Source organism: Haliotis rufescens, unplaced genomic scaffold (assembly GCF_023055435.1).
Source record: "Haliotis rufescens isolate VD_foot unplaced genomic scaffold, xgHalRufe1.0.p SCAF_64, whole genome shotgun sequence".
Classification (NCBI taxonomy): domain Eukaryota; kingdom Metazoa; phylum Mollusca; class Gastropoda; order Lepetellida; family Haliotidae; genus Haliotis; species Haliotis rufescens.
In genome coordinates, this window is record NW_025964355.1 from 988,627 (window position 1) to 1,056,083 (window position 67,457).

A 67,457-nucleotide genomic window follows, 5' to 3' on the forward strand; every position below is an offset into this window, starting at 1 on the left:
AAGTGTTTCAACCATCTATTTTCATCACGTAAAAGAGTGTTTTAACTGAATTGATATTTCATTTAAAGGGTGGATGCATAAGCTTTTTGAGATGGTGAATTCAAAAGCGCTTGTTACGACCCACCGATTTCCAATACATGTGCAATGTGTGTAAAACTTTTTCTGATGTTCCCCTTGACCAGAGTATTCTAAAAACCTCTCTCATTCGATCAAATATTTTAAAACTGTTATATAAATGCAATACAAATATTATATTGCATGTCACATGCTTCAGGAACAGATGTGCCTTCAATACTGTTCACTGGTTAACTTTATGGTTGTGTTCATTTTTCATTAGCGATTAACAGTAGCATGAAAAGTTTGAAAAAAATTACTGAGATCTGATATTCTGTGTTGCCCGAATAAGAGCAAATACAAATTGGATCAGGCACTATCTTAAAAAAGTGTCACTCTGGTGCGTAATCAATCTTTCAAGCCATATAAACAATGCAAATGATTTTTTTCGACAGTGAAATCATCATTTAAGTCACTCTTTGAAAGGGTCTATTTGAGAAATTATAATAAGCCCACCACGGTGAGTCCATATTAACAGACCGCCTCCTTGGCCTAGTGGTAGAGCGTCCGCCCGGGGAGCGGAAGGTCCGGGTTTCTATCCCCGGCCGCGTCATACCAAAAGACGTTAAAAGATGGTACTTGTTGTTACCCTGTCTGGCGCTCGGCATTAAGGGGCTAAAACAATGACTGGTCGGTTGGAGTCAGTATACTGTGTCTGAGTGGGGTATCCATGTTAAACTGCGGCATGGTATTTCAGTGGGCTAGCACTATAAATCGGCATCAGTCCGGACTAGTACAAGCAGCCACACAAACACACACACGTCGTTATATAAGAGCAATAGTCTTGGACGCGACGGTAAACCCCATTTCACTTCACCTCACCTCCATATTAACATATTTTTTAAAACCATATTTGTTTGACATTTCTAATAAGAATGTGTTCCTTTTCTATCAAGCTATTGATTACAAAAAAGAATGATACATCTTGCTGGATGTGTACTTACGAAACGGTGATATAACATCTCGTTTGACCAACGCCACTGCTGTACATGCACAATAAAGCGGCAAAACCCTTTCCATAATCACATGTTAAACGAGAATGCATTAGGACTTTATCATAAACATGTGTTTGGAAATCAATATCAAATAGTGATGATACTAGCTGTTCACGAAAAGGCGAGCGTATCCTGCCCCATCGTAGGCACCCGTCACAAACACATCATCGACACCTACACAACCACTTCAAGAATGTCAGCAGGTCTGGTACAACGATGAAGACAAAGGGAAGTACTAACATTACAATCCCTGACATCCCAATGACATTTGAGGACTTTCTGTCGTCCTGTTTACTGACCTTCTTAGCAATTTCTGTCGTCAAGAGTTCTGTTTCAACTGCTAGATCATTTTGCAGTTCTTCTCCTCTTTGAACAGCCTCTTCTTGCACCGTTGGAACTGCCGCGGGTCTACACCGACACGTGCACTTCTGTCGTATTGCTCTTCCATAGCTATCCCAAGCAAGAACCTGTCCATCTGGATGAGGTGTTGTGACAGCATCGGTTGTAACGGCAGCAAGAGATGTCGATGAACCGGTCGACGTTGATGACAGTATCGTCGAAGGTGACGTGACCGACGTGGAGGTAAACGGTGCAGGTGTGGTTGTGGCTGTGGTAGGCGTTGAAGTTGTGGTTGTAATTGTGGTTGCGGTATGCGTTGAAAATGTGTTTGTGGGTGTGGATGTGCTAGGCGCTGTGTTTGTGATTGCGGTCGCGGTTGTGGTGGGCGCTTTGGTTGTGGATGTCGTGGATGTCGTTGTGGCTGTTGATGGCGTTGTGATTGTGGTGGGCGCTGTGCCTGTGGATGTCATGGCGGGCGTTGTAGTTGTTGTAGGCGTTATGGTGGACGTGGTTGTGGGCGTTGTTGCGGGCGTTGTGGTCGGCGTTGTTGTGGACGTTGTGGTGGGCGTTGTTGGGGACGTTGTCGGCGTTGTTGAGGGCGTTGTGATAGGCGTTATGGTGGGCGTGGTTGTAGTTGTGAGCGTTGTCGAGGGCGTTGTGATAGGCGTTGTGGTGGGCGTGGTTGTCGTTGTAGTTGTGGGCGTGGTTGTGGGCGTTGTGGTGGGCGTTGTTGGGAGCGTTGTTGATGGCGTTGTTGAGGGCGTTGTGGTGGGCGTTGTGATAGGCGTTGTGGTTGGCGTGGTTGTCGTTGTAGTTGTGGGCGTTGTGGTGGGCGTTGTGGTGGGCGTTGTTGGGGGCCTTGTTGATGGCGTTGTTGAGGGCGTTGTGGTAGGCGTTGTGATAGGCGTTGTGGTGGTTGTGGTTGTCGTTGTAGTTGTGGGCGTGGTTGTGAGCGTTGTGGTGGGCGTGTTTGTGGAAGTTGTGGTTGTCGTTGTAGTTGCGGACGTTGTGGTTGTGGAAGTTTTGGTTGTGACACTCACTGGAACTGATGTGAAAAAAAACATGAAATGTTAAACATGGACACGATGCAGCACAATAACGTAGCAATACGAAGTTAAACCATGATCAGTTGAGTGCATAATCATCGCATCATGATGAGCGATTCGTCCTATCATGATAACACATATACGCACATATTGTTTGTGTGAGTGGCAGTGCCACCGGTTGGGCAAGACATGTTTACCATTTTACGAACACCTGGTGTCAGTGATTTTCAGTGACCCATTCACATAACTTTCAACCGCTGTTGTCCCTGTTACAATGGAGTACTTAGCATTCACATATATTATAAATAAATAACTTTGGGGCTAACTGACAATGACGAAATAAATGAAAAACAGGCTTGTTATAAGGAATAATAGTAATAGCAGTGTTTATATTTTTTTAATATCACAAAGCCTTGTATAACCGCATATATAAGAATGGTGGTCACTTTTGTGTTCTTTTTGATGATATGACCATGATTGATGACAGTTACAAGTTCTGGATTCTGTTTAGTAAACATGACATTAGAAGTTAGACTGGTAAACTTGTATTCAATATGTATAATTGGAATTATTTCAAACCCGATTAATTGTAACGAAAAACATAGTCCTTATCCTGAGATTGTACAGGTATTCATGTTACTGTTTGCTGATAACGAGTTATCAGGTTCAAGTCTGGTGTGGCAGACATTGAATATTCTTATTAAGGCGCCGCGATTCGCTGTGCAGAGTTGCGTCCCTTGGGCAGACAGAAACCTAAGTATGATTGTGGGTTCGAATCCCGGTTCACCCCGATTATGTTTCTAGGTTTGTCAGCACCATACCCGTGCTCGTGGGTTTCACCGAAGTGGTAAACGTCGGAGACCTGCATCACTTCGGGCTTTCCTCCCACATTAAGCTGACACGCCGTGATATAACTGGAATACTGTTAAAAGCGGCGTTAAACCCAACTCACCTACTCACTATCAAGTTTAACTGAAGTTTGAATTTGAAAACAATATGATCTTTCAGTAATGAGGGTTAATATTGCAAAATCAGATAAATATGTTTTAAAGAAAAAAATCGAAGACATTGTCAATTCACATTAGGACCTGACAGAAATAAAAATAGTTGGCACTTACTAATAATACTACAAAATTTTAACTGGAATTTTCAGAAATTAAAAGGACCTTGGGAATAAAAACTTTATGAAAACAATTGAAGATATTGTAAACTAAGATCAACTCACTTCTGTCATACGGAACAGAAGTATATTAATCATATATTAGATGCTCTTGACAAGTTCATCTGTATACTAGCAAACATTGGTAGGAGTCAAGGTCAACACACCAAGTACAATGGTCTTCGTGGATGTGGTACAACTCCTTTGTATTAATAAACATGGCTGTGCTAAAACCATTAGGTATTGCATAAGAATCATTTTCATGCTTTCATAAGATTCCCTACCCAACTGGTGTCACTATGCGATGCAAATGGACATGATTACGATGGTAGGAAATGTGTCGTTTAAAAGTGGAAGTGAAATTGTATGGATTGTGCAACAGGTGGAGAAATTTATTATTAAGTCTATTAAACAAATGCTAAAAGATATATTTACAAGGATGGTACATATTTTATCCCAATCTAATAAACTGATTGTTATTTTGTAAAAGGAACATATTTCTCAAACGTTTTACTTTACTTATGAGCAGCAGAATATCTGTACTTGCACAGAACAGACGAATTTCAAAATTAATATGTAGGTTTTAGTTTCAACAAGATACATGTAAATGTGCTGTCGCCTGATTGGATTTCTGAGTCATCATGTGGTCGCATGGTTTGTTCATATGCCGCTGTCATATGGCAGGATTACTGCTGTGCTGTGTCAGGCAGCAAAAAACATACTCTTTTACGCTTTTTGATTGTTTTGTTTTTTGTTTGATCGTTGTTAAACGCCGCACCAAACAATATTGCAGCTTTATGGCGGCGGTCTGTAAATAATTGAGTCCGGACCAGATAATCCAGCGATTGACATCATGAGCATCGATCCACGCAATTGTGATACGATGACATGCATCAACCAAGTCAGCGAACCTGACCACTCTATTCCGTTAGTCGCCTCTTACGACAAGCATAATCGCTTTTTACGGCAAGCATGGACTGCTGAAGACCTATTCTACCCTGGATCTTCACGGGTCACTTTTTTATGCAAATTGTTCAAGAGGTGGGTGCTAAATATAGGGCAGGACGTGCTTAGCCTGGTGTCACCTGGTGTCATCACCGATTTCAGTGATCCATTCGCATAACTTTCACTGCTATTTTGCCTCCTAACTCTCAGTTGAATTTGCTATGTGGGAAAATCGAGACTTGCTGTTCTCTAGCGCTGACGTTTTATATTTAGTAGGAAATCACCGATAATAATGAATAACATTTACTAAATGGAAGTATTTCAGTCTGTATTAGCACATTTCAGATGTACATGACATAAAATTTGGTGGGTGTAGAAATGTTCCACGAGAAACAAGAATTTGCGAACATTGTAATATAAATGTATTTAGGAGAGATATGACAACAAGGACATACAAATGTTTTAGTGTCAGATTCCGGCAGGTTAGCATACAGATCGTGTTGATGTGATAAATAACATACATTAAAATACGACCCTCTCCCTTGACCAACCAAACATCTCCGTCTATCCGAGTACTGTTTTTGTCCCAGTTGGCTCTTAAGGATGTTGACAAAGTAACTTAATACTGTGCATATGTCAGTATAACACCAGCTGAGGTGAGGTGAAATTGGATATACATTAGGATCTGGGCATAAATGTTCAAAGTGACAAAATGCTATCCACAAAACAGTATGACTAAGAGGGATGAATATCAACTATATCCCTTCGCACAATATTCGAGTCATCTCCAGCCTTTGGTGTCTACATTTCATATTTATTTAAGGCACACTCGTGTATGATTTCAAAGAGCCTTACACGACTTTTGCTCCGAAGTTGTTTGATCGAGGCTACAACATTCAAGGTCCCAGTAAAGCTTTCACGGAGGACATGTGGATGGCATTTCAAAATTACACACATCGGTGACAAAAATTATGTCCGATGAAATTAGTTATCTTGACTTTTATTCCATTTTTTCCAGGTGAACAATTGTCTTGCCTTTGAATGTGTTGGTAATAGGTGCCACCGGTGGGGCAGGATACGCTAACCTTTTCGCGAACTCTTGGTATCATCACTATTTGATAGTGATTCATAAACACATGCTCATGATATATTCTATTGATTTCTATTGAATATGGAACTGGTTTTGCCACTTTTATTTTCAAAGAGCGTCATACGACTTTTGCTTAGAAGTTGTTTGATCAAGGTACAATATTCAAGGGTGCCACCGGTCGGGCAGGATACGCTCACCTTTGCGCGAACACCTTTTATTTAACGTCGAGTTTAAAATTGTTGCACACCTTTCTCTCTCCTAACAGACGTAATATCCACTGGACCACTGATGTGGTCATACCAAAAGACCTTAAAAGATGGTACTACTTGTTACCCTGTCGGCATTAAGGGGCGAAAACAAGGACTGGTCGGCTCGGAGTCAGTATACTGTTTCTGAGTGGGGTATCTATGTTAAACTGCGGCATGGTATCTCAGTGAGCTAGCACTATAAATCGGCTTAATCCGGACTGGTACAAGCAGCCACACACACACAAACACACACGTACACACGTGCATGCACGTCGCTATATAAGAGCAATAATCTTGGACGCAACGTTAAACTCAATTTCACCTCTCCTCACTGATGTGGTCTACTTGAAATGAAAATTAAAACATTTAATATTTAATGGCTCTTGCAAGTTAGAATGCCCATGTACACTCACCTCCCAGGACGATGATTTCGCAGATACTTATGGTTTGGACACTTGGAAATTTTAGTTGGATGAACATTGCATCGTTACTGAAGCCAGCATCGCATGTGGGTATCCATTGTGTTCCTTTCTTAGTGGCGACTTGCGTGCAGCGAGACCAGCACTCGTCTCTGTCAGAACAGGTGCTACTGATATGCACTTCAGTGTTCGCCGCGGGATATTCTAGCAATAAGAATATGTTATATGGTTTGTGATTTTGGTTTAACGCCGATGTGTAGTGTATCAACAATATCTTAATTTTGGAGATAAATCAAAAGTAGACGTTCACAACTTTACAATAGCAAAACATTCAGGTTCATAATAAGGGTGAATCAGGGATTCGAACCCACGATCGGGACACCGAGTCGCTATTTCTTAGGCCAGTGAGCTAACGGTGCTCAATTTGCCTTGTAATGAATAATATGCAACATACTGCGGTTTGCAGAGGTATGATTCTGGATATGACACTTGAACTGTTACACAAACACTCAAACATTTGTGGGCATTTGTGATCATGAGTGAGTGAGTGAGTGGGGTTTATATAACTCCGCTTTTAATAGTATTCCAGTTATATCACGGCGTGTCAGTTTAATGTTGTGGGGAACCCGAAGTGATGCAGGTCTCCGACGTTTACCACTTCGATGAAACCCACGAGCACGGATATTGTGACAAACCTAGAAACATAATAGGGGCGAACAGGGATTTAAACCCACACTGATGTTTGGTGTCCCTCAAGAGACGCAACCCCTTTCTTCATGACGAAGAATAGATATATATATATATATATATATATATATATATATATATATATATATATATATATATATATATATATATATATATTGTCTGCAAATACCGAAGTTAAATTCAAATGTTTACATAAGCCAACCACAAGCCCATAGTAAGCCATTGTAACTTGCGCCTCAGACATTATGGTGGGCTTTTCGGAAACTTTTTGTTTTGTTTTTGAGAAAACATTTTAATCGTGTTTAACATAGATAATATCCTATACATGAGCATGTAAAACACTGCAATGTGATCATAAAATATGGAAATTACGACACTTGCTTACAAAGTATTTTAATATCGAAAACTGAAAGTTTTGAATTTCAGTTTCTTTTACTAATTTTCCACTGCATGTAAAGAATAGGTTTGAACACAGAGATGTCCAGGTTGCATGGCTACAAATACAGACTAGATGTAATCATGTGTGAATTAATTTACAAAACAACATTATTGTCCCCACACGAATACCCCGATGATGGTACTGATAAATGACCGTCCTTGCATGTTGCTGATAAATCAGAACTTACTTGCGAATATGCCGATTTGTTGAATGCTGTAAATGTTTGGCAGGTTGATCACTAGCCAAAAGTTGTTGAGATAAGAGTTAGTAGTGCAGGAGGAGGGGTCAAGCTTTTGGATTCCATCCAACGCCAGGTTACCGTCCAGGCCGATTATCATATTGATCTCTGCGCCGAGAGCAATGTTGACCTCATCTACAAAAATAGAATAGAACATTAAGAAATTATGGTATACATACGCCTTTATAATTACACAATATTTTCGTCTTATAAAACTATATATGCTGATCCCGGAGGTACCTAACAACTAAGCCTTTGTTTCACGGAGACATCGCAGGAACATGAACTAAATATTTATGTTCATCATGAGCTAAATTTGCCTGATCAAAAATGACATCTTAACATCCCTTCTTGTAACAATCCGTGGTCTAGTGGTAGAGCGTCCGCCCGGAGAGCGGAAGGTCCGGGGTTCGATGCCCGGCCGCGTCATACCAAAAGACGTTAAAAGATGGTACTTGTTGTTACCCTGTCTGGCGCTCGGCATTAAGGGGGTAAAACAAGGACTGGTCGGTTGGAGTCAGTATACTGTGTCTGAGTGGGGTATTCATGTTAAACTGCGGCATGGTATCTCAGTGAGCTAGCACTATCAATCGGCATCAGTCCGGCCTAGTACAAGCAGCCACACACACTCACACACGTGCATGCACGTCGCTATATAAGTGCAATAATCTAGGACGCGACGTTAAACCCAATTTCACCTCACCTCACCTTCTTTTAACATACACAACGCATAACATTGATAACATTTTTATAAATGTGTGAATCATGAGAGTGATCCTCTCTTCTGTTGCTACCCCGAGAAGATCTGCGTTAGAAATGGTCTTCAGAAACCCATGCTTGTCATGAGGCGACTAACGTCATGGCGTCCAAATTGCGTAGGTCGACGCTCATTGAATTGTCTGGTTGTTTACACATCGCCATCAGATGGCTAGAATATTGTTGAGTCCGACGTTAAAGAACAACAAACAAACCTTTGCTACATTCACGTTAAATAAACTAAACAGTACCAAACCCATGACAACAGTGTACCAAGAAGCTGTTCTCCGATTATGTTGGATTTTATTCGGGGATAAACCAAGTATAACTCAGCTATGTTAGATATTTAAGATACAGGAGTATATTCCAGGAGTCTAAATGCGTATTTAGTATCATGTCAAAAAAAGTTAGAGAGTATAACTAAAAGTTAAAAAAAAGATCTATGATCTATGATCTACTGACCACCAGCATCCGTGGATTTATATCTAAAGTAAACGTCCTCGGAAACCACGATTTGAATTAGAAAATTATCTCACGTCCCTTCCCCTAAATAAAGCTATCCCTCTACTTTTATTTCGCACTTCATGCCACCACTTACCAATTGAAAAAGGAAGATGGAATGGGATACCTATTTGTGAAAGAAAATGTAAACTGTGTTTTATTGATGATATTGGAGATGAATTTCACTATATTTTTAAATGTCCATATTTTACTAAAGAAAGAATTTTGTATATCCCACCTACATATTCTAAAAGACCTAAAATGATTAAATTTCAAAGACTTTTCACTTGTAAAGAGATATCTGTATTAAAAAACATTAGTAAATTCTGTAAATATGTAATGCAAATTGTAAAATCTTCCGGCTAACCACATATCCGCTATCATAATGTGACTGACTGATATAGAAGATTTAACGTGCGCTTTCCGGCTGCAGCGTATTTCGCACACGGGCCTGGCCAGACCATTTAGTGTATTCCGAGAAGGGTGAAAGTGGTGTGTGCAACACAAGAGGGGGCTTTTAGGGGTTGCTTATATCGATTTTTTGAAATTTTAAAATTTGGAATAAATGCCGAGGTGGGTGGAGGAGGGAACTAAGGGAGCCGGGTGAGGTGGGTGTATGTATGTTTATTGGATTTTGGATTGGTAGATTAATTAGTTTTTAGATGCGCTTGATTAGGCCTGTTTTGATTAGGAATACGCCTAGGGCCTTGAAGTTTTCTAGTCTATTTTGAGGGTTTAGTATTTCATCTAGAGTAGGAACCTTATTTAGATTGAGGTTGGTTTGTAGTGTGGTTCTGTGTGTTTGGTAGTGGGTGCAGTGGATGAGTGCGTGTTCTGTGGTTTCGGGTTGTTTGCAGTGGGGGCAGTTGCCTGTGGTGTGTCTTTTAAGTTGTTTTAGGTGGTTATTTAGGTTCGTGTGTCCTGTTTGGAGTTTTGTAATTAATCTGTCAATTTTTTTTGAGGGGTGTAGGATTTTAGGTTTGGCTAGTGGTTTTCTGAGCACTTTTTGGATTTGGCTATTTGAGTTTTGATATTGATTATGCCATTTTTTGGTTATTTTTTGTTTGTTTACACTTTTAATTTCTGATTTTGAGATGGGTAGGTTTAGGCTTATTTCTGGTATTTTGAGAGATAATTTAGCTGCTTTATCGGCGCTTTCGTTGCCGTAAATTCCTACGTGGGCGGGGATCCACAAGAAGGTTATTTGTTTGCCTGCTTTTGTTAGGTCGTTGGAGCTTTTAAGTATTTGGTTTATTAATTTAGGTCGTTTTTTGGTATTTTTGTTTTGGAGGGCTTGTAGCCCACTAAGCGAGTCAGTGAGAATTAGGATTTTTTTGTTGTTTTTTGATTGTTGGTTATGCAGGGCTGAGGCCATGCCCATAAGTTCGGCCGTGAATATAGATTGGTTGTTAGGGAGTCGGTAAGATTGTGTGGATATAACTGGTTGTGTGGTATGGACTCCGAAACCTGTGTGGTTGGAGATCGGGTCTGAAGATCCGTCAGTGTATATGTGACACCAATTTGGCCAATTTTCGTGTATGTATGCTAGTGTGGTGGTTTTAGCTATGTTTGGGTCGGTTTGTTTATTTATTTGGTTAGTTAGCGTTGTGTCTATTTGGGGTATTTTGAGTTTAGGGGTGAAGATAATTGATTTTTTGCAGTTTTGTTTAAGATTTTGAGTTTGGTGTTCATTGAGGTAGTTAGTTATTCTTTGGGATATTGGGGTGAGTAAGGGGTGTTTGCGAGCTAGAGCTTGGTTTCTTGGGCTAATGTTTTGGTTAATTAGGTTTTGGATGAGAGGGTTTGTTTGGGACGCGATTTAGTGGCATTTCTCCTGTAAGGGCCTGAAGTGAGGTGTAGGAGGTGCCATGTTGGGTGCGTGTTTCATAATGTGCATTTTGCTGTCATTTTGTACCTCATATGCCGAGGATCTCGACCTGAACGTAATAAAGTTCTGTTCTGTTCTGTTCTGTCAGGTTTACAGGAGAATCCCCACCTTAATCCAACGTTACATTAATCCAATCACACATCAAATAGCACCGCTTATTAGCGCTGAGTAGGGTACTTCCGCTAAAACAATACGCTGGCTCGTGTTGGCCTTTGACGCAGTCGCAAAGAACAGAGACACCGGGTTGCGTGGGTGGCGTCTGTCTGGACTTGCAGATGTGATCGGTGATGAAATAAGTGAGTAGAACTCTTCTCTTCACCCAAGCAGTTACAATTCACAGGATGTAATTAGTATAAACTGCAGGTGATTCCTAGACAATTTCATTTCCGTTTATATTTCCAAAACACAAAAAGAATTGGGCCACGCCCCGTAACAAACTACTGTTTCTAATTGGCTGATAATAGAGGGGACGGGGATTTAGTTGGACTATTGCGCTGAACGAAAGTTGAACGATAACAGTTGAAGTGTTTTTGGTGAAATAAAAACTCTGTGAAGTTGTTCTTGTTGAAATATTTATTTATAAGAACTGCCTTTTTTGTTTCAAAGAGTTCAAAAGTAAAAAAGTGCACACTTTGTGTACATCTGCTACATTCGGTTTTGACCTCCATAAACGCTAATATAAACATATATGCATAAACACTTATATATAATATATCACAATAACATAATAATTTTATATTGATATATTGATATGGGTGGTGATGGTGGTAACTGGAATGAAGAAGCGCCAGTAAACGCAGTGAGTGAGTATGGTTTTACGCCGCTTTTAACAATATTCCAGCAATATCACGGCCATGGACACATATTGTACCCATGACGGGAATCGAACCCGGGTCTTCGGCGTGGCGAGCGAACGCTTTAACCACTAGGCTACCCGACCGCCCCTTGTAAACGAAGCGTTTGCTTACCTGTCTTTAATTCAGGTTCCCGTTCACAGGCAATTCCTCCGGCTAAGCTGGTACATGGGTAGCTCCTCCACTTTGAGAAGTCAGTGGCGCTGGTCATAACCGCGCATCTGGAAATCGTGTCGGGTTCTAAAGGGATAAATGTTCCAACATCAAAATCATTCCCGAGCATTGTGAGTGAGCTCTGATAATAAATAAAAGCGTGAAAACCCTCTCATAAGAAATCTCTGCCAGAAGCAGTCGATTGTACGATTCCGACTGCATCATGAGCACGTGTTTATGGATCACTATCAAATGACGTTGCAGCTAGGTGTTTGTGAAAAGGTAAGCGTATCCTGCCCAACCGGTGGCACCCATCACAAACACATGGAAAGGTAATTCAATTGTTCACCTGAAAAAAGACACGAGAACATATATCGACGAAGTCAAAATAGGGAATTGCTTCCGACATAATATTTGTCACTGATGCGCCAAATTTTGAAATGTACTCCACGTGTCCACCATGAAGCTTTACTGAATGTTGTAACCTCGGAGTCGAAGGAAGCTTGATCCAGATTTCAGTTTGTAACGGCGTATCAACCTCATCGTGAAGGAAAGTCATTTTACAATTTGATATATGTACTCACCGACAAAGGAAACATGAATACCATTGTACATTTTGGTTAATGTATAAATAGTTACGTATATTCAAGATATGTTAGATTGGTTCAATGATTAAATTGGTTCAATGAACATACAGTAAACTACGGTTATAACGAACTCAAAGGGACTACTATTTTTAGTTCGTTATAACCGTAGTTCGTTATAAGCATATATACAGCATAACTACAGCTAATTGTCGGGACTCAAAAGTAAGTTCGTTATATCCGTCAGTTCGTTATAAGCGTGTTCGTTATAACCGTAGTTTACTGTACACGCATCACATGTCACGTCATGATCCGTGACTACAGATGCACCATTTATCTTTTGCAGGTTTTGCGTGTAAAGTTTTGAAATCACATCCAGCACATCGTGATAAGAATAAAGTCACTGTGGTAACATTTGACTAATTGTTAGTTTTGTCATTAAGCAGTACGCATTGGAAACATCTCTTCTTAACGAACATACTCTTCATGTTTCTATGGTTCTCGTTTCTTTTGGCGGTGAGTATGTATATTTTCCACGGCTGTGCATGGTGCAGACAAACCGAGAAAAATAGTCATGATTAAAGATGAACGAACCATGGTAGTAGGTATCTGACAACATATCAATGGAATGCAGTTGTGGATAGAGAGTTGCGGTTGCGCGGCTGACGACTGGGGGCACCCGTGTCCTCTCCTATCCCCAAATTCCGCCCACCGTACAAGTATATAGGTTAGAAACGTTCAAGATCCGGGTTAGAATAGGTCTTCAGCAACCCATGCTTGCCGTAAGGATCGGGTGGTCAGGCTCGAGGACATGGTTGATGCATGACAATGAATCCCAATTGAGTAGATCGATGCTCATGGTGTCAAGACTCGATAATTTACAGACCGCCGTCATATAGCTGGGATATTGCTGAGTTCGGGGTTAAACAACAAACAAATAAACATGTAGGGTACGGAGACAAAGAAAGATCTTCAGTACGAATCCACAACCTGCGGATCCTGGCATGGTTAAGGGATGCAACTCTCTAAAACAACATTAAAGTATTATTCTACATTAGGTATGAGGTCATTTATACTCCTGAGGGTACGCACGTGTTGAGTCCCAATGCGTGTATCCGTTGCTAACTGGCACATCCAGATCTGTCCATTTCAGTGTAGACCCGTCGTAGTTCATCCCAAGCCACACAGAACTTTCAGAGTCTCTGTCAGAGAGAAAGATTAATTACATGGTTCATTTAACACAAATACATGACATTATTACACACTGTATCGCAATATTTTCGCGGGATCTTCAGAGTAAGACACCATTTGGATTGAGTGAAATATCTTACCCTGAAAACATAAAAGGACACCCGATTGTTTGATGTTGCGGGTGTCACGACTGAATGAGTTGTGAGTTATGCCGCATCAAACAGCATTTCCGTTTTATCACGGCGTTTCAGCTGAATGCGTGAGGAATGCCCAAAGTGATGAAGTTCTCAGACATTACAAATTAAGTAAGTTTGTTTTGATGCCGCTTTGTAAGCATTCCAATTTGTCATGGCGCATCAGCTTGATGTGGGAGGAACGCCCGAAGTGATGCAGGTGACAGACGTTTATCACGTAAGTGAAACACGAGAGAACGGGTATGGTGCTGACAAATACATGATCATAATCAGGGCGAACCTGACATTCGAACCCTTGCTGACAAGGTCAAGGCAACCCCAAAAGATGCAATCCTCAAAAAAGCCAATGTCTACGTAAATGTTGCTGTACGTTGCATAAATCCATTTACGCCATACAGGGAATTGTTGAACTTCAACCGGCTTTTGAGAAAAGGGCGGACGAGAGAAATAGTTGAAACGTTTGGGGTATATTACAAGCGTGATTTTACAGAAACTTGAACTTGTCATAGTTTTTGAAACCAGGAAGTATTGAGTATATATGTTCATGTTATGGTTCAGTGACACTCATGATAAAACTCATACCCTTGAAAAAAAGCTTGCCAATGAACTCATGAAGCATTTACTGTAGTTCGGGGCAACTTGGTAAATCTCAGAGTGACCTCTGAATATGTCAACACCATGAACATCGTCCGCAATGAAGGCGAACTAAATCATGGTACTTTGACCTTTTAGAAGGCTATTTTAATGCATTTTGAATGATGTTGATATTTCGAGTGCTCACTGATCCATTGACCGGGGTAATAATAGTGTAGCGCTATGAGCATCCACTTGGTGAATGGAATCTGGCGCATTATAAATGCACTTATTATTATTATTATTATTATTATTATTATTATTATTATTATTATTATCTGATATATTACAGGAGATGACAACCTTGTGGTCAAAGTAATAGATCGCTGTAACCTGCTTAAAATGCATTAAAGCTACCAGGTGTCTCATTCATGTGATTAATTTAGCACTGAGCAATCGTTAAGATATACATTTGACTTCTGTAGAAAAACAAATTTCCTCAAAAGATGACACTCTTGAAATAACATCCAACAGATGTTCAATGGGCTAACAAATCATGCGCTCTCAAACATCCAATTGAGTTGATCATAAAGAAATTGAGGCATCTGAATAATAGTATGTGATGTGCCACCATATCCATCGTTCTGTTCTATTAAACACTGTTGGAAGCTATCTATTTTGTCGAAACGGAAACCTAGTCAGTCACCGTCTTGTATAAGTTCACACCAGCCCGGCCTGTATGGATGTTATGACATTATAGCGTTTCTGTGACGTTACTTGCTTTTCACGTCACAGTCGACCCTATATACACGTAGAGTTATCACAGTAGAATGTCCTACGGTGGTTCAATCTAATTTTTCTTTAACCGAAATACTTCTTTGAAACCTGTAAACTCGAAGTGATAAATTCCTTCCATGTGTCAATATCGGGATGTAAAGGATTCGTATGATACCTCTTTGCCTTACAATATTACATGTTCGGCTTATAATTACTACGAAGACATTGTCACCGCATTTCAGTGCCAATGTGTGAACTGTGAATTATATTTGTGAAAGTGATAGCTCATCAAAGTAAAGTCAATCTTCGCCCTAACATTGGTTTCAAGAATTGCCTTGTGGTAAAACCTTATTGGAGATTCTACACGTAAACTATTGCTGAATCGATATTACTGTTGTTAAAGAGACAATATTCCACACAGCCGCATCTTCGGACCCAGTGGAGTAGGATTATCCACGAAGACAGTCACCTGTGACGAGTCCTATCGCAGAATACTCGAGAGATTGCCGGTCATCTACCTTGGAAAATAAGCCACTCATAATTAGTGTTAAGACTTCATGGTTCGTGAATGATTTAGGTCAGAACTGTGGCTTTGTCTGATCGACCTAGCTATACTCTAGGCGCCACTAGATACGCCTTGTTTTCAGTTGTTGATATCGTGGGAGTGGTGGTAGAGGACACATAACTTAACTTATAACATTGCACCTATGTGGGAAAAGCTAGCCGGATCTTCCAATGGACGAGTCAACTCTTTAATATCTGGGCTTGCCCATTCCCCAACGTCTTGGACCTAGATTAGTGTGTGTTTTAAGTGTGCAAACATACTTACTGGAATGAGTGAGTGAGTGGGTGAGTTAAATTTTACATCACATCGGCAATATTTCAGCCATGTAGTGATGGGAACTAGGTATTAAATCTAAAATATATGTCAACAAAGGACATTAAAATAGTAAGGTATATCACAGTTTTTAATAAAACAAAATAGGTCATTATTTCTTTTAAAAAACATATAGCTGTAATAGATTAAGTCCTATCTATTAAAACAAGGCTATAGACCACTAATATCCAAAGTTAGACCACCTTACTGGAGATCATGGGGACTTACAGTACCTATGCTTCCTATGCTCCCCAGCAGAATTTATGCCATCCCTTTGGCTACCAGTGGCTGTACCATATTTACTGGAATGACAGTCAGCAGGTAAATATCGACTGGCATGGTTACAGCTTTTGGGAAAAGCAGTGGTGTTACTTGACATAATTTGCAAAGCTAAATGAGCCTGGAACCGTATTATTTTTGTTGATATTGCCTTGATTTTTGTGTTGAACAGTTCACTTTAACTCTTTAACAAATATGAGAAATTTCAAAATTTTAATATAAAAGCAAACACACACACACACCTTTTTCAAAGTACTTTTATCCATAAACTTCTTGTGATAAGCTGCAGGTTAACACTAACCCAACAGTAGTGCCGCGAATAGCTGGAATATTGCTGATGCGGCTTAAAGCACCACTTACTCACTCATAACAAGTAGCACACGGATAGTTGGATGAAGATGTTCAGTGAGAATAATAAATAGCACATAGGTAATGAAGCCAGATGTACAGCAAGAATTAAATTACAAGCTGATTGAATGCCAATTGAAAATAGTAGATTGCTTGATTAGATCTTCATAGGTCTGAGGCGCCGCGATTCACTTTGTAGATTTGCGTCCCTTGGGCACGCCAGAAACCTATGATTGTGGATTCGAATCCCGGTTCGCCCCGATTATGTTTCTAGGTTTGTCAGCACCATACCCGTGCCGAAGTGGTAAACGTCTGAGACCTGCATCACTTCGGGCTTTCCTCCCACATTAAGCTGACACGCCGCGATATAACTGGAATAATGTTAAAAGCGGCGTTAAAAACCCAACTCACTCACTCTTCATAGGTAGAATAGATGTATTACCCTGTTAATCCTTATAGAGATTTATGGTATCGATGTTCCAGGACTTGGAGGCAGACGTGTATTTCTCAGGTGACCGTCTGGAGAAGTGTCTGATTTAGTTTTGCTTTCTGAGTTTTATCGCGGTATGACGGACATTTTCACATTCCCCAAACATGACTGCTTGTCCATATGGTTCCTCCTTTACTTATATAGCATACGGCGATATTTTCCTTCTTAAACTTGGTATTTGTGGATAGTATTCCATCCTAAGTGCGCCATTTCACCTGCTTTCTCAGCCATAACGTGAGACATTTAATTAATCAGGAAAACATAACCAGTCTTCTCTTTATAAAAGCAAGTTTGCAAACCCGTGCATTTGATACAGACAACAGAAACAACAAAACATCTTCTTTTCAAGCACGCAACCAGTTGTCTTCAGTTCCCCCAAAAAACTCAAGCCGGCGCTTAACTAGGCATCAACATTTGTCTTTCATTTACAAAGAACGATTCAGTCAAGCGCTGTACATCGATAATACTTCCATTTTCGATAAGATACACAAAAAGTCTTCTCTCTTCAATTCGACCATCATTCTTTTCGAGAGGTAGCGCACCACACAAATACTAACACCAACGCTCCGTGAAGATCCAGGGTAGAATAGGCCTCCAGCAACCCATGCTTGCCGTAAAAGGCGACTATGCTTGTCGTAAAAGGCGACTAACGGGATCGGGTGGTCAGGCTCGCTGACTTGTTTGATGCATGTCATTGATCCCAATTGCGTGGATCGATGCTCATGATATCAATCACTGGATTGTCTGGTCCAGACTCGATTATTTACAGACCGCCGTCATATAGCTGTAATATTGCTGAGTGCGGCGTTAAACAACAAACCAACCAACAAACTAACACCTACGGCTCACTCGAGCTCAAAGTCGAGCTCAAAGTCTTTCGGCGTTCCTGTCGGCGGCCTCCGTGGCTACGGTTTACGGAACCTGCGTTGTTTCGCTCCTTGCAATTCAGCCAGGTCTCCACGACCCGTTGTCATCCTTGGAGCAGATGCGTTGCTGGGACAAAAGGAACCAATGCTCTACCACGGGAAAAAAGGGCGACGTCGTGTCCCTTCCACCCAGTCTACGCGATGTCATTGTGCCTGAACTATTGCGACACGCATGTTCTCACAGACAACCACGCGGCGCAACAAACACCAACGTACAAGGACGCACCGTTTTGTAACATTTCTGTAAGAGGTCCAATCCCTTTCGGTACAGCACCTCAAACCTTTCGAAAGCGCACCAAACAAAACAAACACGTCCACAACAAATCGCACATGGAGCCACAACCGACATGCGACACGCAGTTATCACAAATTTGAGCTCAGGCACAAACGCCATCACAAGCCAAAAAATGATAACAAACAACTGACCCCAACAACCATGCAGCGAGCAACAACCAAACAATGGGCATTGCCTAAAAGTCGGGCCGGGCCGGGCCAAGACGGGCCAAAGTGTTACTGGCTAATTACTTCATTATCGGCGATCATACCTACATATAATTGATGCAACATACACACATGACATTAATGAACAATCATCAAACAAAAAAGTGCACCATAAATAAGTTATTCGGAGTAAATCGCTTGACAACCAGAAAGTGGAGCCGTGTGTAAGCGTCGCTGACCTTGGTAACATGTAAAAGAGCAATCGTTAAACGAAGTAAGATTTGAAACGTATCAAATACTTCGTCATACAAATTTCCATCTGTGAGCATATTGTTTATATTTATAGGAACATTCAATATATAAGTAAATACCACTTTATAATGTCACTGATCGTCGTATTTAAAGCAGACACGTTGGTTAAAGTAGACCTCTTCTCCCTATACTCTCAACAGTCATACAGGTGTTCGGTCCGACTCGGCCCGGGCTGTCATAATCAACTTTAAACTCACATATGTATCATCAAATGGATTCACATCTATAAACTAGTATAATATCTACCTAAATATCACTTTATAGTGTCTCAGATCACTGTACTTAAAGAAAACAAGGTACTCAAAGTGAAGAATTTTTACTTTTTTTTCTTAAGAAAATCCATGTCAGAAGTGTTCGGTCCGACTTGGCCCGGGCTGTCAAAATCAACTTAAACCTCACAGATGTATCATCAAATGGATTCACATCTTTAGATTAGTATTATATCTACCTAAATACCACTTTTCTCAGATCGCTGTACTTAAGGAAAACAAGGGGCTCAAAGTGAAGCCCTTTTCCCTCTACATTCTCAACATAGTCTCTATCAGAAGTGTTTTGCTTGTGTTGGGTCCGACTTGGTCCGGGCGGTCAAAATCAACTTAAAACACACATATGTATCTTCAAATATGTTTACATCTATAGATTAGTGTGATATCTACCTAAATACCACTTTATTATGTCACGGTACATCGTATTTAAAGAAAACAAGGGGCTCAAAGTGAAGCCCTTTTCCCTCTACATTCTCAACATAGTCTCTTTTTAGAAGTGTTTGTCTTGTGTTGGGTCCGACTTGGCCCGGGCTGTCAAAATCAACTTAAACCTCACAGATGTATCATCAAATGGATTCACATCTTTAGATTAGTATTATATCTACCTAAATACCACTTTTTAGTGTCTCAGATCGCTGTACTTAAAGAAAACAAGGGGCTCAAAGTGAAGCCCTTTTCCCTCTACATTCTCAACATAGTCTCTTTTTAGAAGTGTTTGTCTTGTGTTGGGTCCGACTTGGCCCGGACTGTCAAAATCAACTTCAGCCTCACAGATGTATCATCAATTGGATTCATATGTTAAGATTAGTATTATATCTACCTGAATACCACTTTATTATGTCACGGTACATCGTATTTAAAGAAAACAAGGTGCTCAAAGTGAAGCATTTTTACTGTATTTTCTTAAGAAATTCTATGTCAGAAGTGTTCGCGTATTTTTGTGCTTAAGTCACTTGGACATTGTTTAGCTTCATGAACATGACAGCTTTGACATCATTGATGACTTAATCTTATGAGATGTGTAAACCTTAGGGGAAATGAGCTCAAGTAAATACAGAAACAGAGGGTCTAAAATTGCCACAGTGTTAGGCCCGAAAGTCTATTTAGGATTTAAATTGTGATTAAGGAAGTAGAGGGTAGAGAGAGAACAAGATAACAAATCTTAACATACCTACCTGCCAAACAAGTGCTAGTTCGTTCGTATCCGTAATCCGTCACAAACTGTGATGAACGCATAGTGTGTTCGATGAAGGAAATACAGCCCTTCAGATCTTTGTTTGCTGAATACACCTTGACCTATGTTCAGTGATATAATTTATAAGATATTGAAGCTACATGGCCGCCCTTAGTTTCTTGGAAATGTCCTGGCTACACTTCAAGGTTTCGTGCTCAACAAATATATATGAATGTATATGATGTCTCATCTTGATGTACTTTAATAATGCAATTCGACAAAGAAGATGTACAGATGCCTCGACAACATTTTGCACACATGAATGACTTCAACCTTGGCTCTCTACTAGTACAGGTAAACATGGCTATTAATGCTCATGTGTCTCAGGTTGCCCCAACCTCGCCGTCGTATCTGTACACAAAACAAGTGCATAGTCTAAACTAGGCTACATATGCATTTCTTCACCCGTTTCAATAATGCAGTGCGCTGTCACAGCATGCTGCGTAGGTCTGTACAGCACAATGTATTTTATTAGTGATTGGTCGATCCTTCATAAATCATATTTTTGCCATTCATTTCACATATGCCTCGGTAGAATTGAGGTAGGGGAAGGACTTCTGGTCAGATAACAAGGTATTCAGATATCCAGAATCTCGTTTATCCGGACAACATTTTAGAAAAAGCAATTGTCCGGATAAGCGAGGTTCGACTGTATAGCGCGTGATACATGACAAAACAGATGTGTTAGGACCTGATTCGCACTTGCTGAAGGGATACCAATGGACCCTGATCATAATACATTGGTTGCTTATTATTATTATTATTAAACATATTGTATTGTCCAAAAAGACAAAGGGATTGGGCACAAGTGCAGCACTTATTACCACCTTCTCCATATATACAGTTATACATAATATTGCATAATGAAAATTAACAATTTACAGTTGAAGCATCACATTGTGGAAACATAGTGCGCAATATAAATTTATATACAGTGCTCATATGAAGGATATGTACAATGTGCTGGAAAGTGAAGACAGTGTGCATCTCATACATATGCTAATTGTATACATGTTAGTGTTGTATATAGATTTAACAATATTAATGATTAACAGTTTGGAAACAATAATATGCTAGCTACTGAATCTGTTAGTCGTTTCTATAAATTTGGCATGGTTACAGCTTTTGGGAAAAGCAGTGGTGTTACTTGACATAATTTGCAAAGCTAAATGAGCCTGGAACCGTATTATTTTTGTTGATATTGCCTTGATTTTTGTGTTGAACAGTTCACTTAACTCTTTAACAAATATGAGAAATTTCAAAATTTTAATATAAAAGCAAACACACACACACACCTTTTTCAAAGTACTTTTATCCATAAACTTCTTGTGATAAGCTGCAGGTTAACACTAACCCAACAGTAGTGCCGCGAATAGCTGGAATATTGCTGATGCGGCTTAAAGCACCACTTACTCACTCATAACAAGTAGCACACGGATAGTTGGATGAAGATGTTCAGTGAGAATAATAAATAGCACATAGGTAATGAAGCCAGATGTACAGCAAGAATTAAATAACAAGCTGATTGAATGCCAATTGAAAATAGTAGATTGCTTGATTAGATCTTCATAGGTCTGAGGCGCCGCGATTCACTTTGTAGATTTGCGTCCCTTGGGCACGCCAGAAACCTATGATTGTGGATTCGAATCCCGGTTCGCCCCGATTATGTTTCTAGGTTTGTCAGCACCATACCCGTGCTGGTTGGTTTCACCGAAGTGGTAAACGTCTGAGACCTGCATCACTTCGGGCTTTCCTTCCACATTAAGCTGACACGCCGCGATATAACTGGAATAATGTTAAAAGCGGCGTTAAAAACCCAACTCACTCACTCTTCATAGGTAGAATAGATGTATTACCCTGTTAATCCTTATAGAGATTTATGGTATCGATGTTCCAGGACTTGGAGGCAGACGTGTATTTCTCAGGTGACCGTCTGGAGAAGTGTCTGATTTAGTTTTGCTTTCTGAGTTTTATCGCGGTATGACGGACATTTTCACATTCCCCAAACATGACTGCTTGTCCATATGGTTCCTCCTTTACTTATATAGCATACGGCGATATTTTCCTTCTTAAACTTGGTATTTGTGGATAGTATTCCATCCTAAGTGCCCCATTTCACCTGCTTTCTCAGCCATAACGTGAGACATTTAATTAATCAGGAAAACATAACCAGTCTTCTCTTTATAAAATCAAGTTTGCAAACCCGTGCATTTGATACAGACAACAGAAACAACAAAACATCTTCTTTTCAAGCACGCAACCAGTTGTCTTCAGTTCCCCAAAAAAACTCAAGCCGGCGCTTAACTAGGCATCAACATTTGTCTTTCATTTACAAAGAACGATTCAGTCAAGCGCAGTACATCGATAATACTTCCATTTTCGATAAGATACACAAAAAGTCTTCTCTCTTCAATTCGACCATCATTCTTTTCGAGAGGTAGCGCACCACACAAATACTAACACCAACGCTCCGTGAAGATCCAGGGTAGAATAGGTCTTCAGCAATCCATGCTTGCCGTTAAAGGCGACTATGCTTGTCGTAAAAGGCGACTAACGGGATCGGGTGGTCAGGCTCGCTGACTTTGTTGATGCATGTCATTGATCCCAATTGCGTGGATCGATGCTCATGATATCAATCACTGGATTGTCTGGTCCAGACTCGATTATTTACAGACCGCCGTCATATAGCTGTAATATTGCTGAGTGCGGCGTTAAACAACAAACCAACCAACCAACTAACACCAACGGCTCACTCGAGCTCAAAGTCGAGCTCAAAGTCTTTCGGCGTTCCTGTCGGCGGCCTCCGTGGCTACGGTTTACGGAACCTGCGTTGTTTCGCTCCTTGCAATTCAGCCAGGTCTCCACGACCCGTTGTCATCCTTGGAGCAGATGCGTTGCTGGGACAAAAGGAACCAATGCTCTACCACGGGAAAAAAGGGCGACGTCGTGTCCCTTCCACCCCGTCTACGCGATGTCATTGTCCCTGAACTATTGCGACACGCATGTTCTCACAGACAACCACGCGGCGCAACAAACACCAACGTACAAGGACGCACCGTTTTGTAACATTTCTGTAAGAGGTCCAATCCCTTTCGGTACAGCACCTCAAACCTTTCGAAAGCGCACCAAACAAAACAAACACGTCCACAACAAATCGCACATGGAGCCACAACCGACATGCGACACGCAGTTATCACAAATTTGAGCTCAGGCACAAACGCCATCACAAGCCAAAAAATGATAACAAACAACTGACCCCAACAACCATGCAGCGAGCAACAACCAAACAATGGGCATTGCCTAAAAGTCGGGCCGGGCCGGGCCAGGACGGGCCAAAGTGTTACTGGCTAATTACTTCATTATCGGCGATCATACCTACATATAATTGATGCAACATACACACATGACATTAATGAACAATCATCAAACAAAAAAGTGCACCATAAATAAGTTATTCGGAGTAAATCGCTTGACAACCAGAAAGTGGAGCAGTGTGTAAGCGTCGCTGATCTTGGTAACATGTAAAAGAGCAATCGTTAAACGAAGTAAGATTTGAAACGTATCAAATACTTCGTCATACAAATTTCCATCTGTGAGCATATTGTTTATATTTATAGGAACATTCAATATATAAGTAAATACCACTTTATAATGTCACTGATCGTCGTATTTAAAGCAGACACGTTGGTTAAAGTAGACCTCTTCTCCCTATACTCTCAACAGTCACACAGGTGTTCGGTCCGACTCGGCCCGGGCTGTCATAATCAACTTTAAACTCACATATGTATCATCAAATGGATTCACATCTATAAACTAGTATAATATCTACCTAAATATCACTTTATAGTGTCTCAGATCACTGTACTTAAAGAAAACAAGGTACTCAAAGTGAAGAATTTTTACTTTTTTTTCTTAAGAAAATCCATGTCAGAAGTGTTCGGTCCGACTTGGCCCGGGCTGTCAAAATCAACTTAAACCTCACAGATGTATCATCAAATGGATTCACATCTTTAGATTAGTATTATATCTACCCAAATACCACTTTTCTCAGATCGCTGTACTTAAGGAAAACAAGGGGCTCAAAGTGAAGCCCTTTTCCCTCTACATTCTCAACATAGTCTCTATCAGAAGTGTTTTGCTTGTGTTGGGTCCGACTTGGTCCGGGCGGTCAAAATCAACTTAAAACACACATATGTATCTTCAAATATGTTTACATCTATAGATTAGTGTGATATCTACCTAAATACCACTTTATTATGTCACGGTACATCGTATTTAAAGAAAACAAGGGGCTCAAAGTGAAGCCCTTTTCCCTCTACATTCTCAACATAGTCTCTTTTTAGAAGTGTTTGTCTTGTGTTGGGTCCGACTTGGCCCGGGCTGTCAAAATCAACTTAAACCTCACAGATGTATCATCAAATGGATTCACATCTTTAGATTAGTATTATATCTACCTAAATACCACTTTATTATGTCACGGTACATCGTATTTAAAGAAAACAAGGGGCTCAAAGTGAAGCCCTTTTCCCTCTACATTCTCAACATAGTCTCTTTTTAGAAGTGTTTGTCTTGTGTTGGGTCCGACTTGGCCCGGGCTGTCAAAATCAACTTAAACCTCACAGATGTATCATCAAATGGATTCACATCTTTAGATTAGTATTATATCTACCTAAATACCACTTTTTAGTGTCTCAGATCGCTGTACTTAAAGAAAACAAGGGGCTCAAAGTGAAGCCCTTTTCCCTCTACATTCTCAACATAGTCTCTTTTTAGAAGTGTTTGTCTTGTGTTGGGTCCGACTTGGCCCGGACTGTCAAAATCAACTTCAGCCTCACAGATGTATCATCAAATGGATTCATATGTTAAGATTAGTATTATATCTACCTGAATACCACTTTATTATGTCACGGTACATCGTATTTAAAGAAAACAAGGTGCTCAAAGTGAAGCATTTTTACTGTATTTTCTTAAGAAATTCTATGTCAGAAGTGTTCGCGTATTTTTGTGCTTAAGTCACTTGGACATTGTTTAGCTTCATGAACATGACAGCTTTGACATCATTGATGACTTAATCTTATGAGATGTGTAAACCTTAGGGGAAATGAGCTCAAGTAAATACAGAAACAGAGGGTCTAAAATTGCCACAGTGTTAGGCCCGAAAGTCTATTTAGGATTTAAATTGTGATTAAGGAAGTAGAGGGTAGAGAGAGAACAAGATAACAAATCTTAACATACCTACCTGCCAAACAAGTGCTAGTTCGTTCGTATCCGTAATCCGTCACAAACTGTGATGAACGCATAGTGTGTTCGATGAAGGAAATACAGTCCTTCAGATCTTTGTTTACTGAATACACCTTGACCTATGTTCAGTGATATAATTTATAAGATATTGAAGCTACATGGCCGCCCTTAGTTTCTTGGAAATGTCCTGGCTACACTTCAAGGTTTCGTGCTCAACAAATATATATGAATGTATATGATGTCTCATCTTGATGTACTTTAATAATGCAATTCGACAAAGAAGATGTACAGATGCCTCGACAACATTTTGCACACATGAATGACTTCAACCTTGGCTCTCTACTAGTACAGGTAAACATGGCTATTAATGCTCATGTGTCTCAGGTTGCCTCAACCTATTAGTCGTTTCTATAAATTTGTGTACAGACAAGAATATTTTTGTATTAGGAAAACATCTAAGTTTGGATCACAAAAAAGAATACTATTTAGAGTTTTTTGTAGTGCATAGGTGGTGATGTAGGCTGCTCAGATACGACAGCTTTAAAATAAGATATTGACGGACTATCCCTGATTTCTGATGATAGATTATTCCATTGGCCTAATGTATCTATAATATAAGACCTTTTAAACGTAGATGTCCGTGCAAATGGAACTACAAAATCATGGCGGTTTCTGAGATTATAACTGACCTTCTGTGACACAGCTGGTGGTATAAGATCAGTTACATATGAAGGACATGGCTTATTTATTATTTTATACATAGTTACAAGTGTGTTGACGTTTCTTCTATACGCTTAGATATATGTATCCACGTCACACACACCTAGAACAAGTACACTTATTTGAATTACTAATATTAAATGAATGTTACTGAGCAGTCAGTTAGAGTTTATATCTTTGCGCTTAATCAGCAACATTAAGCCTTTCACGTATATTACAACTTTGTAAGTTAACTTTCCTTTCCAGAAATACCATAGCATGGTGACAGAGATGAACTTCTACCCCAAGACATGTGTCATTGACTAAAATCTGCTTTGTTAATTTGATTTCAAGTGATAGCCTTCACCTGGAAGGAATTTATATTTGTATTATTTCAATTTTTCTTTTCATATATATCCCTCTGAATTTTGGGTTTTGAAATAGCATGTCGCAGAAATAACTCCTGTTGGACCCTTAGACTTGCAAGAATACTCTAATCATTGGCCGAAACATGCTTCTTGCTTTGTCAGACCAAACCCATACTGTTGAATTTCTCAAAAGCTTTAAAAGGGTTAAAGCTTTTTTTGGAAGTATAAATGGGTTGATTGGTGACTACCACAGAAGTAGCAAATGGAGTTATGTCCGATGAAATTCTCTGTTTTGACTTGTGCTAATCGGGTTTAACAACTAACTTGCCTTTGCGTGTGTTTGTTCCACCGGTGGTGCAGGATACGCTCACCTCTATGCAAACACCTGTTATCCTCACTGTTTGATAGTAGTTTATACACGTAAGTATGTATAAGTTGTATGTCATCTTAATATATCACTTGTGTTATCCCTCTTTCTGGGGTGTACTACAAACATAAATCAAAGTTTCTTTTGAGCTATCATGAATATCATAAAATACTTAGCAAGTCTATGCTTATCATTCCCTCTACTCCTACCAAAGGCTCTAATTGTGGCTAATTGTTACATATTCTTCACGAATACTGTAAATCATGAAACGTGTAACCAAATTAATGCGAGTTTAGACCGCTGGCTAGACTAACATCTAGTTTCTGAAATGAACATATTTTACAAAAATAAAAACAATTGTTTGATTATATTGATAAAATATATAACTGCAGTAATCTAGTCTTGCCAAATATGATTGACTTGCATCGGCTGTATTGGATATATTTGTTTCAGGAACTGTATGACAGGCCTAAAATGCGTCACGAAAGTAATGCGATTAACTCTGCTTTTGACCTGTAAAAGCTAACCAGCAAACGAAAACACGGCGTTGTTTGCAATGAACGCATGTCTAAACAAACATCCTTTTTATATACTTAAGTAGAAGTATCACGATGGACAGTGCATACAACTGTTTGGCAAACAATATCAAGCAATATTTTAGATTCAGAATCAACGTATACCATGACATAACAGAAACATATATATTAAATTGTATATATTCATATTTGCCGCTATTCACAATAAATTTATTTTACCGTCACTGTTTAAAACTACTCTGAACTACTTGTATGTATAGATCATCTTATTTGTAAACAGTAGGCGGACGTATTATATATCTAACAGTTACAAATGTCTGCTGAAATCTTCTATTTCTTTATTATGTAAAATGCTGTCAACATGAATAAATGCCAATTATTTCATAACACTCCAAATATAGTTGTCATAATGAACATAGTTTTAAAGTATATTTGTCACATGCAATAATACTGTCCGGTATTATTAGTAATATTTTCATTATCAACCACATATTGTGAGAATCAAGTATGGCAGATTACAACTGTCTCAGATAATCCTGTTTTCCTAAACACACTCATAGATAATAGAAGCATTAAGCATAGCCCTTACCCACCCACCCCCGCTCTAGCCCCCTGTTTATTAGCTTAGGTTACCTACTCATATCCATTAACCCTTTCCTTTCCCAAAATCATTATGTATTTATTTATATTATTATTATTTATACATCAGCTTAACTGATATTCTTTCTCTCTCTACCTATCCTATTTATTTTATACTTCCCTAGACCCTGGCTAACGTAGGACTTTATCTATCTCTTACACGGCCTCTTACTGCCTCTACAACCCCAACCCTTCTCCTCACTACCTTATCCCCCTTCATTTACAGTTTTTTGGGCTAGACGTTTATCATTATTACCACTATTCATGATTCTATAAGACCCGTCTGCCCCGAGTGCGAAATAGCCAGAGGCTGAAGCGCTCGTTAAATCTCCCAACTATTGATTGAACTATTGATTGGGTTGAGGGAGAGGTTTATCCTGAAATTCAAAGTGTCTAACCTTACCTTCTCCAAGTGTTACCCTGTGAGTATGATCCTTGAAAAAACCCACGACGGATTAGGTGAAAGCAAGGGATTTTCCGACCAGACACATACCATGACAAAAGGGCTTCACTTTAAAGAGTATACTTCACTCCAACACATTTGGTGAAATTTTCTTGAGAAGATAGAGTGAAAGTGCTCGACTTTAACAGACCAGTTTTCTTTGAGTTATCGTGCAACATTATTAAGTGTTATATAGGTAGATATAATACTAGTCATGTTGAGAATGTAGAGGAAAAAGGGCTTCACTTTGAACTCATGGTTTTCTTTAAATGCGATAAACTGTGACATTATAAAGTGGTACATAGGTAGATATACCACTAATCTATGGATGTAAACACATTTGAAGATAGATCTGTTTGTTTAAACTTGGTTTTGACAGCCCGGGCCAAGTCGGACCGAACACTTCTGACATGGATTTTCTTAAGAAAATACAGTAAAAATGCTTCACTTTGAGCACCTTGTTTTCTTTAAGCCAAGTCGGACCCAACACAAGCCAAACACTTCTGATAGAGACTATGTTGAGAATGTAGAGGGAAAAGGGCTTCACTTTGAGCCCCTTGTTTTCTTTAAATGCGATAAACTGTGACATTATAAAGTTGTATATAGGTAGATATAACACTAATCCAAAGATGTAATCACATTTGAAGATACATCTGGTGTGTTTAAAGTTGATTTTGACCGCCCGGGCCAAGTCGGACCGAACATTTCTGACAAAGATTTTCTTAAGAAAATACAGTAGAAATGCTTCACTTTGAGCACCTTGTTTTCTTTAAATGCGATAAACTGTGACATTATAAAGTAGTATATAGATAGATATAACACTAATCTATAGATGTAAACACATTTGAAGATACATATGTGTGTTTAAAGTTGATTGTGGCCGCCCGGGCCAAGTCGGACCCAACACAAGCAAAACACTTCTGATAGAGACTATGTTGAGAATGTAGAGGGAAAAGGGCTTCACTTTGAGCCCCTTGTTTTCTTTAATTACAGCGATCTGAGACACTATAAAGTGGTATTTAGGTGGATATAATACTACTCTATAGATGTGAATCCATTTCATGATACATCTGTGAGGTTTAAGTTGATTTTGACAGCCCGGGCGATGTCGGACCGAACACTTCTGACATGGATTTTCTTAAGAAAAAACAGTAAAAATGCTTCACTTTGAGTATGTAGAGGGAAAAGGGCTTCACTTTTGAGCACTGTGTTTGCTACTGCAATATGAGACACTTAAGTGTTATACAGGTAGATATGATATTATAATTAGTCTATAGATGTAAAGTATGTGTTGTAATTTTAGAAGCGCTTTGACAGTTATTAACACGTGTCGTGTCAGTCCTATGACATTCGCGAATATCCACTTGCAGAAAACATCCTGTGTTGGTTTAACATGAATTAGTAAAGGTTAATTAGGTATGCCAAACACGTTAATTAATGAAAGAAGAGTAGTCAAAACACTGTCATTTCGAATTCCTGCCCAGGACATCACACCCCTGCACGCTAAGGTCGGTGAGAAACCTTCTCATCAAAGTAAAGACACAGTCAAGACACTGACTTTTCGGTATAAACTCTCGGTATGTAGCTATAATTATCAGTTTATTACATTGCTGAAGATACATTTTGATTCAAACTCAATTAAATAAGCAAAACTATCCGTTTCTGGACATTTGAGATCTGCCTAGATATGCACGTTTCGTTTTATTATTCTGCAATCCATTTTTAGTATTACCCGCTGGCCCGGCCCGGCCCAACTTTTCTTGGCCCGACTTTTAGGCAATCCCGCAAAAATGTGCCAAAACGGACGCGACATTCGAAGTCCACAAACCCAGCGCAGACAATAAACCCATCGCAACACAAACAAACCACTAAATACCTACCGCGAGTCTTAATGAATAACAGTAAACGCGATCACGTATCACTGGATTGTCTTGTCCACTATCATTTGATTGTCTGGTCATGACTCATGGCCGCCGTCATATGACTGGAGCTTTGAGTGTGACGTTAAGCAACAAACAACCATTTATATTTTTTGCAAATTGGGTGAGCTAGGGGTGTGCCACGGGTAGGAAAGCATATGATTCAATTCACGAACAACTGGTGCCATCCATTATTTTAGGTGCTCCATTCCCATGAGTGCCATCACTATTTTTCCTTCAACGAATCTTATTCAAGACCGATAATTTTTGGCGTTGGGAATATGAGCCTAAAAACATATTTTTGTATTCATAAAAGGCGAGTATGCTAGCGGTAAGAGGCGCCTAACGGGATCGGATGGTCAGGCTCGCTGCTTTGGTTGGTGTATGTCATCGTAACTCAATTGCGTTGATCGATACCCATGATGTCAATCACTGGATTGTCTGGTCCAGACTCGATCATTTACAGACCGGCGCCATATAGCTGGAATATTGCGGCGTTAAACAACAAACAAACACACTTATCTCACATCTTCATTCGTCCCGCTTGATCTAATATCTAACTGTAAATGCATGAGATAAATCGATTCAACCGATGAAGAATACAATGGTCCCAAGTGCTGTTACAAAAAAGTGAAAGTTCTTGTCAGGGTATGTAAGCAATATCGTCTGTTAATTATAAATATGTTTGCTATTACTGTACTGGGAATTTTCACACAACATGAGTAGGGTTGTGTCTTTTTTTTTTCGGTCCTTATATTCACAAGTTTGACATGAACAAAGACGCCGTCATACACGATTGGCGAATTTCATTCCAGTCTGATTCACTTGTGTAAGACAGCCTGAGACACTTACTCCTGATCACTTACGCTGAAGGACGATTCTTCTAAAAAAGCTCAACACAATACGTCCAACTAAGAAATGAAATTATCATATAGTGCTGCTTTACTGGAGAATGAACGCTTTGAACCGTTCAAATTATATCGCGTAAATACCGGAGCTTGCGACATTCTGATCGATTCTTGGGTTAACCGCAACGTTTCAAAATGATCATTGGTGAAAATACAGATACTCGTGATCACACTGATCACTAATATGCTATATTTGAAATGCAATTCTCCGAGTAAATATCCGATATTTGATTTCAAAACATACACTTAATAACGTCGTGATGATGATTTAGTTATGTCAAAATGACAAGCTTTACGAAGTTCAAACTTTTTAGAGGTTATTTTCAATAATTTGGCTCTGCCTAAAATGACAGTGGATGATTTTACAGAACAGGGGATTTCCCACAGAATTGAAAACTTGCGATGCATTTGTGGACGTGGTGTATTTTGAATTTTATTCGACTTCAACGTGAGAGATTAAGAGGAGGGACATATATGTCATGGAACATTGTGTGAAAAACTAATGTTAGTATATTGTCCAATATTGACCTTCCTCATGATCGGGGTAAGTAGGGAACGAGAGAGCAGAGAACTGGTCAACTCGGGGATTCCCCATGAAACTGGTTCCGGTCAAAAATCGTGTAAACGTCAAAAGGTAAAGATTATACTTTGTAAACGTCATTTTTAAAGTTAGTTGAAAAATGAACCGGTCATGTGAGCAGCAAATAAAACAATCACATCACCGGAAATTTCTTAAACTTCAAAAGTCGAATTTTTATAGAGATACATTGCAGCAAATATAACACCAAATCCTCTATGATTAACTATCACCCGAGTACAATCAAGGAAGGACCTCTGAAACGGTTGGGCAGGATACGGAAAGATTTTGCGAACACCAAGTATCATCAATGTTTGATAGTGATTCATGAACCGCAAAAGAAACGTCACCATGGATGGATATATGAGAAACCTTATTAGTCCAAACACTGTAAACATACTTTGAGACATTTTAAAAAGATGAAACTTGGCAAAACTGATCATCAAGGCTGAAATTAAAGTATCAAATGTTCTTGAAGTAAAACACAACACTAGTCTCTGTGAAAATGGCATCACAAGTCAGTATCTCGTGTGTCCGCCATGTGCATTGATCACTGCCGTGCAACGCCGATACATGGAATGGATGAGGGGGTTGATAAAGGCCATAGGCACTTGAACCCACACTCTGAGGAACGCCTGACGCAGTTCAGCTGCAGTTGTCGGCCTTGGTCGGACGTCATTCAGCCGTCTTTGAATCTCGTCCCACAGGTGCTCAATGGGATATAAATCGGGACTGAAGGCAGGCCACCACATGGTTCTGATGCCATTCTGCAGGAGGAAGTCTCTTGTTGCTCTAACAGTGTGGGCACGGGAGTTCCCATAATGCTGAAACTCGTGGTTGCGGCGACGTGCCAAATGTGGTATGGTGTGTGGTCTCAAGACTTTTTCAATGTACCGAGCTGCTGTGACACCATTGCCTCTCCCTAGACCGATGTTCTGGAAGACCACAGGGTCGACCCTCTGTGCAAGACCATCTCCACCCCACACCATGATGCTCGGACCACCACACGAGTCCCTCTCAACAATACAATGTTCCCCACGGTGTCGCCAGACTCCGCTGTTGAGATACAGTAAACGCTCTCGTCTGAGAAGAGGACTCTTCTCCACTACCGGTGGCGCCAATGCTGGTGCTGTGTTGCCTACTGAAGACGGTCCGGGCGTCAGAATGGGTCCTCGTTGTGACCTGTGACAGTGGAGGTGTCTGCTCGTCCATCGTCGACGCACGGTGTCCGCACTAATGTGTCGCTGGTCGGGTGATGACCCTTGGTCTTCCACTACGTGGTCGGTCATCTGTAGTGTTGGTGGTCTTGTACCGTTGCTGGAGCCTGTATATGGTCCTTACGTGGACTTGAAATGCACCGGATTCTAGCGTGGCGGTTTGTCCAGCTTGCAATCGTCAAAGGGCTTGGTATGATATGTGGTAGCAATTCAAAAACGAATGAATGTTATCCGATCTGGGTGGATTATTTTAGGGCAAGAAATGGGAAACGCAGGTGCATTTCAATTTGCACGGAACTCACGTGCATCGGGTTACCATGGCCGTTGCCGTGATGCGTTTGGACGATCGGTTTTATTGTCATCTGCTTTGGGGTTTTTTTTATCATCAAATTTCATTTTTCCGGACAAGGTAATGTTAAGTTTTAGAAACTTTGACAAACATTACCCAGATATTTAAATGACAACTTTTCATGCAATGTTACTTGGGGTGACGTTTCTTTTGCGGTTCAGTATAGTCGGAATCCTACAATGGACAACGTGGTGACAATAGAGATAGTTCATCTCTGTCTTTAAAGGTTCTGTTTGTTTGTTTGTTTGTTTGTTTGTTGTTTAACGCCGCACTCAGCAATATTCCAGCTATATGACGGCGGTCTATAAATAATCAAGTCTGGACCAGACAATCCAGTGATTAATATCATGAGCATGGATCCACGCAATTGGGATCGATGACATGCATCAACCAAGTCAGCGACCCTGACCACCCAATCCCGTTAGTCGCCAAGCAGAGTCACCTTTTACGGCAAGCATGGGTTGCTGAAGACCTGTTCTACCCCGGAATTAAAGGTTCTGGATAAGTTGTGAAATCAAAGTTCATCTGAGGATAACTTACAAAACAATATATGAAATGCTGGACTAGATTACATGGATTTGATATCTGAGGACAGGACAAGACGTAGGCACCAATAGGCACCAATTGCAATCCCCTACTTCTTTTAAGTATATGAATCGGAATTTCTGCAGTCAAAACAAGGGAAGTTGGCCAAGTTTAACTTCAGCTTCAGTTATGTCGATTATCTGATTTCGTTTAATAATGGTGAATGAACCAATCCCCTCCCACTGATTAACCAGCTTGCAGTAGAAATGTGACCAGGAACACCGCCTCGCCTATTATATATTTAGACATATGCAATAGGATTAAGTGAAGCTAAACTATCCACAAGACTGTATGACAAGAGTAATGACGTCAACTTGGCAATGGTCACCTTTCCCTTTCACATATTTTAGGTACAATCGTGCATGCAAAAATGTCTTTCTACAAAGATTTCAAAGTTCTACCACTAGACCAAAGAGTTAAACGTGTTGAAATACACATTTCGTGAAGTCGGTCACATATGAGCATATGGGCACATGATATACAAGCAGACATACGAAATAGTAGGTATTTGTGACATAGAGAATCTCACCCTCGTGTCTTTTGATATCAAATATATCAACACTCGTTGATAAAAGTTGAAAAATTCCGAGCCTTGCCGAGGATTTTGCCACTTTTATCAACGAGTGTTGATATATTTGATATAAAAAAACACGAGGGTGAGATTTTATTTATCATCCAACATCATTCTTTCTACTTTTTCAATTTGTAGATAGTAATTAGCAATGTCTTCAGTGTAAAAAGTACTGCTAACAGCCTCAGAGCCATTAGTGATGTCATTTGACTGTGACGTCATGGTAACCAGTGACGTTACAATGGTCTGCACAGCATTGTGATGTCATTTCATTGCAGCGATATCTACAGTGTAGATGTCGCTTGATCTCATATGGACATGACAGGAGATTGTGCTTTTTAACACTTGATAGACATTCAGGGAATGACAAGAAAATGTGGAAATACACATGTATAAGAATCCATTTTGGGGGTAACTGTACCACATCTCCTTATCAGTTCATTACTCTATCATATATATAGATAGATAGATAGATAGATAGATAGATAGATAGATGTATATATATATATATATATATATATATATATATATATATATATATATAAATTCTCTCTCTCTCCCTCTCTCTCTCTCTAAGCCTCTTCCTTAATCGCTTATTTCTACCTGTTTGTACGTATATTATATATAATATATCATTGAATATGAGATATGAAATTAGAATAAGGTTACAGAACGCAAACACCAGTGGTGGACGCCATCTTCTTTTTGAAAACCAGTTGTTGTTTTCTGGAATCCTCATTCAAATGATGTCATGATATACGTGAATATAGGACAAAGTAAATAACCTACCCGTCTATCCCCCTCCGCTGCTTGATTAAAGCCTCAACGTCAAACGCTGTCATCTGCACCAAAGTTGCGAAGATGGCTTCACACATGATTTGAGCTACCGTTTGTGTAACCTGGTCATCGATGTACTTGTAGCAACGGTTAGTAGTCGCAAGGTAGGAGAAACCGTCATAACACGTATATCCAATGTGACCTTGTTGACAGAAAAAGTATATGTAAAGCACTGGAGTGAGTGAGTGAGTTTGGTTTAACGCCGCTTTTAACAGTTTTCCAGTTATATCACGGCGTGTCAGCTTAATGTGGGAGGAAAGCCCGAAGTGATGCAGGTCTCCGACGTTTACCACTTCGGTGAAACCCACGAGCACGGGTATGGTGCTGACAAACCCAGAAACATAATCGGGGCGAACCGGGATTCGAACCCACAATCATAGGTTTCTGGCGTGCCCAAGGGACGCAACTCTGCACAGCGAATGGCGGCGCCTTAGACGACTGGGCCACCCGTGCCCCCGTAAAGCACTGGAGTGCCGAGGATGGTGTACATGTGAGACCTGACATACATGTTCTATTAGCGCGATTAATGTTAATCAGGTATATTGCAGAAGGTGGCAGAATTGGGGTCAATCGGTTTAAAGAAGCGTTAACGTCTATGACCGTCATCACTTTATCTTTCATTCAGGCTACATCCTAAAACTGGACAAGATATGAAGGACTATGAAACACCGTGGTAAATATTAAAGCACGGTATTTGAATACACGGCACGGAATATGATGCCCGTATGGCGCTTAAGCCATATGTATTTGCCATAATTTTAATGAAGCTACAATATGTTTTTCATACATGAGACACTGTTAATGTCAATGGCAAACGAATACATTGGAATACATAGATTTTTTAATACAGCATAGTGTACAAGGAGCAGTATCACCGCGATGTTATGTTGGTTGGTTGGTTTGTTGTTTAACGCCGCAATCAGCAGTATTCCAGCTATATGACGGCGGTCTGTAAATAATCGAGTCTGGACCAGACAATCCAGTGATTGATATCATGAGCATCGATCCACGCATTTGGGATCGATGACATGTATCAACCAAGTCAGCGAGGCTGACCACCCGATCCCGTTAGTCGCCTTTTACGACAAGCACAGTCGCCTTTTACGGCAAGTATGGGTTGCTGAAGACCTATTCAATCCCGGATCTTCACGAGTCCGATGTTACGGGACAGTTTGTAAGGTACGAGTTTGCCTTCTTCGAGACAGCGGATTAATTTGAACGCTTCAGCGAAATGAATGGTCTTAATTGACTGTAGAAAGAAGATGAATAGGATAGCGTAAAAGAAGTTTTCACAGTGGGGCTTGATGTAACATCAATATCGATAACCTTACCAGACATTCATGTTCGAAATAGCGTGTGCGTGAGGTAATAGTTTATGTACACATCGCATTGGTAACGGTGACGTGTTTGTCAAAAGTACAGGATTGACGTGCAGGTGTGAATTGTAGTAAGCGACATTCATCATATCTATCATTATCACAATGGAGGCCATGGGGTGGCCTAGTGGTTGGCGCGTTCTCTCTTCATGCTGAAGGTCCGTGTTCGATTTCCCACATGGGTACAATGTGTAAATAACATTTCTGTTGTCATCTCGCCATGATATTACTAAAAGCAGCTTAAAACCGTACTCCCTGACTCACTCTGTTGCAGTGAACGACAGTATATTACAATTGGCGGCGTTCTTGCAATTTGTATTTAGTTTTTATGACGATCAAGGCTATCAACAGATTATCTCTGTAGTGTCTGAATGTGTGCACCTTTATCAATATCCCAGCCATATCACGGAGGGGTAAGCCAGAAATGGGTTTTACACATTATACCCACGTTGGGAGTCGAACCGGATCCTTTGCGTAGCGTTCAAACACTTTAGCCACTAAGCTTCCCTGCCGCCTGTTGCTCTTGAACAAGTACAACATATAAGGCAACATCATATATGCATCACACGCCTAAAGGCAAAATTCAATTTGTTCATCCGAAGATTTTGACGTACATCCGTTCCGAATTTGAACGACACTTTTTCCCCAAATCACATTTCCTTTGACACACATTACGACTTTTTCTGTACTGTTATGCTGATGTTAAGATACCATTGCTTAAGAAAATGACTTATTACAATTGATATAATCTTAAATATGAAGGAACTTTTATGGCTATTATGATTATTGATATTTTGATTCAAAACCAAAACATATCTTACCCTTTGAATATGACAGAACCAAACATAGAAACCATGATATCTTCAGCGTGTCCATTTTTCGTCCAAGCCACTTGGCACCACACTCGGATAATGCTGCAGGCTGCTACACAGTCAAAGCAGTGTATGAATAATACATCACATCATGTCCCCTACGACTGAAAGTTCTTTGCCATCTGATCTCTTGCATAGTACTGGGTCTAGCCATCCAGAAATCAGGCATCACCCGAGAATACTGAATAATCAAACTACTGCCGCTAGACAACGTTTCTAAGGTGGCTGTCACTTAGGGAATCATGTGTGACCGGACGACTTGTTACACGTTGTTGCCATTGGTGTCATTAAGGCCTGTGCGTGTGTGCACACATCATTTAGCAAATTATAAAGCTATTATATGCAAATTGTTGTCAGGGCAACCCTCCTGATAAAGAAATCCAACATTACCTATGCATTCACGTGAAGCTCTTCTAATACTACTTAAATCAGTTTACAGATCGATCTCTTTGAGTGAGTGAGTTAAGAGGTAACGTAACATCGGCAATATTTCAGCCATATCGTGACGAGATAAACTGAATCCTTGAGATTCTGAAATATATTTTGACTATATAAAACCTGTCAGTACATCATCAGAGATTGATTTCAAAACTAGTTTGAGAACATGTAAGTGAATAAACTATGATTTAACAACACAATACAAAAACGGGCTGTTGATCGCAGGCACTTAAAGTACGTACTTACGATACTTCTGTTACCTGCACGGTTCCCCGACAGGATTTACACCATCCCTTCAGCCGCTGGAGATTGTAGTCAATTTAAGCCACCAATTAAAACTAACAAATATACTACGATAAAAAATGTGATAGTTCTAACTTTACTTTGAAAGATGTGGAACTTATGTACCCTCTCAGGGGGACAAATGTTTGCACTACTTTAACCAACCTTTGAGGATACTGCCACTAACAATGCTAATTTAATCTGCCAATTTTAAAACGATATTATTAAACATATTAATCATTTTTTTCCTTTAAGCAACACTAATTAAACGAGAATTAATACTATTGCGAGATCCCATGTTGGACAATGTTCTCTTCCAGAACCCCTACTGACTATTTCACCCTCAAGACTTAATACATTCTTATATGCATAGTGTCACTGATATTTATTCATGGTTAGTTGTAAACATAGTTTATATGGTCATAATACCACCAGAACATATAAAAGCGAAAATTATTTATTTATGTTCATTTATGTTTAGGCATTATTCAAGAGCGAAATTGTATAGAAATTCTTGAAGATAGTGAAAATTGGTAAAAAAAAAGGGCAAATTCCGCGATTTTTCTGCAATTACGTTTTATCCGTGTTAAAATTTCTGCAAATCTTTCCGCGATCTCGGAATCTCAGAATTCGTCAAGGACTGTTACATTATTTGTTATGTCTGCATATTCTTAAATCGGGGATAGGGTGCTTGCATACATGACACACGAAACACAGGGTTCAGTTAAAGTATGATTACGTCAACCGACCATCAGCACCAAATAAGTTGCAATGTTTGATGGGCACTTCTCAGAAGTTGACGGATGACAAAGTAGACACAATTTATGGATAACAACGTCTTTAATGTGCTATTATAGCGACGATTCGTGATTGATCCCCACAGTCTTGCTTGACGGTTTGTGTCTGCTTTGTCATATACATTGCCATGCGACATTGTGTCATGTACCCAGACAATAAGGATTCACTGAAGCAGTCATGAGGTGTGCGATCGCTGAACATATCGAGGCATCAATGTAGAGGCCCGTTATGCTGGTACAGTCCAAATCGAATTCACAGGATACCCCATCTAACCCCAAAAGTGGTAAAATTGACAATATGAAAATGACCACACAATATGAATTATAGAACACGCGTGACAAACCCGAGGGTAATGTGTCCTTGAGATTAATATATTTATGCTAGTCAATGGTAAATTCCATACACACATATTCACATGAAAACCCCGAGTTGGTAAACACATATACTTTGCATGCTGTTATAACTAGCTTCTCAATTGAGTGCGTTGGGTTTAATTATAACATGTTTTGTTTGTCAGTATTTGCTTTATGTCACGGTCACTGGTCTTGTTGTGTAAAGGAAAGACCATAGAGTTGTTTAAGTATCTATTATTGATGAAACCAACGAACGTGGGTCTGTTGTCGACGTCCCAGGGGGTGCACACACAATATGACACACACGTTAAATCAACATAGACCATATAACTGAACGAGCCTTTGAAGCCAACGGAAACAGCAGCAAAGGGAGAGGAAGAAGATTATATCGATTGATAAACAGTGAGAGATATTATCCAAACACACCTTTCTTCAAATTTCCATTTTTATTACTTTTCTGATACATGTTGAAAGTACATAACACAAGGAAAAGTTAAACTTCCCCCAGAAATATTGCAGAATTGATTTATTTTGCACGGTTTCTTTACATCGGTCATAGTACCAGATTTAAGCAGATGTGATTCATTGAAATTAAAACAGGGACGTAGTTAAGTGTACGGATAACCATATAATTGAATTAACTATGTCCATTATTACCAATATAAACTCCATTTTCTATTTTAATACTTATTAAAAGACAAAGCGTAAGATTGTATGGAAAAGATGCTAAACTCAGAATCTACTAAAGCAGATAACCATTGCATGACTACACTAGAATTATTTGACACTTTGACCTCCCTTACCCTCTTCCGTCTTTAGGTAATGTGCGACATGTGATCTTACTAGAAACTAACGCTGCTACAGGTGCAGTGATCAAGTGGAATATTGCCGATGCGATGTAAAAATTTAACTCACTCACTCACTCATTATATTAACAACAATAAAGCGAAGGAAGTCTTATTCCTACACAAACTCCCCGAGTCATAAGTACAGAGCTAGAAACCCTACGTTCATTTAATACTCTGTCCAACCCCTTTTAGACTGATTGCTAGACACTTAGTATTGAAACTTATTTTGTGAAAAATAATTTTGCCTTTGTTGAAAGGAATATCACTCAGAGCAATAGAATCAGCATTACTTTAAACACGCACTGCAGTGTGTTTCTCATCTCAGCTTTCAGTGTCAGACTTATCATTTGCGGGCAGATCGATTTTTCCCGGACGATACACAATGCTATACCTGTTTACCTGAACGCACACATATCTAATGACGGGAATACCTCTATTTTTATCATATACCTTGTGGGATTAATGAAGATGTTGTTTGCATTTTCAGTCAATAGGCTATGCATGTATAATAACATGTCGAAGACAAACACTAATGAACCTGTAGGGTCTCAGGTGATGAACAAATCATTGCAACAGAAATGTAATGGACATGAACTGTATTTATTCCTTCATGGCGTGATATGAGTCGTTCTTTGGAACAATTCCAACAGAGATTCGATACTCATACAATGTCATGTACATGTACATCGGGAAATCTGTGGTATCGAGCTTGATAGCAACTTTGCCCTTGATGGCTGCAGATATTTAAAGCGACAAAACCCTTTCCGCATTCATAGGAAATATCTGCCTAAAGCAGACTTGAATGTACAATTCCGTTTATATCATGAGCATGTATTTATGGGTCATTGTAAACCTATAGAAAGTGTGTTCTGTTTCGTGATTGGCTAATTTGGGTCACATGACCAAATGTTAAAGGGTGAAAATATGATTTGCATTGAATTTCCCTGAAGCAAGCGACCGAATCACTGTGTAGGAATACATACTTACTCAGCATTTTTTGCATACTAATTAACAATGGTCGCAAATTGAAATACAAAATTAACATTCATAACAAATATTTTGATTTTCTCTTTTCATGGGAATTATTGGGATTTTAAATTTTTAATTAAAAAAAATTGTAATGAAAAATTACCAAAATCACAATCACCATAGCGACTAACGCGCACCAGGCGAATCCTCAGATATCACAGTTCTGTATATCAAACGGCATAAAATTTCCAAGACCAAGCCAGTTCTTCAAGAAATGTGTGCATATAATTTAACGAAAAATAATATCCATTTTGGTTAAGTTTTATAGTCAGTTTTAGTTATAAAATAAAATGAAACGGCTATTCATGGACACTATTTATATGAACTTATAATATTGACTATAACACTCGCTAGAAATACATACATGTGACAGGTACATTTACATTTCATCTTGTAACACTTATTCAAATTAAAGAAATATCGTATACGACACTATAAACTTATCAACTTCATATGTGAACATTGTTCAAACAAACTGGAGATTATCAAACGTTCATATATGTTGTGGCCTATATCTACGTAGGATATCATATTGAACATTGATTAATATCCAAAGTGAAATTAATTGTGTGAAAAAATGTACAAAAGATACAAGATCTACATCATGAAACTAAAAAGCGGTAAACAATGATCGTGTGTACTTTCATTCAAGGACCTTCACCTCAGAGAAATTACCAAATATGTACAACAAATATGTTGAAGTTTGACATCACTACCGGTGACCGGATTTTACAAAAATGGCGAGTTGACTGTCAACAGTGCGCGTGATTTTACGAGGGGACTTTCGTTAATTCAGGGTTCGTATATACATAAATGTGACTTGTAAGTAATCAAAAACATTCTGACAATCTGTGTACTGTTTTTTGTTGTTGTATTTTTCATTGAAACCATCGAAAAAAGTCAGACATTCTGATAAATACCGTTGTCGTTGTGCGTGATTTTGTGTCAGTCATGGCGTCACATAGGACGGGAACTTCGACAAGTTCTGTTGAAAATATCAAATCATTGCAATGTATATATGTTTAATTCCCTAATTCTTCCTACGATTCTCTTCCCGTGTATATTCTGAAAATGCAGAGCCAATGTACTCAACGAATAGACGATGGCTTTGTTTACATTTCCAACAAGTGCAGTTTTTTCAGCGTTCGTTTTCACACCTCATTTATTTTGCTTCATTTCATCTAGACAATTTGTACTGGTGACAAAGACCATTTGGCATTTGATTCTAAAATGTATGAGGAATTCAAGGATGTAGGTATCGCAGCTGAAATATACGTGATGGTATTTGCGTCTCATTACCGGTGTACGTTAATTACCAAAATCACAATCACCATAGCAACAACAGAACGTTCGATGTTGACGCCTCACAACCGAGTAAGTGCGAGGTGTTAAAGAGTGCGCATGTTTTTTTCTAAATAAAACAGTAGGTTTACAATATCGATAAATACTATGTGTGTGTCTATTTCCGGGATTTTATCGAGTATTTGCATCTTGGAAATTTTCCTTCGAGCCCCTCAAGTTAACGCTTTCGGGTCTCGAGATGAATTTCCAAGATGCAAATACTCGATAAAATCCCGGAAATAGACACACACATGGTATTTATCTTCTAAGTATCATATAGTGGTGATACCATGTGTTCGCGACAAGGTCAGTGTAGTTTTCCTCACTGGTGGCACCCGTCATAAACACATGCAAAGCCAAGTTAACTGTAACTATATCGATGGTCATCCCGTTAAGTAGCAATGAATCAAGGAATGGAGTTTTCCTTCAAGTTTGTCAATAAGTGAAGGAAATCATTTGTGTTTTTGGGAATCCACATGGTATAAATTGTCTCAAATACTTTCTGTGAATATAAAGAAGTCCTTTAATTTCTTAATTGTATGATGGATTATGGTTAATCTTTGAGACGGGGATATAGTGGTACATTTGCTGGACCCAGCAATATATTTCACTTTGTACGGATTATCATGAAGCTTTAGAATCGAGTACAGACGAGGAATGGATAAGTCGTCAGATTTTACTGTGAAGTCAAAAGTTTGATGAATGGTTTTGGCGCATTTCTACCTCGGTTCACTGCATTTACCTCTGAAACTACAAGGCCTATGGCGAAGAAATTGTATTCTCTCGCTTTAATGTGCTCACAAATTTCTGATGGTGAGACTTAAAGTGAGAAATGCAACCGTTTGACATATCGTTAGACTCCTTGTGCTTTGTACAATACAAATCGAATTCACAGGATAACCCAGCGGACCCCCAAAGTGGTAGGATGATTCCCGAAGACCTCATTATATGAATACAAGCACCATGACATTTTCCCTCTTGAAATACTGAAAAATATTGAATAATTTTGTATGGTTTTTTGACTTCGGTTAAAGTACTACATTTGAGCAGAGGTTATTTCTGTGGAATTTTAGTGAAATAAAACAGGTCTGTAGTTAAATGAGCAGATAACAATAAAAGTTATAACAAAAAACACCAAAATACAGTCCATGTTCCCTGTGTATGTGCCCAGTGTGTAGGGCAAATAACGTGTTACATTTGTAAATGACACCTAAGAACACACATTTTATAAAGAGAATACCTCTAAGTTAACAAACTACCATAATAGAGACGTTGTTTGTCGTTCGGAGAAAACGCTATTGATATGATATCCATGTACAAAATATGAGTCTATGGTAACATATTGTGTAATGGTAGACACAGAGACTCGTGTTTAAAACGGGAACATGCATGTAGCATGTGTAAAACTCAACTTGAAGATTTTTTTTGTTGTTAGTGCTCAACAAATAATTGGATCAGAAATGCAAAAGTATTTATTCATACTTGGTGCTATATGAATCATTCCGTGGACCAATTCAAACAGAGATACGATACTTATACAATGTCAAGTAAGTCAGGAAACTATAGGCGCTTCAAAATGGATAGTAACTCTGCCGCTAATAGCTGTAACACAAGTATTCTCAGCTGAAATACAAACATAGACACACGTTAGCTATATGATGGCCATTTCCAAGAGTTACTTCAAGTCAGCTGTATCGTGGCAGTTTTATTGATCTACTAAACATTCCCACGCGTAGCCGAAATCAAAGGGGATAGTAAACAGAATCACGTTGGTGTCAAACCAACACCAACGATTCGTATATATATGTCCATCACTAATGTGGTCAATCTCATTCAAATCAGATCTTATTTTTCGCTCCTTTGTTATGCGACAGCGAGAACTTAGATCTGATTTTAATGAGATTGAAATGTGCTTCACCCATTGTATCCCCATGAGAAATCGACCCCAGGCAATCGACGTGACGAGCAAACGCTTTATCTTCTCTCAATGTTCTTGAAATTTTGAAATCGGTGCACAGTTTTATTCTACCTTCTTGCCGATTTAGAGATTTTGTCTGAGATGTTGGCTTTGCTATATGATACTGCGAAGTTGTTGTGCTGAATGTAAATAATAATGTAACTGTAGTTATTGAAGATAACCCAGTAATTAAACACTTTCAGAACAATACTTATCTTTAATGTCAATTATACAATGTATGCTATTTCTCATGTCAATTTCAATACATTGCTTTTTGTATATGTATCATGTTTGGGAGAGGCAAAATAAGCAAAATTTGTTTGTTTGCCAATCCCTCCACTTAATGGAAATAAATATGTTTATAACAATGTTCTGATATTAGTGAGTGTGTAAATGTTGTTTTCGCAACAGTCATCGGGGGAACAAGTGGTCGATAGCATGCACAACAGTCCACGCACATTAGGTTATGTGCGATGCAATGAACCATGTGAAGTCAATTGATCCTCATTTTGCTCCTCTCTGGCCAACATTGGGTACCGGGGTGCTATTCTGCCCCGAAATCCGTACGGTGTGGATTAGACGACAACTGAACAAAGATTATTGGCCATGTACAAGTGACAAATAATCATGTAAAGGTTAGAATATAGCGCATATGCAACTAACACATTCGTCCACAATACACTTCAAATTGAAAACAATATTAGATGAGTACAAATGAATTTTCGAGAAACGAATAGCATTTGTCCAATAATTATTCATGTAGAAAATAGGTCACCAAATGATTCAGTTGTCATATGTGCATTAATCCCGCCGTCATATAACTTGATTGCGGAGTGTGGTGTTGAACAACAAATAAATATGATTATATATTGGTATGATTAGTATGGTTAACACAATGGGAAGGGGTGCAGCGTGCTGGATCCAAGTAGGAATACTTCACACCAAGTACAGAACGTATCAGGAGCAAAGGTGGTACAGATATTAGGGTTTGGCGAAGCTGGTTGGTGTCAGTCAGTTATATCATTTCTGAACGATTTTCAGGATATTTTATAACCGCTTCCAAGGCCAATGGAACCTTCGTAACTGTCGACAAAGCACACTTTGGCCCCTTTATAAATGAAGATGACAGGTGTCTTCTATTTGTAGAACATGATGTATATAAATAGATGGAACAAATTGTATATGCGAAACATGTCTCATTTGGTTGTTTTCAATCTCATTGATGTGTTGCTTATTTTTGTTTATGGCGTTTATTTTTATGTATCCTGAGTATGTATTCGGTTATATATAAGATAGTTACATTCCTAAATTATGTACATGTAGGTGTACTGTTCTTTATACATACAGTTTTGATATTTTGCAATTTTAAGTAGCATGGGCTAGTTGTATATGGGCAACGGTATGATCATATGAATCAAGATGTGTAGTTATTGACTTTGAGGTAAACGTATTAAAATGTGATATATGTAAATACACAGCAACAGTGTAGATATATGGAAAGGAGGGTAATAGAAACAATAAATCAAGTTTGAAAATTTTGAATTATATCAGATTCTGTGGACCACAAGGCAAACAAAACAAAATAATGAATGATTGCATGGTTTATAATAATATCAACACATTGTCATACCACGATGACCTTCAGTGAACATTCACATATAGATATTATATAACAAAAACATATATCCAACAAGAAAACAGCATTGTCACTATCCGCCGCCATTTTAGAATTTGGCTTGTTCATACAGTAGTGAATAAAAACTATTAAACAAGTCCCATAAAGCCTTGAGAAGAGGTAGTCACTAGTCACAGGTAAATGAATTAAAGTGAAGTTAATACACATCAAAGGCCCCTTCTTTGGAAAAAATAACTCAGTCTTGATAAGTATCTCTTAGTTACTCTAACGTCTTTAGTTTCTGGGAAAAGGTGTCCCGAAGTAAAATAACCTGGATCAAGGGCAATAACTCTGTAAACAAAACTTTGAAAGGGACCGATTTTCAAACTCATTCTTAGCTTGACAAGTATCTCTTAGATATGTAAGCAAACTCTTATGCCTGCAACTTCAGTAGTTTCTGAGAAATCTTGTCCCCATTGCACACACAATGCACTGAGCAAAATAACATAGATCAAGGGCCGTACCTCATTAAAAAAATATTGACGGGACAAATTTTCGAACTCAGTCTTGACACGTTTATACAAGAGCGTTAACCGTAATTTTAATCAAAGAATTTAGACAAACCCATGACAAGAATATGGTGGCCGAGAGGGGACATCGCTTTCTCGCTCTATCGCTTTCTCGAGATATATAATAGCAATATTCCCTCTTGGCTACCATGGGGTCGAGGATGCTATGTGTTTCTATATGATAAAAAAGTATACAGTAAAACAACATTAATGAATTGTTAAACCTGGAGGCTGAGGTGGGTTTTAACCATGATTTATAATCATGATTTTGTAGTTTATTAGATGCGGCCTTGTAGGCCTGTTAGGGAAATGCCTAATGCCTTGAACTTTTGTAGGTCGTTTGGTGGGTTTAGAAGTGTTGCCAGAGACGTGAGTTTGTTACAGTTTATTGTGGATATTAGTGTTGTTCTGTGTTGTTGGTGGTGTGTGCAGTGTAATAGTGCGTGTTCGGGTGTTTCTATTTGGTTACAGTGAGGGCATATACCTGTTTGGTGCGTTCTGATTCTGTGTAGGTGAGAGTTTAGTTTGGTGTCCCCTGTCTGTAATTTAATTATTGCCCTGTCGATTTTATTTTGATTTATGAAGAACTTTGGGGTTTTTTAGTGGCTTTTGGAGCACCTGTTTTAGTTAACAGTTTGATTTCGGATATTGATTTTGCCACATTTGGAGGATTTTACTCTTAGCGATACTTTTAATCTCGTTTTATATATTGGTAGGTTGATGCTCATTTCTTCTAATTTTAGTGATACTTTAGCTGCTTTGTTGACGTGTTCGTTACAAACCACTCCGACGTGGGCAGGGATCCATACGAATTCTATTTCTTTAACTAGATTGCGGAGCTTGTTGGAACTTTTGAGTATCTGTTGAATTAATTTTGGTCGATTTTTTGTGTTTTGGTTTTTGATAGCTTGGAGTCCACTTAGTGAGTCAGTAAAGATTAGGGATTTTGGTGCGTTTTTTTTTAATTTTGGGGTTATGAAGAACTGTGGTCATCCCAATTCGGCCGTGAAAATTGATTGATTTTTTTGGGAGCCTATAGCATTAGTTACTTTTGTGGGTTGGTATACATGGGTTCCGAATCCTGTGTGTTTCGAGAGGACTCTCCTTTGGAGATCCCCCGCCCCCAGGCCCAGTTATCAAAGCAAACTGCAAATTACACCGCTTATTAGCACTGAGTAGTGTACTTCCTCGAAAACAATAGTGTTTTCCTAAAAACAACACTTTGGTTATATCAATGTTTATTCTGTTTGCGGAGTAGATGTCGTCAAATTGGAAATCCTCACCCCAGCAATGGTAACACTACCGGATGTCCATTCTTTTATTTCTAGTGTTTGAATGACATATTGTTCTAAATAAACCGTAATGTGGAAACAGATGGTTGTTTGGTTTTATATTCAAGTTGATACGTCCGCTATTCAAAGTGTGCTGTGAGGCCGTCTTATCAACAATGTCAGTCATTTCCGAGACATAAGTTCACCTTAATTTTTTTGCATTTATAATTAACTCTAACGTTATATATACTATTCAAAAGAAGATAAAGAACACCCGATTCTTTCATATCACTATGGTTAATCATGAGAGAAACCAACAGAGCGAGAAAGCGATAGAGCGAGAAAGCGAAATTTCACATATTGCCGTACATAAAACGGTTTTTCCTGATTTTCAGTGATCTATTCCTATAATTCTCAGACCCGTGAAGATCCGGGGTAGAATAGGTCTCCTGCAACCCATGCTTGCCGTAAAAGGCGACTATGCTTGTCGTAAGAGGCAACTAACGGGATCGGGTGGTCAGGCTCGCTGACTTGGTTGAAAAACGTCATCGATCCCAATTGCGTAGATCGATGGTCATGATATCAATCACTGGATTGTCTGGTCCAGACTCGATTATTTACAAACCGCCGTCATATAGCTGGAATATTGCGACGTTAAAACAACCCAACAAACAACTATAATTCTCACCGCTATTTTGCCTCTCATAATTATATTTTTGCAACATCTTGTAGAAGATAGATATGTTACATATACATACATAATGCTATCTCGAGTAGTTTGTATACACGTATGTGTTTATTTTCTTGTCGTGTAGTAAATAAGCAAGATTCACATACTGCAACAGAATAGTAGCTATTCATATTTTCATTTTGTTCATAATACCACCCCATTCTTCCATCAATCTTAAAACTGAAACTTAAAAGGTTAAATTGAACTGAAACAAATAATGATGTACATATAAATCTTATATTGACAAATAAATGGCAGTATTATCAGCCACTGATTGTATTGTTTGCAATGTCCAAAGATTTATACTGAACCGCAAAAGAAACGTCATCATGGATAGATATATGAGAAACCTTATTTGTCTAAACACTGTAAACATACTATGAGACATATTAAAGAGATGACACTTGGCAATACTGATCATCAAGGTTGAAATTAAAGTGTCAAATGTTCTTAAAGTGAAACACAAAAATGGCATCACAAGTCAGTATCTCGTGTGTCCGCTATGTGCATTGATGACTGCCGTGCAACGTCGATACATGGAATGGATGAGGCGGCTGATGAAGGCCATAGGCACTTGAGTCCACACGTAGTTGTCGGCCTTGGTCGGACGTCTTTCAGCCGTCTTTGATTCTCGTCCCACAGGTGCTCAATGGGATATAAATCGGGACTGAGGGCAGGGCACTGCATGGTTCTGATGCCATTCTGCTGGAGGAAGTCTCTTGTTGCTCTCGCAGTATGGGCAGGGGCGTTATCATACTAAAACTAGTGGTTGCGGCGACGTGCAAAATGAGGTATGGCGTGTGGTCTCAAGACATGATCAATGTACCGAGCTGCTGTGACACCATTGCCTCTCCCTGGACCGATGTTCTGGAAGACTAGAGGGCCGACCCTCTGTGCAAGACCAATTCCACCCCACACCATGATGCGCGGACCACCCCACGAGTCCCTCTCAACAACACAAGCATCCGCATAATGTACCCCACGACGTCGCCAGAATCTCTCTCTCTCTCTCTCTCTCTCTCTCTCTCTCTCTCTCTCGGCTCTCGTCTTCTCCACTGCTGGTGGCGCCAATGCTGGTGCTTTGTTGCCCACTGAAGACGGTCCGGGCGTCAGAATGGGTCCTCGGTGTGGCCTGTGACAGTGGAGGTGTCTACTCGTCAATCGTCTACACACGGTGTCCGCACTAATGTGTCGCTGGTGAGTCCCCATGGTCTTTTCGACCCTTGGTCTTCCACTACGTGATCGGTCATCTGTAGTGTTGGTGGTCTGGTACCTTTGTTGGAGCCTGTGTATGGTCCTTACGTGGACTTGAAATGCACTGGCTCTTTGCGGGGCGGTTTGTCCAGCTTGCAATCGTCAAAGGGCCTGGTGTCGCTGATTTCTTGTCATTCTTGATATGTGGTAGCAATTCAATGACGAATGAATGTTATCCGATCTGGGTAGATTTTAACAGGGCAAGAAATGGGGAACGCATGTGCATTTCACTTTGCACGGAACTCACGTGCATCGGGTTACCATGTCCGTTGCCGTGATGCGTTTGGACGATCGGTTTTATTGTCATCTACTTTGGGGTTTTTTATCATAAAGTTCATTTTTCCGGACAAGGATAATGTTAAATTTTAAAAACTTTGACTAAAATTACCCAGATATTTAAATGACAACTTTTCATGCAATGTTACTTGGGGTGACGTTTCTTTTGCGGTTCAGTATATTTTGTCGGTCAACAGATTTGGAGTTGAACTCGAATATGTGCTCGTCCTAGTTCGGGATGACAATTATTTTGATAAATATGCCTATACATTATGCAGACAGAAGTTATATGTGTACAAAGTTATGTTTCCCTTGCACAATACAGATCGATAAGATATGTGTCTCTACCTTAAGTCACATATAGCCCGTAACCTCATTCCTTGGACAATAGAAATGAAATGCGTTGTAAATATTATTTAAAAACAACGCGTTTCTTTCAATTCCTGTCTTCGGGAATTGAATTTAATGCTAAAGTGCTTGTAATATAAAGTTTAACTTTCCCGCCCGGGGAGGGCAAATATCCGATTACAGTATAGGCTCAAGCAGGAATACGACGGAATATACATATTTATGCAACACTTCTCAATCTATTAAACTGTATACATGGTTCACAATTGTGCGTTCTGGTTGAGTTATGTAGTTATTTAAGACATATACACAGACAATGAGTCAGACACACACACAAACACAAACACACATACATAATTTTGACAAAACTATGCTTACGATATACATAAAATATTACAATGATTTAACATATGCTATAGATATTCATAGTAATGCACTTCATATTGTCATCAACGTTAACTATATATGGCCACACCAGTTAGGATGTCTCTCCTTATGTGTAGTTTACACAAGTACACATATCAACTGTTATAACGCCACAGCGATGGGGGCAGTGGGGTAACCTAGCTATAGCTGTTAAAGCGTTCGCTCGTCACGCCGAAGACTTTGTTCGATTCCCCACATGGATACAATGTGTGGAGCCCATTTCTGGTATTCCCCGCCGTGATATTGCTTGATTATTGTTTGAAGCGACGTAAAACCATTCTCACAGCGGTGTTCATCAAATTACTATATGCAAGTACATAGACTTGTAAATCTGCACAAGACAAGAGACACAATGCAAGATGATCATCAATCAAATGTCAAAAAGAATATTACGTACAACAGTATGACACACTGTAACATCATAAACTACTGAAAACAAGTTGTAGAACACCCACAATTAGACGATTGTGTTTTGCAATACCATCAGCCATGACTAATTAACCATAGTCCATAGTTCTTTTGAAAAGTATATAATAGATTTTAGGCTGATTTATTTAGAGCGTAATTCCATGATCCGCCACGCGTGATGGTCACATAAAAACTAAATAGGGCCATAAATAAATACATAAATCAATCACATTTTACGCAGAAATCTGTGGATTAATAACCAGTCTTGCTTGACAACGGTATAAGGATCTATACCGAAACGTCGCTTTTCACAGTATTAAAGAAGTTGTTATCCATAAAAATATTGTGTCTATCTTGTCATCCGTCAACTTCTAAGTAATGCCTATCAAACAAGTTAATCTGTGGATTGTTTTAAAATCACCTAAGCCTGTACAGTTAAATATGTGTTGAGTAATAAGTGAGAAAAGTTCAACATTCCATCCCAACAGAAACAGATAACACATGCGCATATGATTGTCGTAAGTCAGTGATAAAGAATGGTAGTTACGATCGACAAAGCGCTAAGATCGCTTTGTGCAACGGGGCCCTGTTAACTTTCTAGTGCCTTATAAGGCAGCTTGGGAAGTATGCTCCGAAAGTAGCTAGGTATGAAATTCAAGTGTAAAAGGTATTGGCATCATCATCATCATCATCATCATCATCATTATCATCTATCCATTTGGCATCACGGTACAGGGATCATCAAAAGGGGGATTGCCTAAAAGTCGGGCCAAGAAAAGTCGGGCCGGGCCGGGCCAGCGGGTAATACTAAAAATGGATTGCAGAATAATAAAACGAAACGCGCATATCTAGGCAGATCTCAAATGTCCACAAACGTATAGTTTTGCTCATTTAATTGAGTTTGAATAAAAATGCACCTTCAACAATGTAATTAACTGATGATTATGACTACATACCGTGAGTCTCGTAGAAAAGTCAGCGTCTTGACTGTGTATTCTTTGATTAGAATGCTTCTCACCGACCTTAGCGTGTAGGGGTGTGATGTCCTGGGCAGGAAACGACAGTGTTTTGACTACTCTTCTTTCATTAATTAACGTGTTTAGGTAATTAACCTTTACTAATTCGTGTTAAACCAACACAGGATGTTTTCTGGAAATGGATATTCTCGAATGTCAAAAGACTGACACGACACGTGTTAATAACTGTCCAAGCACTTCTAAAGTTCCTAACATTATTTATATCTAAACACTAGTATTTTATCTAATTATTTACCACTTTATTGTCTCATATTTCAGTAGTTAAAGAAAACACAGAACTCAAAGTGAAGCCCTTTTCCCTCTACATTCTCAACATAGTCTCTATCAGAAGTGTTTGGCTTGTGTTGGGTCCGACTTGGCCCGGGCGGTCAAAATCAACTTTAAACACACAGATGTAACTTCAAATGTGATTAAATCTATAGATTAGTGTTATATCTACCTATACAACAATTTATAATGTCCAGGTGTATCGCATTTAAAGAAATCTGCGCCCTTAAAGTGAAGCATTTTTACTGTATTTTCTTTAAAAAATCCAAGTCAGAAATGTTCGGTCCGACCTGGCCCGGGCTGTTAAAATCAACTTAAACCTCACAGATGTATCATCAAGTGGATTCACATCTATAGATTAGTATTATATCTACCTATACACCACTTTATAATGTCACAGATTGCAGTATTTATAGACAACAAGGGGCTCGAAAGTGAAGCCCTTTTCCCTCTACATTCTCAACATAGTCTCTATCAGAAGTGTTTGGCTTGTGTTGGGTCCGACTTGGCCCGGGCGGTCAAAATCAACTTTAAATAGACAGATGTATCTTCAAATGTGATTAAATCTATAGATTAGTGTTATATCTACCTATACACCAATTTATAATGTCACAGATCGCAGTATTTATAGAAGACATGGGGCTTAAAGTGAAGCCCTTTTCCCTCTACATTCTCAACATAGTCTCTATCAGAAGTGTTTGGCTTGTGTTGGGTCCGACTTGGCCCGGGCGGTCAAAATCAACTTTAAACACACAGATGTATCTTCAAATGTGACTTAATCTATAGATTAGTGTTATATCTACCTATACACCAATTTATAATGTCCAGGTGTATCGCATTTAAAGAAATCTGCGCCCTTAAAGTGAAGCATTTTTACTGTATTTTCTTTAAAAAATCCAAGTCAGAAATGTTCGGTCCGACCTGGCCCGGGCTGTTAAAATCAACTTAAACCGCACAGATGTATCATCAAATGGATTCACATCTATAGATTAGTTTTATCTACTTATACACCACTTTATAATGTCACAGATTGCAGTATTTATAGACAACAAGGGGCTCGAAAATGAAGCCCTTTTCCCTCTACATTCTCAACATAGTCTCTATCAGAAGTGTTTGGCTTGTGTTGGGTCCGACTTGGCCCGGGCGGTCAAAATCAACTTTAAATAGACAGATGTATCATCAAATGTGATTAAATCTATAGATTAGTGTTATATCTACCTATACACCAATTTATAATGTCACAGATCGCAGTATTTATAGAAGACATGGGGCTTAAAGTGAAGCCCTTTTCCCTCTACATTCTCAACATAGTCTCTATCAGAAGTGTTTGGCTTGTGTTGGGTCCGACTTGGCCCGGGCGGTCAAAATCAACTTTAAACACACAGATGTATCTTCAAATGTGACTTAATCTATAGATTAGTGTTATATCTACCTATACAACAATTTATAATGTCCAGGTGTATCGCATTTAAAGAAATCTGCGCCCTTATAGTGAAGCATTTTTACTGTATTTTCTTTAAAAAATCCAAGTCAGAAATGTTCGGTCCGACCTGGCCCGGGCTGTTAAAATCAACTTAAACCTCACAGATGTATCATCAAATGGATTCACATCTATAGATTAGTATTATATCTACCTATACACCACTTTATAATGTCACAGATTGCAGTCTTTATAGACAACAAGGGGCTCGAAAGTGAAGCCCTTTTCCCTCTACATTCTCAACATAGTCTCTATCAGAAGTGTTTGGCTTGTGTTGGGTCCGACTTGGCCCGGGCGGTCAAAATCAACTTTAAACACACAGATGTATCTTCAAATGTGATTAAATCTATAGATTAGTGTTATATCTACCTATACAACAATTTATAATGTCACAGATTGCAGTATTTATAGAAAACATGGGGCTTAAAGTGAAGCCCTTTTCCCCTCTACATTCTCAACATAGTCTCTATCAGAAGTGTTTGGCTTGTGTTGGGTCCGACTTGGCCCGGGCGGTCAAAATCAACTTTAAACACACAGATGTATCTTCAAATGTGACTTAATCTATAGATTAGTGTTATATCTACCTATACACCAATTTATAATGTCCAGGTGTATCGCATTTAAAGAAATCTGCGCCCTTAAAGTGAAGCATTTTTACTGTATTTTCTTTAAAAAATCCAAGTCAGAAATGTTCGGTCCGACCTGGCCCGGGCTGTTAAAATCAACTTAAACCGCACAGATGTATCATCAAATGGATTCACATCTATAGATTAGTTTTATCTACTTATACACCACTTTATAATGTCACAGATTGCAGTATTTATAGACAACAAGGGGCTCGAAAATGAAGCCCTTTTCCCTCTACATTCTCAACATAGTCTCTGTCAGAAGTGTTTGGCTTGTGTTGGGTCCGACTTGGCCCGGGCGGTCAAAATCAACTTTAAATAGACAGATGTATCATCAAATGTGATTAAATCTATAGATTAGTGTTATATCTACCTATACACCAATTTATAATGTCACAGATCGCAGTATTTATAGAAGACATGGGGCTTAAAGTGAAGCCCTTTTCCCTCTACATTCTCAACATAGTCTCTATCAGAAGTGTTTGGCTTGTGTTGGGTCCGACTTGGCCCGGGCGGTCAAAATCAACTTTAAACACACAGATGTATCTTCAAATGTGACTTAATCTATAGATTAGTGTTATATCTACCTATACACCAATTTATAATGTCCAGGTGTATCGCATTTAAAGAAATCTGCGCCCTTATAGTGAAGCATTTTTACTGTATTTTCTTTAAAAAATCCAAGTCAGAAATGTTCGGTCCGACCTGGCCCGGGCTGTTAAAATCAACTTAAACCTCACAGATGTATCATCAAATGGATTCACATCTATAGATTAGTATTATATCTACCTATACACCACTTTATAATGTCACAGATTGCAGTATTTATAGACAACAAGGGGCTCGAAAGTGAAGCCCTTTTCCCTCTACATTCTCAACATAGTCTCTATCAGAAGTGTTTGGCTTGTGTTGGGTCCGACTTGGCCCGGGCGGTCAAAATCAACTTTAAACACACAGATGTAACTTCAAATGTGATTAAATCTATAGATTAGTGTTATATCTACCTATACAACAATTTATAATGTCCAGGTGTATCGCATTTAAAGAAATCTGCGCCCTTAAAGTGAAGCATTTTTACTGTATTTTCTTTAAAAAATCCAAGTCAGAAATGTTCGGTCCGACCTGGCCCGGGCTGTTAAAATCAACTTAAACCTCACAGATGTATCATCAAATGGATTCACATCTATAGATTAGTATTATATCTACCTATACACCACTTTATAATGTCACAGATTGCAGTATTTATAGACAACAAGGGGCTCGAAAGTGAAGCCCTTTTCCCTCTACATTCTCAACATAGTCTCTATCAGAAGTGTTTGGCTTGTGTTGGGTCCGACTTGGCCCGGGCGGTCAAAATCAACTTTAAACACACAGATGTATCTTCAAATGTGATTAAATCTATATATTAGTGTTATATCTACCTATACACCAATTTATAATGTCCAGGTGTGTCGCATTTAAAGAAATCTGCGCCCTTAAAGTGAAGCATTTTTACTGTATTTTCTTTAAAAAATCCAAGTCAGAAATGTTCGGTCCGACCTGGCCCGGGCTGTTAAAATCAACTTAAACCTCACAGATATATCTTCAAATGTGATTAAATCTATAGATTAGTATTATATCTACTTATACACCACTTTATAATGTCACAGATTGCAGTATTTATAGACAACAAGGGGCTCGAAAGTGAAGCCCTTTTCCCTCTACATTCTCAACATAGTCTCTATCAGAAGTGTTTGGCTTGTGTTGGTTCCGACTTGGCCCGGGCGGTCAAAATCAACTTTAAACACACAGATGTATCTTCAAATGTGATTAAATCTATAGATTAGTGTTATATCTACCTATACACCAATTTATAATGTCACAGATCGCAGTATTTATAGAAGACATGGGGCTTAAAGTGAAGCCCTTTTCCCCTCTACATTCTAAACATAGTCTCTATCAGAAGTGTTTGGCTTGTGTTGGGTCCGACTTGGCCCGGGCGGTCAAAATCAACTTTAAACACACAGATGTATCTTCAAATGTGACTTAATCTATAGATTAGTGTTATATCTACCTATACACCAATTTATAATGTCCAGGTGTATCGAGGTAAACCCAAGTACAGTACAGAAACTGAAGTAATTTGGGCTCTCTTAGTTTTCTGTATGCTTATACGTCATACTGTATTTAATTATGTTTCTTATTCTAAGAGGGCGGTCGGGTCGCCTAGTGGTTAAAGCGTTCGCTCGTCACGCCGAAGACCCGTGTTCGATTCCCAACATGGGTACAATGTGTGAAGCCCATTTCTGGTGTCCCCCGCCGTGATATTGCTGGAATATTGCTGAAAGCGGCGTAAAACCGTACTCACTCACTCACTAACTTATTCTAATACTGCTAATGTTTGTCAGTGGCCAGTGATAGTATGTTTTATGGAATAGTATCTTTCATACCAATATGGTGATATGTTATAACTTTATTTCGTACTTGCGAGGGACACGACACTATCATAGCTTACAAAAGTATTCTGGAAGCATTTTAGGACAAACATGTTAACGTAAGTTCAAAAGAAAATAAATGGGTTTTGTTAATTAGCCTCACCAAATGCATAAGTTATCAATGAAACGGTCTGCTATTAACTACAGCTCAAGACAGCTAATTAAGGGCAAATGGTTGATTGATTACGCAACACCTACTTGATTGCAATTAAGCAAGGGGCAATTAAGCAAGCTGGGTACAGGTGTAATTTGGATTAATTCCACACTTAACGTGCATATACGGACGCAATGAGAAGGATCGATGAGACACAAGACTTGAAGTAAGGCAAAAACGTTTCTCCAGTATAATCGAATAATCAAATTAGCGCATTGTGAGACGATGCTTGAACTGTGAAACCAAACATTAATGTTATCAACTCAAGTTCGGGTGCAGGAAGTGTTTTTCTTGCAAAAAAAGATGTACATGTGCATATAGGTACGAAAACCTGGTCCCTAAGTGGCACCTCAAATGTAAGTACAAATACTAACAGTTCACGATAATCTTCAACATTGAGATGTGTTCACATGTGTTAACCAGTAGTACGTTACGAATAATTCTCAATTGGAAATATTATGCGTATGTTTTATGAGTACATGTGAATCAGTTTTGTAAATGCATTCTCAACCCGCATCGGTATATTTCTAATTACAGTTTAGTTTGCGTTCGGGAAAGAAACCGTAAGTGTCTACACCTGATGTAAGAACAAATATTGCGTAAAATGGCAAAACATAATTGAGAAAGTTAAAACACATGTTTAAAATTCACATTACAATAAATATGAATATGAATGTTGCGTTTTCTGAATCAGCATAAAAAAGGAACATGTGTGAGTCTTGAGATAGTGTTTTTTTACATTTCTTATAAATTCAAAACACGTTTGACTAAAGATCATAGCTTATGACACCATATAAACATGCCAAGACTTCAACACGCGTTATCTGTTGTTGGAATAAACAGCTTAAGTTACAATTTATTCAGCAACATAGCTGCAAAACTTACTCTACAATGAGATCAAACAACGTATACAAGCTTAGATTAATCTCGAGAATGGGGAAGTCAAAAGCATTTACTCACTTATTTTGGAATTATAAATATTGTATAACTAATAACGGGAAGTGGAATGGCATGTAGTACATGCATCGTACTAATAGTGACACAATTAGATGCCAACAACTACGCCCCGTCTACGCAGCCTGCCAGTTTCTAATTATTTGGAATAATCCTTTCCGGCGTTTCTTTCAATTATAAAGGACTCATTTCATACGTAGGGGTCTGTGATCTAAAAAACACAATTGGTATGTTTACGTAGACACAAACACGTGGTGTGGTTTGGTATGGTCAGTAACTGACAACCTGCTGATGACAAATGTCAACACACCGGGTCAGTAAACTGACCACTACAATGATCGAAGGATGTGTTACGTCCATGCATCTAACAGTTGAAACATTTGTTTCTCTTTGTTGAAGTTCACGGATGACAAGGTAGACACAACTTTATGGGTAACGTCTACCTTGTCAATCGTTTTCTACCAAGGATTTACGATTGGGAGGCCTCTAAACGTGTAAGTTATTTTCCTTTTCAAAAGAATAGGATTTCAATCAAAAGGTTACAGTTAAAATAACATATACAACGTTTAAATCTATAAGGTTATGGTGAATTTTGGCTCAGGCGAAACAATGCTTCACTTTGTATACATGTTAATACATTTGATACATCTGTGAGCTTTAAGTTGATTTTAACAGCCCGGGCCAGGTCGGACCGAACATTTCTGACTTGGATTTTTTTAAGAAAATACAGTAAAAATGCTTCACTTTAAGGGCGCAGATTTCTTTAAATGCGATACACCTGGACATTATGAATTGTTGTATAGGTAGATATAACACTAATCTATAGATTTAGTCACATTTGAAGATACATCTGTGTGTTTAAAGTTGATTTTAACAGCCCGGGCCAAGTCGGACCGAACATTTCTGACTTGGATTTTTTAAAGAAAATACAGTAAAAATGCTTCACTTTAACGGCGCAGATTTCTTTTAATGCGATACACCTGGACATTATAAATTGGTGTTTAGGTAGATATAACACTAATCTATAGATTAAGTCACATTTGAAGATACATCTGTGTGTTTAAAGTTGATTTTGACCGCCCGGGCCAAGTCGGACCCAATACAAGCCAAACACTTCTGATAGAGACTATGTTGAGAATGTAGAGGGGAAAAGGGCTTCACTTTAAGCCCCATGTTTTCTATAAATACTGCAATCTGTGACATTATAAATTGGTGTATAGGTAGATATAACACTAATCTATAGATTTAATCACATTTGAAGTTACATCTGTGTGTTTAAAGTTGATTTTGACCGCCCGGGCCAAGTCGGACCCAACACAAGCCAAACACTTCTGATAGAGACTATGTTGAGAATGTAGAGGGAAAAGGGCTTAACTTTGAGCCCCTTGTTGTCTATAAATACTGCAATCTGTGACATTATAAAGTGGTGTATAAGTAGATATAATACTAATCTATAGATTTAATCACATTTGAAGATACATCTGTGAGGTTTAAGTTGATTTTAACAGCCCGGGCCAGGTCGGACCGAACATTTCTGACTTGTTTTTTTTAAAGAAAATACAGTAAAAATGCTTCACTTTAAGGGCGCAGATTTCTTTAAATGCGATACACCTGGACATTATAAATTGGTGTATAGGTAGATATAACACTAATCTATAGATTTAATCACATTTGAAGATACATCTGTGTGTTTAAAGTTGATTTTGACCGCCCGGGCCAAGTCGGACCCAACACAAGCCAAACACTTCTGATAGAGACTATGTTGAGAATGTAGAGGGAAAAGGGCTTCACTTTCGAGCCCCTTGTTGTCTATAAATACTGCAATCTGTGACATTATAAAGTGGTGTATAGGTAGATATAATACTAATCTATAGATGTGAATCCATTTGATGATACGTCTGTGAGGTTTAAGTTGATTTTAACAGCCCGTGCCAGGTCGGACCGAACATTTCTGACTTGGATTTTTTAAAGAAAATAAAGTAAAAATGCTTCACTTTAAGGGCGCAGATTTCTTTAAATGCGATACATCTGGACATTATAGATTGGTGTATAGGTAGATATAACACTAATCTATAGATTTAATCACATTTGAAGTTACATCTGTGTGTTTAAAGTTGATTTTGACCGCCCGGGCCAAGTCGGACCCAACACAAGCCAAACACTTCTGATAGAGACTATGTTGAGAATGTAGAGGGAAAAGGGCTTCACTTTCGAGCCCCTTGTTGTCTATAAATACTGCAATCTGTGACATTATAAAGTGATGTATAGGTTGATATAATACTAATCTATAGATGTGAATCCATTTGATGATACATCTGTGAGGTTTAAGTTGATTTTAACAGCCCGGGCCAGGTCGGACCGAACATTTCTGACTTGGATTTTTTAAAGAAAATACAGTAAAAATGCTTCACTATAAGGGCGCAGATTTCTTTAAATGCGATACACCTGGACATTATAAATTGGTGTATAGGTAGATATAACACTAATCTATAGATTAAGTCACATTTGAAGATACATCTGTGTGTTTAAAGTTGATTTTGACCGCCCGGGCCAAGTCGGACCCAACACAAGCCAAACACTTCTGATAGAGACTATGTTGAGAATGTAGAGGGAAAAGGGCTTCACTTTAAGCCCCATGTCTTCTATAAATACTGCGATCTGTGACATTATAAATTGGTGTATAGGTAGATATAACACTAATCTATAGATTTAATCACATTTGATGATACATCTGTCTATTTAAAGTTGATTTTGACCGCCCGGGCCAAGTCGGACCCAACACAAGCCAAACACTTCTGACAGAGACTATGTTGAGAATGTAGAGGGAAAAGGGCTTCACTTTCGAGCCCCTTGTTGTCTATAAATACTGCAATCTGTGACATTATAAAGTGGTGTATAGGTAGATATAATACTAATCTATAGATGTGAATCCATTTGATGATACATCTGTGAGGTTTAAGTTGATTTTAACAGCCCGGGCCAGGTCGGACCCAACACAAGCCAAACACTTCTGATAGAGACTATGTTGAGAATGTAGAGGGAAAAGGGCTTCACTTTAAGCCCCATGTCTTCTATAAATACTGCGATCTGTGACATTATAAATTGGTGTATAGGTAGATATAACACTAATCTATAGATTAAGTCACATTTGAAGATACATCTGTGTGTTTAAAGTTGATTTTGACCGCCCGGGCCAAGTCGGACCCAACACAAGCCAAACACTTCTGATAGAGACTATGTTGAGAATGTAGAGGGAAAAGGGCTTCACTTTCGAGCCCCTTGTTGTCTATAAATACTGCAATCTGTGACATTATAAAGTGATGTATAGGTTGATATAATACTAATCTATAGATGTGAATCCATTTGATGATACATCTGTGAGGTTTAAGTTGATTTTAACAGCCCGGGCCAGGTCGGACCGAACATTTCTGACTTGGATTTTTTAAAGAAAATACAGTAAAAATGCTTCACTTTAAGGGCGCAGATTTCTTTAAATGCGACACACCTGGACATTATAAATTGGTGTATAGGTAGATATAACACTAATCTATAGATTTAATCACATTTGAAGATACATCTGTGTGTTTAAAGTTGATTTTGACCGCCCGGGCCAAGTCGGACCCAACACAAGCCAAACACTTCTGATAGAGACTATGTTGAGAATGTAGAGGGAAAAGGGCTTCACTTTCGAGCCCCTTGTTGTCTATAAAGACTGCAATCTGTGACATTATAAAGTGGTGTATAGGTAGATATAATACTAATCTATAGATGTGAATCCATTTGATGATACATCTGTGAGGTTTAAGTTGATTTTAACAGCCCGGGCCAGGTCGGACCGAACATTTCTGACTTGGATTTTTTAAAGAAAATAAAGTAAAAATGCTTCACTTTAAGGGCGCAGATTTCTTTAAATGCGACACACCTGGACATTATAAATTGGTGTATAGGTAGATATAACACTAATCTATAGATTTAGTCACATTTGAAGATACATCTGTGTGTTTAAAGTTGATTTTGACCGCCCGGGCCAAGTCGGACCCAACACAAGCCAAACACTTCTGACAGAGACTATGTTGAGAATGTAGAGGGAAAAGGGCTTCACTTTCGAGCCCCTTGTTGTCTATAAATACTGCAATCTGTGACATTATAAAGTGGTGTATAAGTAGATATAATACTAATCTATAGATTTAATCACATTTGAAGATACATCTGTGAGGTTTAAGTTGATTTTAACAGCCCGGGCCAAGTCGGACCGAACATTTCTGACTTGTTTTTTTTAAAGAAAATACAGTAAAAATGCTTCACTTTAAGGGCGCAGATTTCTTTAAATGCGATACACCTGGACATTATAAATTGGTGTATAGGTAGATATAACACTAATCTATAGATTTAATCACATTTGAAGTTACATCTGTGTGTTTAAAGTTGATTTTGACCGCCCGGGCCAAGTCGGACCCAACACAAGCCAAACACTTCTGATAGAGACTATGTTGAGAATGTAGAGGGAAAAGGGCTTCACTTTCGAGCCCCTTGTTGTCTATAAATACTGCAATCTGTGACATTATAAAGTGGTGTATAGGTAGATATAACACTAATCTATAGAGGTAATCACATTTGAAGATAAATCTGTCTGTTTAAAGTTGATTTTGACAGCCCGGGCCAAGTCGGAGCGAACTGTGTGACTGTCGAGAGTAGAGGGAGAAGAGGTCTACTTTAACCAACGTGTCTGCTTTAAATACGATGAACAGTGACGTTATAAAGTGGTATTTACTTAGATATAGTACGTTCCTATAATATAAACGCTATGCCGACAGATGGAAATTCGTATGACGATAGCTAGAAGTATTTGATACGTGTCAAATCCTATTTCGTTTAACGATTGCTCTTTTACATGTTACCTAGATCAGCGACGCTAACACACAGCTCCACTTTCTAGTTTTTAAGTGATTTACTCCGAATTACTTAATTATGCTGCACGTTTTGGATTGGTGATTGTTCAGTAGTGTCATGTGTGTATGTTGCATCAATAATATGTAGATATGATCGCCGATAATGAAGTAATTAGCCAATAACACTTTGGCCCGTCTTGGCCCGGCCCGGCCCGACTTTTAGGCAATCCCATCAAAAGGCGAAGATGCAGAGCAATACGCAACTAGAACTCCGATGAAAAGGCACACACAAAGGCTATTCATGACTGACACGGTAACTTGTAAGTTAACCACAGATGGTCTGTCTTATAAATTAGGTAACGGGGCCAAAGTCATGGGTCTCAACTGCTACCAATGAAAATCACTCTAATCTTATCTCACATTGTCTGCCCTTTGATAATGCTACTTTATTATTCTCGCTTATCTGTTGCCTAGATAATGAACAATAAATGCTATGAGAGAGTACAGATTGATATGTTCCTGAGTTTTTAAACATAACTTAAATAATAATTAATATAAACATGTATGTGACATAACATTATTTAAGGTTTTTGACAATAGGTTGTTACAATCGAACCTCGTTATATCGAACACCGTTATCTCGAATGTACTGATATCTCGAACCCATTCTCCGATCCTGACAGCCTCATCATATATCTATCATGAGACGTTGTCTCGAAAGTCCGGATATCTCGAAGGTGCAACACGGTCCCGTAAGGTTCGAGATAACGGGGTTCGACTGTATTTTCTGTAAGTTCTGTTATATTCTATTACCCAGTGTATTTATAGAATAACCCACGAGGTACGAGTGATTACGGAACATATGTCACGAGTGAAATTAATGTTTTACGTTCCGAGCTGAAGCGAGGAACATACAACATTAATTTCACGAGTGACATATTTTACGTCATCAGTCGTACCGAGTGGGTTATTTTATTTATTACCCATAATCATATTAAAGACATGTTTCAAGAGGAAAAAAACTGTCGCCGATCCAGAGTCAGCTGTTTCTCAACGCACTTCAATCGCATTGCTCACTTAACGTGTTGTTACGCGTGAAAAATATAGTTCTGTTGAAAACTAAAATATGACATTATTGCTGTTATATTTCTGTCTCATTTACACAGCGTACACTATCTAGCATTGATAAAGCAGACAAGTTTCCAAAAAAGGTTTATCAGGTTTTTTAAATCAAGGCTTGTTTTGACAAGATCTCGTCACTAACAGACAGCCCCCGTCGTGCATCGGCAGAGACATGCATTTCACATTGAGAAGAGGAAACACGGAAAACGTTTCAAATTTGTTATGTGTCATTTGCAAAAAATGCCAAAACCTATAATAACAACATAGACGGAATGTACAGAAGTCTTGTTTGTTAGAGAAAAGTTAAGAAAAGTAGGTAAACTTAAAAAAAGTACGATTGCTGTCCCAGTGTCGGAATGAATGACCCGACTTGAGTCAGATATGAGACAGCCGAATTCAGCAATGACAACAGAACCGGCGTTACAGTTTAATCCGGACAACAAGTTTAATGAACATCGTGTGTGATTTGAGACAAGTGTGACTGATTTGGAAAATATGTGCATGCGAGATTTAAGGAAGACTTGTCAAACACGCTTGTGGGTTGGACACAACCTAGTAGATGACAGGAGTTTGTTGATGTTTTGATGTGATTTATAGGCTCATGGTCGAATAGCTGTTGATAGACGAACACGGTATCTGGAGACTTGATGACAAGCCGTCCGCAATCACGGAGTTCATTTAGTTCAATATCGGACACAGAATCAGCTCGCTGGGGTAAGTTTTCTTTTCCTTGTATTTTTAATTATTTTTGTTTTGATTTCTAAACCTCTCCGAGTTCAGCAAAGTGCATCGATTTCGCGAGAAGATGTTGGTCATCATGTCGCTAAGGTTACAATGTATGCTACCCTTGATCTCCTTCGAAGTAGACATTTCGAATTCTGAACCGTCTGATTTGCATGCCGAAATGATAAATTTGCAAAGAATAATGTTCAGTTCCACCTTCCCTGTGTCATTAACCCTCATGGTGCATGGAGGTCAGTCAGCCTGTTACACCACTCAAAGGCACAGGCTGAAAATAATCCGAAGAAAATGTCAGATCACAACGTTTAATAGCAGTCGACACACAGACAAGAGTCTATGATAATACACAATAGTTATAAAAGTATATAACCTTTACCATAGATGCCAAACGGATAACATCTGACAATCTCAATACTACTCATAGTGTACAGTACTATGCATTTTAGCAAAAGATACAGCTAACATGGCCCTTGTTGTTTACATTGGAACAGTAAAATGATAAAATGAACAAAGTGTTTGTTATTAATTAACAGATTAATTAAATGAACACTTAATAACTGTAGGTTACTTATTTGCAAAGTTGTTACCAACATCAATGTTTCACTAAATACTTTACATTTGGAAAATGTCTTGTGACTTAATAAAATCGTAATAAAGAGTTTATATATATTCATTGATACCAAAAATAATAATGTCTAAATATATTGTTGCCAAATGTTTTAACAGATTATTAAAATATAGGGTGAAATTATATTGCTTTTCTATAGTTTTCAGTAATTTATTTTGTACAAACATCTGCTAAGGTCATTTTTAACTTCCAAAGACCAATTCAAAAAAGTTAAATAAAAACTAACAAAGTTTCACTACATCGAAAACGCTGACCCGTGAAGATTCCGGGGTAGAATAGGTCTTCATCAACCCATGCTTGCCGTAAAAGGTGACTATGCTTGTCGTAAAAGGCGACTAACGGGATCGGGTGGTCAGGCTCGCTGACTTGGTTGATGCATATCATCGATCCCAATTTGGTGGATCGATGCTCATGATGTCAGTCGTTAGATTGTCTGGTCTAGACTCGATTATTTACAGACCGCCGTCATATAGCTGGAATATTGCTGAGTGCGGCGTTAAACAACAAACCAACCAACATCGGAAACGCTAAAAATACTGCCAAGACGAGTTTGCCCAACCCACATGGTGCCACGAAAACATGAGGTGACATCGATACTTTTAACGATGTTGGAAGGGTCAATGAAAATACACAATTTTAATCCAAATATTCCAAAATGACTAGAATCATTGCTTAACAGCCATATCCTATCAATATATATGCATAACATGAAGGAAATACATATTTTTGGCTCTTTTGACAAAACGAGAGCATGGAAAGTTACTGAAACCGGGTGTTTCAACTCAGCGTTCCTAAATAATCGATCCTAACACAAAAACTACAAATATGCCTATTCAGTCATTGTACTACATTAATCTATACATTGGTACAAGCAAAACAATAGTACACATGTTGCCCTTATTTCGACCATGATATTGTTTACATACCTGAAAATAATCCGAAGAAAATGTCAGGTCACAACGTTTCATAGCAGTCGACACTCTGACAAGTGTGCGCGCTGCAATCTGATTGGCCAATTCAGGCAAGCGTGGTTTGGAGCAAGCATCATAGAGTTGCCCCCCTTAGACCGTAAATCTCGTCGAAAAATTCATCACATAGCAAGTCATCCAACGCAGACGCAAACTCAGACTTGGTGGTGTTGATCTTGATGCACTAGAAACAGTTTCTGGCAACATTGCAATCAGAATCTTGGTACTTCAATTTGGCCATGTGAAATTTTGACAACAAAGACATTAAATGTGCTAAGAGGTTGCAT

At 38.9% G+C, this 67,457-nt stretch overlaps 1 protein-coding gene across 1 annotated transcript; it reads right to left on the reverse strand.

Moving 5' to 3' along the window:
- Positions 1-903: 903 nt before the first annotated feature.
- LOC124151708 (mucin-2-like) lies at positions 904-38,046 on the reverse strand. The gene is made up of 7 exons (XM_046524298.2): positions 37,837-38,046; positions 35,592-35,781; positions 13,569-13,678; positions 11,854-11,979; positions 7,690-7,875; positions 6,350-6,559; positions 904-2,493 (listed from the first exon to the last, which is right to left on the reverse strand). The coding sequence occupies exons 1-7, from the start codon at positions 37,889-37,891 to the stop codon at positions 1,274-1,276; spliced, it is 2,097 nt and encodes a 698-aa protein (XP_046380254.2). The 5' UTR covers positions 37,892-38,046; the 3' UTR covers positions 904-1,273.
- Positions 38,047-67,457: the final 29,411 nt, after the last annotated feature.

Excerpts from the sequence above, each read along its gene's own strand:
- LOC124151708 (XM_046524298.2), bottom strand. The coding sequence starts at position 37,891 with ATGGACACGCTGAAGATATCATGGTTTCTATGTTTGGTTCTGTCATAT. Across the intron at positions 11,980-13,568 it reads CACGCATTGGGACTCAACAC|AACCCGACACGATTTCCAGA; the intron begins GTGCGTACCCTC and ends TTATCCCTTTAG. Across the intron at positions 7,876-11,853 it reads GGAACCTGAATTAAAGACAG|ATGAGGTCAACATTGCTCTC; the intron begins GTAAGCAAACGC and ends CTATTTTTGTAG.